General features: G+C 39.3%; 3 protein-coding genes across 3 annotated transcripts; all 3 read left to right on the top strand.

Moving 5' to 3' along the window:
- Positions 1 to 10,009: 10,009 nt before the first annotated feature.
- LOC129624515 (olfactory receptor 7A17-like) lies at positions 10,010 to 10,981 on the top strand. Its single transcript, XM_055542549.1, has one exon. It carries the CDS (start codon positions 10,013 to 10,015, stop codon positions 10,979 to 10,981), a length of 969 nt encoding a protein of 322 aa, XP_055398524.1. The 5' UTR covers positions 10,010 to 10,012.
- Positions 10,982 to 43,268: 32,287 nt separating this feature from the next.
- LOC129641967 (olfactory receptor 7A17-like) lies at positions 43,269 to 44,198 on the top strand. The gene has a single exon (XM_055566540.1). The coding sequence runs from the start codon at positions 43,269 to 43,271 to the stop codon at positions 44,196 to 44,198; it is 930 nt and encodes a 309-aa protein (XP_055422515.1).
- Positions 44,199 to 53,467: 9,269 nt separating this feature from the next.
- On the top strand, positions 53,468 to 54,478 carry LOC129641966 (olfactory receptor 7C2-like). The gene has a single exon (XM_055566539.1). It carries the CDS (start codon positions 53,525 to 53,527, stop codon positions 54,476 to 54,478), a length of 954 nt encoding a protein of 317 aa, XP_055422514.1. The 5' UTR covers positions 53,468 to 53,524.
- Positions 54,479 to 72,089: the final 17,611 nt, after the last annotated feature.

Raw genomic sequence — 72,089 nt, 5'->3', positions numbered from 1 at the left:
TCCCTTTTTTGATGTCCTTTACAAAGGGAGACTGAAACCTCAGTGGGCAGATGAACTACCTCTAAGAGCCTAAGGATTTGATCACCATATTTGATCGGGGTCCCTCATGTGGTCAAGTGGCCTCTTTCTTTCCAAATAGCAGCATGTGCAGGTAGCACCAGAAAGGCATACTTGGAGTCAGTGTAAATGGCTACTCTTTTTCCTTTTCCCAGCTCTAAAGCTCAAATCAGGGCTATGAGCTCAGCTAATTGGACTAAAGTAGCTGCTGGCAAAGGTTTAGCCTCTGTGGTTTCGAAATTGGAGACTACTGCTTATCCAGCTCTTCTTTTTCCATCCAAGACAAAGCTCCTTCCATCAGTGTACCCGATTTCCTCAGAATTGGTCAGAGGATCTTCTGAAAATCCCTCTCATCCCCCCCCCCCTCCAGTAGCCCAAGGTTTCTAGGCAAGAGTGAAACAGGAGAGAGCCCTTGGGGATAGGCAGGAGGGTGGCTGGGTCAAGAACCTCACAAGGGGATATAGTCAGATCTGGATTGTCTACCAGCGCTACTTGATATCTGAGAATCCTTTGATCTGACATCCATAAATGGCTTCTACCATTCAGGAGTTGTTCCACTTGGTGGCTGGTAAAAATAGTTAGTTTGGCCCCAAGAGAGAGTTTTAAAGCATTTTCTATCAAGGCTACAATAGCTGTAAGATTTCAAGGGCAGGGAGCAATCTATTTGCAATAAGGGAGTAGGACACTCAGAGACTACCAGAAACTGATGGGAAAATATTGGCCCATCCCAGGAACAAAGTGCTCAGGTGAGTCTTTTTGTTAATTGTTTTTCCTGTAGCACCCAAAATGGTACAGGTTTGGTGGGAGAAGGCTCTGAAGCAGAAGGTCAGGACAGAGTAGGTAGCCCCTGTGTCGATCAAGAAATTCTTGGGCCTAACTGCCACATCCATTTGCTCCCTTGGTTCCATCCCCGTGATGATTATCTGTGACAGGCAGGCTGGCTGGAGTGGGCTACTTCAGTTCTGTTGAACCATCATGAGGAAAGGCTTGGCACTTGACCTCGAGGCTCTTGGGTCCTGAGGGCAGAGTGCCACCCAATGTCCCAGTTGATGGAATTTGTCACAAGCCATTTTGGGAGACTTGTCATGGTTTGGACACTCTTTGCCAATGTCCCACTTGTCTACAGATTAGACATTTGCCTCATGCCTTGTCCTTTAAAGACTCGGGGTTTGCCGTAGCACTTCCCTGGAGAGCGGAAAGCATCTGGGCATGCCTTGTTTCTTTCCTTTTCTCCTTTTCCTGGGCCTTGGCCTCCCTCTCCTGTTCTCCATTATAAAAGGTATTGGTGGCTGTCTGGACCATCTCATCTAACGAGGCAAAGGGCCCTGCTGCTATAGCTGTTGTAACTTTATCCTGATGTTTGATGCACATTGGAACAGGAATTTGTCCTTTAAAATCACCTGTCCCTCATAAGAGTCTAAGTCCAGATTGGTAAACTTTCAGAGGGCCTCTTTTAGCCTTTCCAGAAAGGCCATGGGGTTCTCGTTGGGCTCCTGAGTTATTTCTGAGACTAAGCATAGTCCCACAGGTAATAGGCTTCCTTCTATTTCCATGGGTGAACTTCCTTAGGGGTGAATCTTTCTGAAGCTTATCCTACCCAGTACTGTTGCATCCTGAGAGCCAGGTTTCCCCAGTCAGGGTGCAGATCCCCAGGCAGGTTGAGGCATGACAGCGTCCAGTTGATCGAATCCCCAGAAAGGTCGAGGCATGCCAGCCTCCTGAGAATTGGGTCTCTGGGCATATCAAAGGATATCAACCTCCTGGGACCCCCTGGACTGGTGGATCCCCAAGCAGGTTGAGGCGTGACAACCTTCTGAGGGCCAGATCCCTAAACAGGTTGAGGCAAGTCGACCTCCTGGGACCCTGGGCTGGAGTTGGGCATCCCCAAGGTCTCCAGTGTGACCAGTGCTGGGAAGAATTAAGGGGTTGTAATCTTAACTCATTGCCAGTTTGTCGACCGTGGATGGGAATAGATACCATGATGTAAAGCAATCCAAGCCTGTGCCCTGAGACTGGGAACCTGGTAAAACAGCCATAAGTCTTATCTTCTTATTGTTCTGAGGGAATGTAAGTCATTGATTTCCTCCCCTAATCCTCCATAAGAGCAGTTTAGGGTGTTTCCATGGTAAACATTTCATTGTCATAGACCCACTTTAGGTAATAGCAGAGGTAATGACAAAGGAGTGGGTTATCTGGTCCCGTTAGAGGCATTAAGAGTATTTTAATAATAAGTGGGGTGAAGCAATGTTGCTTACAAGGGGCAGGGTCCTGGTTGTAGGAGTTAGTAAGTGGCTTAGGAACAAATTGATTAGAGGAAACAAACCAGATATTCCATAAAAGGGGAGTAGAGATTTGATCCGGGGGTATGTTTGTAACTGTAGAAGAAGTGTGGTAAGGGTTTGGGCCTAAATGGCCTGCAGGGCTAACTCCCAAAGTGGCAAACATCCCTGGAAGCCCAATTGTCCTTGAAGGGATGCCAACTGTTGGACTTCTAGCAGGCATTGTGTGTCTGTCACCCACCCTAGCGGGTCCATTGAGAAATGCTGTTGTTACACATGTTGCAGGAAATATGAAAGCTTAAGGCCTGAATATCTAGAGGGATTGGATATTATACAGTATTTCCCTCCCAAGGGCCAGCTATTTTCTGGTTGTCCCTCCAGAAGATTGTAGAGGCAACACTGTGGGCCCAGATGGGACTCAGGAAAAAAGCATGAAACATGAGGGAATGGGGCAGGGGACAACTTCTGAAAAAATTACATACCTCAAGAGAATAACATAAACCAATTAAAATCAAATGGGTCCAAGATGACAAGTCACATTCAACTAAACCTTGATCCCCAATCCACAAGCTAAACAATACACCCAGAGGTGCCATGACAGTTCCAAGGCACTGTCAAAAGACTGAGGAGTGGGTGGTTCCCCAATTGTTAGAATGATCCTCACATTCATTAGCATATGAAATCACCCAGCTCACAAAAACTAACCACACCATATTCCATAGCCACCTCACTCTCCTCTGTGATGGCCCACACCCTACGGAGTGTCCTTTTCTCTGAATCCGAACAAATCCACCTCTTACCTATCACTGTGTCTCTCACTGAATTTTTGCAATGAGATATCAGAGCCTGAGCTTCATTAGGTTCTGAAGCCAGGCACCATGGATTTTGTCAGGGCTCAAGTCCTGGGAGAGAGGACGGGAGGAAAAAGCAGTGGGGAAAATGTGCCAAGGAGTCCCTTTCATAACCTGCTGGAAAACCTGTTAAATACCTCACTGTGCTCATAGTTTTCATTGTCCTGATTCTTGGCACAAAGAAGATGAAGGATAGAAGAACCCCCACCCGCTTGAGCAACAGCTACCAGGGCACCACAGATAGTGGAGCCTTCAGGACACCCTGGGGCACCCACTGCTGCTCACCTATTCGCAGGGAGTTTGAGAAAACAAGAAACAAGAGATTGTAAAGGAATTGATTTTTTAGCCATATGTCCTTCCAGCCATAGGAGTGAAGGCTTCCCGCCCCAACCAGAGGTCTTCTAGAATCTGAGACTGAGCCCTGTGAGCTTTTGGCTGAGTTTGCTTTGGCTATTCTGGTTTCCAGCATGCAGGGCTTCTTGTCACTTCCACTGTGCTGGGTTTTCTTCATGTTCGGCTTCCACTGCATGAGCTTTCGTGGAGTTGGGCTTCTGCTGTGCTTGACTTCTGCCTCATGGGGCTGGAGCCAAGGTTGTTTCAGCCAGATTAAAGCCAAGAAATGGCACCATAGATGTTCGGGGAGTGTGTAATTTCCTCGCTTCTGTCTTGCTGCAGCAAAAATTTGAAGCAACAGACGGACCAGTGTTATAGCTTAGTTTTATTAGGAAAAACAAAGGATAGTACACCCTCGAGAAGTGAGGGTGGGCAGACCCAAAAGACTAAAAGAAGAGAGGTCCCAATCTTTCTAGGCTTCCTCCTTTTATACATTTGTCTCCTCCCCACTGAGCCTGCCCTGCCCTGTGTAAATTGGGCTACCCAGGAGGGCTGTTTATTTTACCTGAGGTCTTCACTCTGGTCCTCGGACCTTCCTTTGTTCTATTTCCATGGGCTTTTCCCTTCCTTGTATTATAGCCACCACCATTTTGGACTCCTTTTTCCTATTCTAACTACCTAACATGATAAATGTTACATTATAAATTAAACTCTAAAGTTCCAGAACATGCAACACATAAAATTCTGTTTAGTTCAAAATCTTGTCACTGAAAAATAATCTTTTAGCTGACAGACATGTTCTTTGAGGAACTAAAAGCCACTTTCCTTTCTCTTGCAAATCTCTACAAACCAGAATGTAAATATTGCAGGGAAGAGCCAATTCTGACTTCAGGTCAGATCCTTTACTTTAACATTTGCTTCCCTTTGCTTTTGTTCACTAAAAGGGTACTGTTTATACACAATGGCCTGCCTCAAGGAACTCTGCTCCTCTGCCTGACTATTAACTCAAAGTGCCTTCAGGACTCTGTTCACATGTGGATGGCTAGAGGAAAGAAGAAATTAACTTATCCTCTCTAAGGCTTGCCATTTTAGGAGATATTTTCAAGATTATTGGACTTTTTACTTTGCTTCCTCACCTCCCCCCACCATCTTTATTCTATAAAAACAAAACCTGTCATTCAGCTCCCATAAAACGGTTATTTTGAGACATTAATCTGTCATCTTGATCTCAACACCTCCTCTCTCAGATTTATTGGCAGCAAGTAGAGTGAGATTGGACTCAATAACATAGGTACACTCCACAAGGACCTGAGACTGAGCCTAATTGGCTCATTCAGCAAGACCTGAAACCTATGGAAAAGGGGGCAGTTTTAAAATTGAAACTGCTAGGAATACCCCTCAGCCAAACCTCACAAACAGTAAAGCCTTAGTCATCTAAGCAAGCAATTTTAATTTGTCTTCCAATTGTTTGTAAACTAGTAAGTTTACCCCATGGACTATATAGTTCATGCAGTTCTCAAGGCCAGAATACTGGAGTGGGTAGCCTTTCCCTACTCCACGGGCTCTTCCCAACTCAAGGATCAAACCCAGGTCTCCCACATTGCAGGTGGATTCTTTACCAGGTGAGCCACAAGGGAAGCCCAAGAACACGGGAGTGGTTAGCCTATCCCTTCTACAGTGGATTGTCCCGACCCAGGAATCAAACTGGGGTCTCCTGCATTGCAGGTGGATTATTTAACCATTGAGCTATCAGGGAAGTGGCTTCCCAGGTGGCTCAGTGGTTAAAGAATCCACCTGGACATGCAGGAGATGTGGGATCGATCACCAGCTCAGCTTGGGAAGGTCCCTTGGAGAAGGAAATGGCAACCCACTCCAGTATTCTTGCCTGGAGAATCCCACTGACAGAAGAGCCTGATGGGATACAGTCCACGGGGTCACAAAGAGTTAGATGCGATTTAGCGACCAAACAAAGCAGGTGACTTGAAGCAGTTGATCAGATACATAGTTTTGTGTTCGATCAATGATTGTAATAGTGCAACTCTGCTGCTGCTGCTGCTGCTGCTAAGTCGCTTCAGTCATGTCTGACTCTGTGCGACCCCATAGACGGCAGCCACCAGGCTTCCCCGTCCCTGGGATTCTCCAGGCAAGAACACTGGAGTGGGTTGCCATTTCCTTCCCCAATGCATGAAAGTGAAAAGTGAAAAGTGAAAGTGAAGTCGCTCAGTCGTGTCTGACTCCTAGTGACCCCATGGACTGCAACCCACCAGGCCCCTCCGTCCATGGGATTTTCCAGGCAAGAGTACTGGAGTGGGGTGTCATTACAAAAGAAAACATTTCCTGGATCATAACAGATTAGTAAGACAGAATCCAGAGAATCTTTTAATTTACCAACAGGACCTGGAGAAGAGGAGAACAAGAGAACTAGAAATATCTTTTGTTCTAATCAAAGCACACACCTTACTCAGTTCATAACTTTGTATCAATCACCTAATGCCAAAAATTAAGGAGGATCATAACTGCAGAGTCTTCATAGGATGGACTTTTGCAAGAAATAAATGAGACAATATAATATTCTAATCCCAGCCCACAGTGTATTAATTGATCTAAATTTATCTCATATAATTACCAAAAGTTTTAAAAATATAAGCATGAAACTCCTAATTTATGGGTCAAACGCATTATGAAGCCAAAGTTTATTTTACCCATGGTTTTAAAGTAAAGGAATACAGCTCGCTAAATTATTGAAGAATAAATTGTAAGTTTCTGGTGATATCAGGAACTGTATTCCCATCACAGGTCAATATTTTTGAGACCCAAGTGAACTAGTCCAGACAGGTTCTCAGCCTTAGATTTGGAGAAAACTTGGACTCAGGGTTGTGGAAGGTTAAAACGTTAGACCTCTGAAAGCCAGAAGAGTTCATGGAGTAGTAAAAAGAACTGGATTTACCTCACTTTTAACTTGGTCTCTTGAGAACACAAATCAGCAGGAAAATTTTCCAGTTTTATTCAAACAAGTTCCCTTGGGGAAATATGCTCAGAGCTTGGGGTAACAGTGGAAAAATGTATTAATGAGCAGATGTAGTGAGCCAATACAGTTAACATACAGAGCTGTAAATATCACCAGAGCTACAGTATCTGAGCATGTTCAGCCTTAAGCTGGAGAAGGTATGGTTTTTGCACTTGAATTCCTAAGTCTGTCTCAGGAACCCATGCTTCACTCCTTTCTTCTTTCTTGTCTGGAGACAGAGCTTCAGTCCCCACCATCCAGGGAGGCACCGGCTTCCACACAGAGACCTTCATCTCAGACTTCCCCTCCAGGTGAGTCTAAGAGCTCCATAGACACTGCTGGAGAAAATCAGAGGGAATGAACAAGAGCATTTACCTGAAAACCCAAACAGCTGACCCAGAGCTGAGAGAGGTCCATGTTTATTTGCTTGATTAACTAATTTATAATCAATTTATTTATAATGTTAAATAGAGAAATATCTATTGAATTCATCAATTCAAGATTTATTGTTGCCAGTTAAGTTTGGGAATGAAAATTTAGTTGAATGAGACTCAAGAAGGGAGGCATAGTGTTGTCAGTAAAATTTTATAATTTCCAAGAGATTTGCAGTTTAGGGAAGTAGGAAAATAGACTAGCAGACGTGGTGAGATCTGCAGTGAAGTGATGAAATTTTATTCATTTACTTTTAATATTTAAGATAAGGTATGTTTGAGAAGGCTCTAAATTCATTAGGAAGATCCAGATCAATGGACTTATCTCCTGCCTTGTAACTACAGTTCTTGAAATACACTTCTCATAGAATCTTCTCTCACAGAGTATTCACTTGAAAATATTGCATTTAACTGTATCTCTTTTATGTTTTGGGGGGGGGGTTGTGTAATTTCTACAATGTTGTGCTTTCTGCCATACAACAATGCAAATCAGCCATAATTATCCATACATCCCCTCCCTCCCAAGCCTCCCATTTGACCCAGCAATCCCAATTGGACATATACCCTGAGAAAACCATAATGGAAAAAGATGCATGTACTCCAGTGTTCATAACAGCACTATTTACAATACGCAGGACATGGAAGCAACCTAGATGTCCATCAACGGATGAATAAAGAAGATATAGTACATATATACAGTAACATATTCCTCAGCCATTAAAAAGAATGAAATAGTACATTTAATTATGCAAACAGTCATATGGTAAAGGGCCTTACCTCACAAATTATTTCAGTACTTGGGAGGCTGAATATATTTGGGGATTTTTGAGCCCTTTATTTTCTGTACTGAAAACTGTTTGTGCATGTTCTTTGTTTTACATACTGGTACTTGAGTGCTCTTATTTTTTCTGTTTCTTTTTTTTTCCCCTTCTTTTTTTGCTGTATAATTTCCTTTATAATTTATTTCATCTCAAGCTGTGAGATAAAAGCCCAGGAACTGTATTCCAGCCTGCAGAAGAAGGGGAGAATGAAATGCATTTTAAATACCTTGAGGAATCTTCTTGCTAAAATAGAAATGCATGCAACTTCTCTCTCCCAACTCTTTCCCTCCCTGTCACAGATGTACCAGACACCGTTTCACCCAAAACTGCTGTAAGCTGCAACCAGTTCCCTGGTCTGAATTCCCTATTCCAGTCTCTCTTTTTTATGTTTTATGCATTCTTTTGAACAATTATAATTTTTGAAAAACTTTGCTAATTTCCATTTAATCCTTGTATGTATGTGTAATGTATTTGTTGGGTTGTGTGAGTCTTCATAAATTGTGAGTGGTCAAATCTATCAGTTACTCATATTTTGTCTTTCCTCCAACTGCTCTTTAAACATAGAAAGTTCTACATTTGCAGTGGTAAAAAAAAAAAAAAAAAAAAAACTTTAGATTAATTTTTTCTTTTTCTTTTTTTTTTACTTTTATTCTCTTTTTTATTTTTAGTTGAAGGATAATTGCTTTACAATATTGTGTTGGGTTCTGCCATACATCAACACGAATCAGCCATAGGTATACATATGTCCTCTCTCTCTTAAACCTTCCTCCCACCTCCCACCCCATCACAACCCTCTAGGTTGTCACAGAGCATCAGCTCTGTGTTCCCTGCACCATACAGCAAATACCCACTGGTGATCTATTTTACATACGGTAATGTATATGTTTCCGTTGCTTGTTATTCACTTACTTTTCCTTACTGCTACTTTTTGTCTTCAGCAGATCTATTTTTAAAATATTAATCAAGTGCTGCCATCTTGTGGAACATATTTTTTGCATTCAACAAAGATCACATATCTTTCTCATAAGGATCTTTAAATACATATATATATATATATTTATACTGACTGAAATTATAATTTTAGTTACTGTTTCCCCTGTGTGTGTGTGTTAGTCACTCAGCTATGTCCAATTCTTTGCAACCCCATGGACTGTAGCCCACCAGGATCCTCTGTCCATGAAATTCTCCAGGCAAGAATACTGGAGTGGGTTGCCATTTCCTTCTCCAGGGGATCTTCCAAGCCAGGGATCGAACCTGAGTCTTCTGCAATGCAGGCAGAATCTTTACCATCTGAGCCATAGGAAAGCCCACCGTTCCCCATACTTTTTTTTTTTAATTATATTTCATTCACTTGTCCATTTCAATTATATACAAATCCAGTATTAGTGTGACCATAGTTATTTTATATTTTTCTTTCATAATTTCATCTTAACTTTCAGTTCAATTTTGTTTAGCCAACTTGTTTCCAATGCACTATAATTTAAACAGGTTTTATTTCCAGTGCTATTCTTTTTATTTGATAAATTTTATTTTTTAAAAATGCGTTTCTTTGTATATGCATACACTGATGAAACCACAGAGTGAACAAAGCAGGTGAGGTCCCACCCATCTGTTTCTCACATTTTAATGGAGGAAGAAGCTGTGGTCCCTTGAGTCTGAACACATTGCTGCTGTTCTCTCTGCAACCTGTCTCTTCTGCTGAACTCTTTATTCATATTGCTTTTCCCTCGGCAGGAACTTGTCTTTTAAAAAACAAACAAACAAAAAATAAACTATTCCTCAATTACTGCAATTGATTAGAAACATTTTGGAGTATATCCAAACCTACTGAAGTAGCTTCAGTCATGTCTGACTCTGTGCAACGGCATACCTTTTACATGTGATGCAGCATGCATGCACATTTAAGCAAAAAATACACATGTATCATATGCCAACAAACACACACAGAGCTGAACAAAGTAAACCAAAATACCTTTACTATATTCGAGGCATTCTGAATTTCTCACTAACAGTGTAGAGTACATGACTACTAGAGGAAAAACAATGTGGAATAGGCATTCCTATTCTGAGATGGCATCAGGGATCCTGCGAAATGGAAATTCCATACAAAAATTATGGATATGGATTTTAGAGTGCAAAATATAAATCGTAGAATTTCAACTGTGTCTGCAGTGCCAATGTTTGAGAAAATTAGCTATAGTATTTTGTCTTTTCTGCCTGTCAAATTCACCACATGGAACCAGGGAATGAGACACAAATTTCAGAATTTCTTCTTCTGGGATTATCAAAGAAAATAGAATTTCAGCCCCTCATATTTGGACTTTTCCTCTCCATGTACCTGATCACTGTGATTGGAAACCTGCTCATCATCCTGGCCGTCAGCTCAGACCCCCACCTCCACACCCCCATGTACTTCTTCCTTTCCAACCTCTCCTTTGTAGACGTCTGCTTCACTTCCACCACCATCCCAAAGATGCTGAAGAATATACAGACAGAGAACAAAACAATAACCTATGAAGGCTGCATCACCCAGATACACTTTTTCCTGCTCTTTGCCACAATGGAAATCTTCCTCCTGACCGTGATGGCCTATGACCGCTTCGTGTCCATCTGTTATCCTCTGCACTACACAATCATCATGAATCCCCGGGTCTGTGGACTCCTGGCTCTGATGTCCTGGATGATGAGTGTCCTGAATTCCTTGTTACAAAGCTTAATGGTGCTGTGGCTGTCCTTCTGTACAGATTTGGAAATCCCCCACTTTTTCTGTGAGATTACTCAGGTGGTCCAACTTGCCTGTTCTGACACCTTTCTTAATGACATTGTGCTGTATTTTGCAAGTATGCTGCTAGGCAGTGTTTCCCTCACTGGTATCCTCTATTCTTACTCTAAGATAGCTTCCTCCATACGAAGAATCTCATCTGCTCAGGGGAAGTATAAAGCATTTTCTTCCTGTGCATCTCACCTCTCAGTTGTCTCCTTATTTTACTGTACAGCCTTAGGAGTGTATCTTAGCTCTGGTACTACCCACAGCTCACAGTCAAGTGCAACAGCCTCAGTGATGTACACTGTGGTCACACCCATGCTGAACCCCTTCATCTACAGTCTGAGGAACAAAGACATAAGGAGGGCTCTGAGAAGAATCATTGGGATGGCAGTTCTATATGGGCCAATTGTCCTGGGGCTGAAGAAGTACCCATGACTACAGGACTCAAAGCCACAGAGGCACAAATTGCTTTTCCTTAATCAGATTGTTAAAGCAGAACTTGCTACTCCTATGTATAACCTGGAGTTTTAATTTCTTTGAATTTAACTCCTCTATACAATTTGTCACTCACTTTATTAAGTTTCAGATCTGTCTGATACATAGGCAGTTTTCCCTTTTTTCATAGTCATGCATTCACAAAGTTTTTTTCTCAATTTTGGACCAAGAACATTTGAAGATTTCAGTATCTTACCTGGGGCAAATTGGATTATTTAAAAATTGTTATTGTCTAGTCATTCAGTTGTGTCTGACTCTGCAATCTCATGGACTGTATGTAGCCTGTCAGCCCCTCTGTCCATGGGATTTCCCAGGCAAGAATACTGAGAAATGGGTTGTCATTTCCTTTCCCAGGGCATCTTCCCAGACTAGGGATTGAACATGCATCTCTTGTGTTGACTGATGGATTACTTATCACTGATCCACAAGGGAAGTCCATTCCTTAAAAATTATTTATTTTCAATGACACATATCATACCAAGTGATTTTACTTTTGTTTTCTGTATGAGTGCATTACTTACATGGGGAAAACAAACTAGACTTGGCAACTAAAGCCATTTATGTTATTTCATTGTAGAGGAAAATATGAAGCTACAGATTTTACTTTAATCTATTATTTTTCTATTGCCACTTTAACTTCTGTTCTTCACCTTGGAGATTTGAACATTAATCCATTTAAGTCCCAGCCTACTGATAGCGATACTATTGGCTAGGAGTGTCTGAGGCACTCACCTGGCTTGTATTAATTATTTCAAGAAAACACAGAGATCTTCCTGACCAAGTCTATGCTGTTACTGGAGAGGTCCTTCTGGTATTTATTATGATTGAAAGATGCCTCTCGGAAATATCTATTGGGAAACTTAAAAAAACCCACAAAGTTTGTAATCACCAATACTGGAGAGCAAATAGCATGCCATCACTTAGGTCTTAGGTAGAGAGAAAAAGAGAGCGCCGACTGGGGGGCTCTGCCTGTATTGGGTTTTGTGGGTGGGGTGGCTAGGAGTCTTATAGTTCACTCATTATTGGTGAATTTAAAACAAATAGTGGAATAAGGGCATGATCAGGAAAAAGCAGGTTCACTCATGTGCTCAGTCATGTATTTACTCAGGCTTTCTAAAAGGGCAACTTCATTGGCGGGGGTGACTTGAATGCTTCTGTAGTAGCTGTGTCGTACAGCTGACAATATGCAGATGACACCACCCTAATGGCAGAAAGTGAAGAGGAGCAAAAGAGTCTCTTGATGAAGGTGAAAGAGGAGAGTGGAAAAGTTGACTTAAAACTCAACATCAAAAAAAAACTAAGATCATGGCATCTGGTTCCATCACTTCATGGCAAATAGATGAGGAAAAAATGGACACAGTGGCAGATTTTATTTTCTTGAGCTCCAAAATCACTGAGGATGTTGACTGCAGACATGAAATTAAAATACACTTGCTCCTTGGAAGAAAAGCTATGATAAACCTTGGCAGCCCATTGAAAAATATAGACATCATTTTGCCAACAAAGTTCTGCATAGTCAAAGCTGACATAGCTTTTTCCAGTAGTCACGTACAGATGTGTGTTGGACCATTAAAAAGGCTGAAAAGTGTGAAAGTGAAAGTCACTCAGTCGTGTCCAACTCTTTGTGACTTTAATGACTATACAGTCCCTGGAATTCTCCAGGCCAGAATATTGGAGTGGGTAGCCCTTTCCTTCTCCAGGGGCTTTTCCCAACAGAGGGATCGAACCCAGGTCTCCAACATTGCAGGTGGATTCTTTACCAGCTGAGCCACAAGGGAAGCCACTGATGAATTGATGCTTTTGAGCTGTGGTATTGGATAAGACTCTTGGGGGTCCCTTCAACTGCAAAGAGATAAAATCAATAAATCCTAAAGGAAATCAACCCTGAATATTCATTGGAAGGACTGATGCTGAAACTGAAGCTTCAATACTTTGGCCATTTGAGGCAAAGAGCCAATTCACTGGAAAAGACCCTAATGCTTGGAAAGATTGAGGGCAGGAGGAGAAGGGGACGACAGAGGATGAGATGATTGGATGGCATCACTGACTCAATGGACGTGAGTTTAAGCAAGCTCCTAGGGATAGAGAAGGACAGGGAAGCCTGGCATGCTGCAGGCCATGGGGTTGCAAAGAGTCAGACACAACTTAGTGACTGAACAATAGCAGCAGTTGGCAATATGTTTATTCTACATGACTGTCCTTGAAATGAATGCCTCGGAAATCAAAAGTTGAATTTCTGGCTCTTAAATTGTAATCAAAATATTAGTATCAGATATTAAAGCTACAAGCCTGCTACTGTGTTTTTTATAACTGCTCTTCTGTCTTATTCAATTATCCACCTTGGCATCCAGAATGCGTACCACAGTCACTTGCAAAAATTGATTATCAAATACATATCTCACATGGAAGTTTACATGGAAAGAAAAATTTGAGTGATACTTTGGTAAATAAAGCCACTGGCCCAAACCCCAGGAAGGAACGTGAAGACACGAGGCTCAGGGAGAAGTGAGGCTTTGATGACAGTCTTGCAAGATTTGGTGTCTGGTGGGCAGGCAAACCCAGAACTGGTACAATGGGGTTTTTATCCCCTCCTCGTGCAAGGAACTCTCACAGTTCCTAATTGGCATGAATAACTACAGGGTCAATAATCTTCCCAAGGAAGTCACCTGGATTTGTTACTCTCCCTTTGTCTGGATTTTCCTGTGCAAGTATTCTGATGGTTATTACATCAGCAGGCTGTCACTCTAGGCTAGTTGTCCTTGAAAATGGACCACTTCAAGTTTTTATTTTTTACAGTATGATTTTAGTATCACAGATGGCCATAAATATGAGGAAGCAAAATGTCAAGTCATACATTCTGTTACTGTGCACAATATTTTTCATCTATTTATTGTACATCTATTTATTAATGCATGGAAGGTATTTTATCATAAGTCAGGGATTATATTCATTGAGATGAATGATTGGTTACTGTGTTTTATGTTTTATTACATCATTGTTATCCTGTTTCTGCTTGGAAACTTCTAATCCTACTAACTATTAGGACTCTTTCTCTTGTTCTATGAAATCTCTCTCCTTTCCTGACTTTTGCTAAAAATAAGGAATGGTGAATGAATAATGTCAGTTCATTCATTTATCATCTCCTTCATGCTCAGGAATCTCTTCATTCTTAATGATCAGAGGATAATCCACAAGAGAGTTTGATATCCTGCTCAGTCATATGATTCAGGGTCATCCATTTTTCTGCACAAACATGTTCCTATGTGTGTCCTAGTTACCTAGAAGGGAGCCTCAAGATAGTCACTTGTTCCTACAGTTACCTGAAATAAACTGAAATAACACAATGACCATGTGTCTTTTCTTCAAATATCAGAATATATGCCAAAAATTAAAATCTCCAGATTATTATAATTGCACTCATTCTGTTCATGCTCATTATTGCATCATTAGTTATTGATGCATAACAAATCATTCTGTGTCAATGGGATTAAATAATAATATCTAGTATCTTTATCATTAGACAAATTTGTAAGCTGTGGAGTCATACTAATTTCTTTGTGCTCCTCATAAGCATGTAGTCAGCTGTCACACTGTGTTTTTAAGACTCATTCATGGAGTTGCTGCTGGACAAGGAAGGCTGGCTGCTGGACAGGGAAGCCCATGGGGCTGCAAAGATTCGGACACAACTGAGTGACTGAACTGAACTCATGATGTTAGTATGACTGTAGTGCTCATCTGTCTTGAATCAATTTTTCCTCTCAGTTTATCATAGTTTTATCTTAAGATTTAACATCTATTTACATAAAAAATTAGCTTATCACATGAACTACTTAAATTTAATAACACAGTTTCTATATCTAGAACATATATCCCAATTAGAACATGTATCTCACAGCCCTGTTAAGTGAGAATCTGCTGTCTATGCTTATAGATTCAACCCTTAGCCATGCACCATCAGATTTTTCCCATTTAATTAAATTATTGGAGTATAATTATACAGAACAAACTTCATAAAGTGTACAAATTAATGAATTAAAAGAGTTATACAAAAATAAGATAATCTACTAAATATTTTCGTTTGTGGATAATTTGACAGTGTAATAGTTTTACTTTTTTACTTTTTTTCTGTTTTTTTTTTAAACTTTACAATATTGTATTGGTTTTGCCATATATCAACATGAATCCACCACAGGTATACACATGTTCCCCATCCTGAACCGTTCTCCCTCCTCCCTCCCCATACCATCCCTCTGGATTGTCCCAGTGCACCAGCCCCAAGCATCCAGTATCGTGCATCGAACCATGAACAGTGTAATAGTTCTAAAGTTTTTATGTAATTATGAAAATTTTAAACTATTTGAGCCTCTGTTTCCTTATTTCTGAAGGTTATGTGGAATAATAAACATAACTTAATAGGGACACAATAAGAAATAAATGAAATGAATATGGAAATTCAACTTTTAGCCCAAAGAAAACACTCAAGAGTAAATGTTGCATCTGTTTCTGTGTGTGTGTTTGGCTGCATTTTTGTTTCAAATAAGCACAATCCTACACATATATGTACAGACATACAGACAAGATTAGGATCCATCTTTTATATTAAAGGGAAAATTGAGAGAAATTTGGAGAGAATAGAAATGAAAAGAATGAACATTTCAAGTAAAATGAAATAAAAGAATGTAGAAATATAGACATAAAAATTTAAAGTACAGTGAGTGATCTCAGTTTTCATAATGGATCACATTTCCTGTCTTCAAGTCAAAAGGCATCACAGTGAGGCACGTGTACAACAAAGTAAGGCAGTGAGGAATTCATTGTATCAGCTAATGGGATGGAAGACCTTCAAATAGACTGAAACTTTTTTTTTTTTTTTTTACTTAATGTGGATTTTCAACAAAAAATACCCTAGTTAAGGTAAGCTAATGAATGAACTGCAGAGAAGGCAATGGCACCCCACTCCAGTACTCTTGCCTGGAAAATCCCATGGACAGAGGAGCCTGGTGGGCTGCCGTCTATGGGGTCGCACAGAGTTGCACATGACTGAAGCAACTTAGCAGCAGCAGCAGCAGCAGCAATGAATGAACTGAGAAGTTTAAACTCAATCCTTGCAAACAAACTTTATTGAATAAATGTCTATATTAGATTCCTATTGTTGTAAAATACTCCCAAACTAGTTGCTTAAAATAAACAAATATATGCTTTTACAGTTCTGGGTGTAAGAAACTTAAAATAAATGAGTCTCATTGGGCTTATATTAAATGTCTGGAGACACGGTTCAATGTGGCAACATAGTAATATCCTACACTCACCACCATCCATGGACACACCTAATCTACAGCTACCTATGCATCAACTTCCTCTGAAAAACATATGAAAACTAGATGAACTTCTCCTCCACAATAAATAATAATAGGACCACATCAAGATGGTAGAAGAGAAGTGGTCTCTCTAACAACCCCACCCCTGGCATTGGTGACCCACAAATAGGCGGGATCTTACACATAACAGAGATGTTCCCTGAGCGACAATAGGTATATGCCTTACATCAGGCTAACCAGGCCAACCCTTGGGGCCTATCTGCACCAGAGAGAGAAGTATCCAGAATATGTGGCTTTGAAAACAAATGAGATTATGTGCAGGAGACCTAAAAGTCAGTGGAGAGGGAAAAATCTCCTCTCATAGAATTCATGAGTTGATTCACTTACCCCAGGACCTAGCACCAAAGCAGGAGGTTAAAAAGTACCTAGAACATGCATAAAGTAGATTCATATTTAATTAAACCATTTAATGGGGGTTGCAAGGAACTCCCCAGGTCGGTAAGTGCCCAATATGCTACTGGAGATCAGTGGAGAAATAACTCCAGAAAGAATGAAGGGATGGAGCCAAAGCAAAAACAATACCCAGTTGTGAATGTGACTAGTGATAGAAGCAAGGTTCGATGCTGTAAAGAGAAATATTGCATAAGAACCTGGAATGTTAAGTCCATGAATCAAGGCAAATTGGAAGTGGTCAAACAAGTGATGGCAAGAGTGAATGTCCACATTCTAGGAATCAACGAACTAAAATGGACTGCAATGGGTGAATTTAACTCAGATGACCATTATATCTACTACTGCAGGCAGGAATCCCTTAGAAGAAATGGAGTAGCCATCATGGTCAACAAAAGAGTCTGAAATGCAGTACTTAGATGCAATCTCAAAAATGACATAATGACCTCTGTTCATTTCCAAGGCAAACCATTCAGTATCACAGTGATCCAAATCTATGCCCCAACCAGTAACGCTGAAGAAGCTGAAGTTGAACAGTTCTATGAAGACCTACAAGACCTTTTAGAACTAACACCCAAAAAAAGATGTCCTTTTTTATAGGGGACTGGAATGGAAAAGTAGGAGGTCAAGAAACACCTGGAGTAACAGGCAAATTTGGCCTTGGAATACGGAATGAAGCAGGGCAAAGACTAATAGAGTTTTGCCAAGAGAACGCACTGGTCATAGCAAACACCCTCTTCCAACAACACAAGAGAAGACTCTACACATGGACATCACCAGATGGTCAACACCGAAATCAGGTTGATTATATTCCTTGCAGCCAAAGATGGAGAAGCTCTATACAGTCAGCAAAAAAAAAGACCAGGAGCAGACTGTGGCTCAGATCATGAACTCCTTATTGCCAAATTCAGGCTGAAATTGAAGAAAGTAGGGAAAACCACTAGACCATTCAGGTATGACATAAATCAAAATCCTTATGATTATGCAGTGGAAGTGTCAAATAGATTCAAGGGCCTAGATCTGATAGATAGAGTGCCTGATGAACTATGGAGTGAGGTTCGTGACATTGTACAGGAGACAGGGATCAAGACCATCCCCATGGAAAAGAAATGCAAAAAAGCAAAATGGCTGTCTGAGGAGGCCTTAAAAATAGCTGTGAAAAGAACAGAAGCGAAAAGCAAAGGAGAAAAGGAAAGATATAACCATCTAAATGCAGAGTTCCAAAGAATAGCAAGGAGAGAATAAGCCTTCTTCAGCAATCAATGTAAAGAAATAGAGGACAACAACAGAATGGGAAAGACTAGAGGTCTCTTCAAGAAAATTAGAGATACCAAGGGAACATTTCATGCAAAGATGGGCTCGATAAAGGACAGAAATGGTATGGACCTAAAAGAAGCAGAAGATATTAAGAAGAGGTGGCAAGAATACACAGAAGAACTGTACAAAAAAGATCTTCACGATCCAGATAATCACGATGGTGTAATCATTAACCTAGAGCCAGACATCCTGGAATGTGAAGTCAAGTGGGCCTTAGAAAGTGTCACTATGAACAAAGCTAGTGCAGGTGATGGAATTCCAGTTGAGCTATTCCAAATCCTGAAAGATGATGCTGTGAAAGGGCTGCACTCAATATGTCAGCAAATTTGGAAAACTCAGCAGTGGCCACAGGACTGGAAAACGTCAGTTTTCATTCCAATCCCAAAGAAAGGCAATGCCAAAGAATGCTCAAACTACCACACAATTGCACTCATCTCCCATGCTAGTAAAGTAATGCTAGAAATTCTGCAAGCCAGGCTACAGCAGTACGTGAATCATGAACTTCCAGATGTTCAAGCTGGTTTTAGAAAAGGCAGAGGAACCAGAGGTCAAATTGCCAACATCCACTGGATCATCGAAAAAGCAAAGGAGTTCCAGAAAAACATCTATTTCTGCTTTATTGACTATTCCAAAACCTTTGACTGTGTGGATCACAAAAACTGTGGAAAATGCTTCAAGAGATGGGAATATCAGACCATCTGACCTGCCTCTTGAGAAACCTATATGCAGGTCAGGAAGCAAGAGTTAGAACCGGACATGGAACAACAGACTGGTTCCAAATAAGAAAAGGGGTACATCAAGGCTGTATATTGTCACCCTGCTTATTTAACTTATATGCAGAGTAAATCATGAGAAATGCTGGGCTGGAAGAAGCACAAGCTGGAATCAAGATTGCCGGCAGAAATATCAATAACCTCAGATATGCAGATGACACCACCCTTATGGCACAAAGTGAAAAAGAACTAAAGAGCCTCTTGATGAAAGTAAAGAGGAAAGTGAAAAAGTTGGCTTAAAGCTCAACATTCAGAAAATGAAGATCATGGCATCTGGTCCCATCACTTCATGGCAAATAGATGGGGAAACAGTGGAAACAATGGCTGACTTTATTTTGGGGGGCTCCAAAATCACTGCAGATGGTGATTGCAGCCATGAAATTAGAAGACACTTACTCCTTGAAAGGAAAGTTATAACCAATCTAGACAGCATATTAAAATGCAGAGATATTACTTTACCAACAAAGGTCCATCTAGTCAAGGCTATGGTTTTTCCAGTGGTCATGTATGATGTGAGAGTTGGACTATAAAGAAATCTGAGCCCCGAAGAATGATGCTTTTGAACTGTGGTGTTGGAGAAGACTCTTGAGAGTCCCTTGGACTGCAAGGAGATCCAACCGGTCCATCCTAAAGGAGATCAGTCCTAGGTGTTCATTGGAAGGACTGATGTTGAAGCTGAAAATCCAATACTTTGGCCATGTGAGGCAAAGAGCTGACTCATTGGAAAAGACCCTGATGATGGGAAAGATTTAGGCCAGGAGGAGAATGGGACTATAGAGGATGAGGTGGTTGGATGGCATCACTGACTCAATGGACATGGGTTTGGGTGGACTCCAGGAGTTGATGATGGACAGTGGGGCCTGGCGTGCTTCAGTTCCTGGGGTCTCAAAGAGTTGGACACGACTGAATGACTGACCTGAACTGAACTGAAGGGGAATGTTCATAACAATACAAGCCTACCTCAAGAAATAGGAGAGAAATCAAATAAATAACTTAACTCTACACCAAAAGCACCTAGAAAAGGAAGAAATGAAAAACCCCAGGATTAGGAGAAGGAAAGAAATCATAAAAATTAAGGCAGAAATAAATGCAAAAGAAGCAAAAGAGACCATAGCAAAAATCAAAAAAGCTAAAAGCTGGTTCTTCGAAAAGATAAATAAAATAGACAAACCATTAGCCAGACTCATCAAGAAACAAAGTGAGATGAATCAAACCAATAAAATTAGAAATGAAAATGGAGAAATCACAACAGATAACACAGAAACACAAAGGATCATAAGAGACTACTATCAGCAACTATATGCCAATAAACTGGACAACTTGGAAGAAATGGACAAATTCTTAGAATAGTAAAATTTTCCAAAACTGAACCAGGAAGAAATAGAAAATCTTAACAGACCCATCACAAGCACAGAAATCGAAACCATGATCAGAAATCTTCCACAAATAAAAGCCCAGGACCAGATGGCTTCACATCTGAATTCTACCAAAAATTTCAAAAAGAACTAAAACCTATCCAACTCAAACTCTTCCAGAAAATTGCAGAGGAAGGTAAACTTCCAAACTCATTCTATGAGGCCACCATCACCCTAATACCAAAACCTGACAAAGATGCCACTAAAAAAGAAAACTTCAGGCCAATATCACGGATGAACATAAATGCAAAAAATCCTTAACAAAATTCTATCAAACAGATTCCAACAACATATTAAAAAGATCATACATCATGACCAAGTGGGCTTTATCACAGGGATGCAAGGATTCTTCAATATTTGCAAATCAATCAATGTGATACACCACATTAACAAATTGAAAAATAAAAGCCATACAATTATCTCAATAGATGCAGAGAAAGCCTTTGACAAAATTCAACATCCATTTATGATAAAAAAAAAAAAAAAAACCTCCAGAAAGCAGGCATAGAAGGAGCAAACCTCAACATAATAAAAGCCATATATGATCAATGCACAGCAAACATTATTCTCAATGGTGAAAAATTGAAAGCATTTCCACTAAAGTCAGGAACAAGATAAGGATGCCCACTCTCACCACTACTATTCAACATTGTTTCAGAAGTTTTGGCCACAGCAATCAGAGCACAAGAAGAAATAAAAGGAATTCAGATTGGAAAAAAAAGAAGTAAAACTCTCATGCTTTGCAGATGGCATGATCTTCTACATAGAAAACCCTAAGGACTCCAACAGAAAATTACTAAAGCTAATTAATGAATACAATAAAGTTGCAGGATATAAAATTAACATGCAGAAATCCCTTGCATTCCTGTACACTAACAATGAAAAAACAGAAAGAGAAATTAAGGAATCATTTCCATTTACCATTGCAACGAAAAGAATAAAATACTTAGGAACAAATCTACCTAAAGAAACAAAAGACCTATATATAGAAAACTATAAAACACTGAAAAAGAAATCAAAGATGACACAAATAGACGGAGAAATACACCATGTTCATGGATTGGAAGTATCAATATAGTGAAAATTGGTATACTACCCAAAGCAATCTATAGATTCAATGCAATCCCTATCAAGCTACCAACGATATTCTTCACAGTGCTAGAACAAATAATTTCACAATTTGTATGTAAATACAAAAAACCTCCAATAGCCAAAGCAATATTGAGAAAGAAGAATGGAACTGGAGGAATCAACCTGCCTGACTTCAGGCTATACTACATAGCAACAGTCATCAAGGCAGTGTGGTACTGGCACAAAGACAGAAACATAGATCAGTGGAACAAAATAGAGAGCCCAGAGATAAATCCATGCAGCTATGGACACCTTATCTTTGACAAAGGAGGCAAGAATATACAATGGAGAAAAGACAACCTCTTTAACAAGTGGTGCTGGGAAAACTGGTCATCCACTTGTGAATGAATGAAACTAGAACACTTTCTTGGAGAATGCAATGGCACCCCATTCCAGACTCTTGCCTGGAAAATCCCATGGACAGAGGAGCCTGGTGGCCTGCCGTCTGTGGGTCACACAGAGTCGGACACGACTGAAGTGACTTAGCAGCAGCAGCAGCAGAACACTTTCTAACACCATACACAAAAATAAACTCAAAATGGATTAAAGATCTAAGTGTAAGACCGGAAACCATACAACTCCTAGAGGAAAACATAGGCAAAACACTCTCTGTAACATAAATCACAGGAGGATCCTCTATGACCCACCTCCTAGACTAATGGAAATAAAAGCAAAAATAAACAAATGGGACCTAATTAAGCTTAAAAGCTTTTGCACAACAAAGGAAACTATAAACAAGGTGAAAAGACAGCCTTCAGAATGGGAGAAAATAACAGCAAATGAAGCAACAGACAAAGGATTAATCTCAAAAACATACAAGCAGCTCCTGCAGCTCAATTCCAGAAAAATAAGAGACCCAATCAAAGAATGGGCCAAAGAACTAAACACACATTTCTCCAAAGAAAATATACAGATGGCTAACAAACACATGAAATGATGCTCAAACAAAAGCCCAGGTCCAGACGGCTTCACAGCTGATTTCTACCAAAAATTTAGAGAAGAGCTAACACCTATCCTGCTCAAACTCTTCCAGAAAATTGCAGAGGAAGGTAAACTTCCAAACTCATTCTATGAGGCCACCATCACCCTAATACCAAAACCTGACAAAGATGCCACAAAAAAAGAAAACTACAGGCCAATATCACTGATGAACATAGATGCAAAAATCCTTAACAAAATTCTAGCAATCAGAATCCAACAACACATTAAAAAGATCATACACCATGACCAAGTGGGCTTTATCCCAGGGATGCAAGGATTCTTCAATATCCGCAAATCAATCAATGTAATACACCACATTAACAAATTGAAAAATAAAAACCATATGATTATCTCAATAGATGCAGAGAAAGCCTTTGACAAAATTCAACACCCATTTATGATAAAAACCCTCCAGAAAGCAGGAATAGAAAGAACATACCCCAACATAATAAAAGCTACATATGACAAACCCACAGCAAACATTATCCTCAATGGTGAAAAATTGAAAGCATTTCCTCTAAAGTCAGGAACAAGACAAGGGTGCCCATGTTCACCACTACTATTCAACATGGTTTTGGAAGTTTTGGCCACAGCAATCAGAGCAGAAAAAGAAATAAAAGGAATCCAAATTGGAAAAGAAGAAGTAAAACTCTCACTCTTTGCAGATGACATGATCCTCTACGTAGAAAACCCTAAAGACACCACCAGAAAATTACTAGAATTAATCAATGACTATAGAAAAGTTGCAGGATATAAAATCAACACCCAGAAATCCCTTGCATTCCTATACACTAATAATGAGAAAACAGAAAGAGAAATTAAGGAAACAATTCCATTCACCATTGCAACGGAAAGAATAAAATACTTAGGAATATATCTACCTAAAGAAACTAAAGACCTATATATAGAAAACTATAAAACACTGGGGAAAGAAATCAAAGAGGACACTAATAGATGGAGAAATATACCATGTTCATGGATTGGAAGAATCAATATAGTGAAAATGAGTATACTACCCAAAGCAATTTATAGATTCAATGCAATCCCTATCAAGCTACCAACGGTATTCTTCACAGAGCTAGAACAAATAATCTCACAATTTGTATGGAAATACAAAAAACCTCAAATAGCCAAAGCAATTTTGAGAAAGAAGAATGGAACTGGAGGAATCAACCTACCTGACTTCAGGCTCTACTACAAAGCCACAGTCATCAAGATAGTATGCTACTGGCACAAAGACAGAAATATAGATCAATGGAACAAAATAGAAATCCCAGAGATAAATCCATGCACATATGGACACCTTATCTTTGACAAAGGAGGCAAGAATATACAATGGATTAAAGACAATCTCTTTAACAAGTGGTGCTGGGAAAACTGGTCAACCACTTGTAAAAGAATGAAACTAGAACACTTTCTAACACCATACACAAAAATAAACTCAAAATGGATTAAAGATCTAAACGTAAAACCAGAAACTATAAAACTCCTAGAGGAGACCATAGGCAAAACACTCTCTGACATACATCACAGCAAGGTCCTCTATAACCCACCTCCCAGAATATTGGAAATAAAAGTAAAAGTAAACAAATGGGACCTAATAAACCTTAAAAGCTTCTGTACATCAAAGGAAACTATTAGCAAGGTGAAAAGACAGCCTTCAGAATGGGAGAAAATAATAGCAAATGAAGCAACTGACAAACAACTAATCTCAAAAATATACAAGCAACTCCTACAGCTCAACTCCAGAAAAATAAATGACCCAATCAAAAAATGGGCCAAAGAACTAAATAGACATTTCTCCAAAGAAGACATACAAATGGCTAACAAACACATGAAAAGATGCTCAACATCACTGATTATCAGAGAAATGCAAATCAAAACCACTATGAGGTACCATTTCACACCAGTCAGAATGGCTGCGATCCAAAAGTCTACAAGTAATAAATGCTGGAGAGGGTGTGGAGAAAAGGAACCTTCTTACACTGTTGGTGGGAATGCAAACTAGTACAGCCACTATGGAGAACAGTGTGGAGATTCCTTAAAAAACTGGAAATAGAACTGCCTTATGATCCAGCAATCCCACTGCTGGGCATACACACTGAGGAAACCAGAAGGGAAAGAGACACATGTACCCCAATGTTCATCGCAGCACTGTTTATACTAGCCAGGACATGGAAGCAACCTAGATGTCCATCAGCAGATGAATGGATAAGAAAGCTGTGGTACATATACACAATGGAGTATTACTCAGCCATTAAAAAGAATACATTTGAATCAGTTCTAATGAGGTGGATGAAACTGGAGCCTATTATACAGAGTGAAATAAGCCAGAAAGAAAAACACCAATACAGTATACTAACGCATATATATGGAATCTAGAAAAATGGTAACAATAACCCTGTGTACGAGACAGCAAAAGAGACACTGATGTATAGAACAGTGATTTTGGAGAATGGCATTGAAACATGTAAAATGTCATGTATGAAACGAGTTGCCAGTCCAGGTTCGATGCACGATACTGGATGCTTGGGGCTAGTGCACTGGGACGACCCAGAGGGATGGTATGGGTAGGGAGGAGGGAGGAGGATTCAGGGTGGGGAACACATGTATACCTGTGGCGGATTCATTTTGATATTTGGCAAAACTAATACAATTATGTAAAGTTTAAAAATAAAATAAAATTTAAAAAAAAAAGAAAAGATGCTCAACACCACTCATTATCAGAGAAATGCAAATCAAAACCACAATGAGTACCATTTCGCACCAGTCAGAATGGTTGCTATCCAAAAGTCTACAAACAATAAATGCTGGAGAGGTTGGAGGAAAAAAGAACCCACTTACACTGTTGGTGGGAATGCAAACTAGTACAGCCACTATGGAGAACATTGTGGAGATTCCTTAAAGAACTGGAAATAGAACTGCCATATGACCCAGCAATCCCACTGCTGGGACTACACACTGAGGAAATCAGAATTGAAAGAGTCACATGTACCCCAGTGTTCACTGTAGCACTGTTTACAATGGCCCTGACATGGAAGCAACCTACATGTCCATTGGCAGATGAATGGATAAGAAAGTTATAGTACATATACACAATGGAATATTACTCAGCTATTAAAAAGAATGCATTTGAATCCGTTCTAATGAGGTGGATGAAACTGGAGCCTATTATACAGAGTGAAGTAAGTCAGAAAGAAAAACACCAATACAATATATTAATGCATATATATGGAATATAGAAAGATGGTCATGATGACCCTATATGTGAGACAGTAAAAGAGATACAGATGTAAAGAACAGACTGTTGGACTCTGTGGAAGAAGGCAAGGGTGAGATGATTTGAGAGAATAGCACTTAAACATGTATATTATCAGATGTAAAATAGATCACCAGTCCAGGTTCAATGCATGAGACAAGGTGCTCAGGGCTGGTGCACTGGGATGATCCTGAGAAATGGGATGGGGAGGGAGGTTGGAGGGAAGGTCTGAATGGGGAACACATGTACACCTATGGCTGATTCATATGTGGGAAAAACCACCACAGTATTTTAAAGTTCTTAGCCTCCAATTAAAATAAAAATAAATTTAAAAATTAAATAAAATAAAAATCCCCTGTGTTAGGGAACTCTGTTCAATATTCTATGAAGTGAAGTGAAATCTCTCATTTGTGTTCGACTCTCTGCGACCCCATGGACTATGCAGTCCCTGTAATTCTCCTGGCCAGAATATTGGAGTGGGTAGCCATTCCTTTCTCCAGAGGATCTTCCCAACCAAGGGATCGAACCCAGGTCTCCTGCACTGCAACCAGATTCTTTACTAGATTAGACAGCATGGAAGCCCAAGAATACTGGAATGGGAAGCCTATTCTTTCTCCAGCAAATCTCCTGTCCCAGGAATAAAATCTCCTCCATTCGGGCGGATTCTTTACCAGCTGAGCTACTAGGGAGCCCATAACCTAAACAGGAAAAACTCTTGAAACAGAATAGATACATGAATATGTATAACTAGATTACTTTGCTGTACACCTGAAATGAACACATATTGCTAATCAACTATGTTGTTGCTATTGTTTAGTCGATAAGTCGTGTCAGAATCTTTTCTGACCCCATGAACTATAGCCTGCCAGGCTCCTTTATCAATGGGATTCTCCAGGCAAGAATACTGGAATGGGTTGCCATTTCCTTCTCCAGGCGATCTCAACTCAGGAATCAATCCCGCATCTTCTCCATTGCAGGCTCGTCTTTACCACTGAGTCACCTGGGAAGCCAGTTAATCAACTATATTTAATATGAAATAAAAGTTAAAAGAGTAAAATAAAAAGGTTTTTACCATTTCATCCTTAAAAATCAACCCTTTTCTTGCACTTCATGAATTTTCTCTTCTGAATTGTGTTTATTATTATTCCCTTTGCTCATTTTTCTAAGAGGATAGTTAATCACTAAGGTGTCTTGACACCATGAAGACGTCACTCTTCTCTTTTTTGGATGAATTATTTTGCTGCTTTGTTGGGTATTTTGGACATCAAGGGATATAGCTGGGTTTGAAATGCTGCCAGAACCACAGAACTTTCCCCTCATAACAATCAATCAGGGTCTAAGCTATTAGATCATCTTTATTGCTCATATTTATTTGCTTACTATACCTATGTTTCTTAGAACTGCTTTCTCATGTTTATAAAGGCATACATGGCACAAAATGATCATATTAATGTTGAAGACCATGTTTACATGTCTATAGAAAGCTTAACAACTAGAATCTGGGTACTATTTGTACATACATTAGGGTAGAGACAATCTGATGTTCACAGTCTTGCCTTGCATCATTCCATTCCTAAATGATGTGGTTGGAGGTGAAAAGACTCTTGACTCCCCCATGGCCACAAGAGATCGCAGTGCTGTGTTGCATGGGTGCACGAGTGTGTGAGTGTGTGTGTGTGTGTGTGTGTGTGTGTGTGTGTGTGTGTGTGCTGTGGGGCATGAGTGTCCTAGAACAGGAGGACCTGAGCTCATAGACATCAAAATTTTCCCCTGGAAATATAGATGACAGAATGTTAACTGAACAGGGAAACAAAAGGGGGATCTATTTCTATGTTCAAGATTCTTGGAAACAAAATTAATGAAGTACAAGGAACAACATGTGGATTAGGGACTCCTCATGCCTTGAAGTTCAGGAGCAGAGGAAGGTCACTTCATTCCCTAACATCCTCTGGCCCCATCTCCCATCACCCTCCCTCTTGCATATTCCCTTTGGGAGACTGGCTTCTTTTGGAGACTGAATACCTGAAACAAATGGCATCTTTGGGGTCTTTGCACTGGCCATTCCACCTTCCAGGCACGCCCTGTCTTCAGCTCCTCACCTCTCTTCCTTGAAGTCTCTGAAAAGGTTACCTTGTTTGCCAACATGCCTAAACACTCAGTAAAGAATACCACCACAGCCACTTACCTCTCTGTACCCCTTTTCTTTTTCTTCATTTCACCTGTCACCATGTGACATTTTATAAATTTTGTATTTGCTAATATTATTTCTCCTTTGAACCATGGAGATTTTTCTCTCTCAGTACACTCTACTCCTTGCCTTGAACACCTCCCTCTGTGTATACTGTCAGAATACCCTTGACAGGCTGATTGCTGAAGGGCTTTGACTGCCAAAACAAAACTGTGAAGAAATAGAAAGTCTGAACCAACAAATAAAGCATAAGGCAAATAAATCAGTAACCATGACCTTCCCAAAAACAGCAGCAACAAAAAGCAGACAAAAGCAAAGAACTGATGATTTTACTGTGAATCCTACCAAAATTTAAAGAGTTAACAATTTTTCTCAAACTCCACCAAACGATTTAAGAGGTGGTAACACTCCCAAATTCTTTTTCCGAGGACACTATTACCTTGCTACCAAAACCAGAAAAGACCCTACAAGAAAAGAAAATGACAAATTGATATTCCTAATTAACATAGAAGTATAAACTATCAATAAGAGAGAAATATACATCGTGATCAAGTGAGATTCATTTCGAGAATATAAGGGTGGTTCCCTATGTGCAAAGAAATAAACATGATACACACACCACACTGATAGAACTAAAGATAAAGTAAATACGAATTCAACTTTGTGTTCAACTTCCTTTTATGATACACAGTCTCAACAAATTTAGAATAGATGGATCATTCCTCAAAATAATATGTGACAAGTCACAGCTATCATACTCAGCAGTGACAGTTTCTAAGTTTTCTCTCTACGATAAGGGACAAGACAAGTGTGTCACTCTCACGATTGCAATTCAACATAGCACTAAAAGTTTTACCTAAATCAGTTAGATAAGAAGGAGGGAGGGGGGTTCGGGATGGGGAACACATGTATACCTGTGGCGGATTCATTTAGATATTTGGCAAAACTAATACAGTTATGTAAAGTCTAAAAATAAAATAAAATTAAAAAAAAAAAGAAAAGAAAAAGAAACAAAAATCATCTAAAATCAAAAGGAAGAAAATTGTCCCTGTTTGAATATAAATCCCTAAAGACTTCACCAAAAGTTGTTAGAAACAATGGACAAAATAGCAAAGTTTCAGTATACCAAATCAACATACGTTAATATAAGATCAACATACAAAAATTTTGCTTTATACACCAACAGTAAGCCATCAAAAAAGAAATTAAAACAACATTATAATAGCATCAAAATAACAAATGCCTAAGAGTAAACTTAACCAAGGAAGTGAAAGACACACAAAACAATGAAATACTGATGAAAGGAATTGAACCAAGACACAAATAAATTGAAAATTTTTTTATTTGTGGATCCAAAGATTTAGTATTTTTATACTGTCCTTACTTCTCTATGGTGGAGAGATCTGACAAAATGTGTTCCACTGGAGAAGGGAATGACAAACCACTTTAGTATTCTTGCTTTGAGAACCCCATGAACAGTATGAAAGGCAAAATAATAGGATACTGAAAGAGAAACTCCCCAGGTCAGTAGGTGCCCAATATGCTACTGGAGATCAGTGGAGAAATAACTCCAGAGAGAATGAAGGGATGGAGCCAAAGCAAAAACAATACTCAGCTGTGGATGTGATTGGTGATAGAAGAAAGGTCCAATGCTATAAAGAGCAATATTGCATAGGAACCTGGAATGTCAGGTTCATGAATCAAGGCAAATTGGAAGTGGTCAAACAAGAGATGGCAAGAGTGAATGTCGACATTCTAGGAATCAGCGAACTAAAATGGACTGCAATGGGTGAATTTAACTCATATGACCATTATATCTACTACTGCAGGCAGGAATCCCTCAGAAGAAATGGAGTAGCCATCATGGTCAACAAAAGAGTCTGAAATGCAGTACTTAGATGCAATCTCAAAAATGACAGAATGATCTCTGTTCATTTCCAAGGCAAACCATTCAATATCACAGTAATCCAAGTCTATGCCCCAACCAGTAAAGCTGAAGAAGCTGAAGTTGAACAGTTCTATTAAGACCTACAAGACCTTTTAGAACTAGCACCCCAAAAAGATTTCCTTTTCATTATAGGGACTGGAATGAAAAAGTAGAAAGTCAAGAAACATCTGGAGTAACAGGCAAATTTGGCCTTGGAATACGGAATGAAGCAGGGCAAAGACTAATAGAGTTTTGCCAAGAAAATGCACTGGTCATAATAAACACCCTCTTCCAACAACACAAGAGAAGACTCTGCACATGGACATCACCAGATGGTCAATACCGAAATCAGATTAATTATATTCTTTGCACCAAAGATGGAGAAGCTCTATACAGTCAGCAAAAACAAGACCAGGAGCTGACTGTGGCTCAGACCATGAACTCCTTATGGTCAAATTCAGACTGAAATTGAAGAAAGTAGGGAAAACCACTAGACCATTCTGGTATGACCTAAATCAAATCCCTTATGATTATACAGTGGAAGTGAGAAATAGATTTAAGGGCCTAGATCTGATAGATAGAGTGCCTGATGAACTATGGATGGAGGTTCATGACATTGTACAGGAGACAGGGATCAAGACCATCCCCGTGGAAAAGAAATAAAAAAAAGCAAAATGGCTGTCTGAGGGGACCTTACAAATAGCTGTGAAAAGAAGAGAAGTGAAAAGCAAAGGAGAAAAGGAAAGATATAAGCATCTGAATGCAGAGTTCCAAAAAATAGCAAGAAGAGATAAGAAAGCCTTCCTCAGTGATCAATGCAAAGAAATAGAGGAAAACAACAGAATGGGAAAGACTAGAGATGTCTTCAAGAAAATCAGAGATACCAAAGGAACATTTCATGCAAAGATGGGCTCGATAAAGGACAGAAATGGTATGGACCTAACAGAAGCAGAATATATTAAGAAGAGATGGCAAGAATACACAGAAGAACTGTACAAAAAAAATCTTCATGACCCAGATAATCATGATGGTGTGATCACTGACCTAGAGCCAGACATCCTGAAATGTGAAGTCAAGTGGGCCTTAGAAAGCATCACTTCGAACAAAGCTAGTGGAGGTGATAGAATTCCAGTTGAACTATTCCAAATCCTGAAAGATGATGCTGTGAAAGGGCTGCACTCAATATGCCAGCAAATTAGGAAAACTGAGCAGTGGCCACACTACTGGAAAAAGGTCAGTTTTCATTCCAATCCCAAAGAAAGGCAATGTCAAAGAATGCTCAAACTACCACACAATTGCACTCATCTCACACACTAGTAAAGTAATGCTCAAAATTCTCCAAGCCAGGCTTCAGCAATATGTGAACCATGAACTTCCTGATGTTCAAGCTGGTTTTAGAAAAGGCAGAGGAACCAGAGATCAAATTGCCAACATCCGCTGGATCATGGAAAAAACAAGAGAGTTCCAGAAAAACATCTATTTCTGCTTTATTGACTATGCCAAAGCCTTTGACTGTGTGGATCACAATAAACTGTGGAAAATTCTAAAAGATATAGGAATATCAGAACACCTGATCTACCTCTTGAGAAATTTTTATGCAGGTCAGGAAGCAAGAGTTAGAACTGGACATGGAACAACAGACTGGTTCCAAATAGGAAAAGGAGTACGTCAAGGCTGTATATTGTCACCCTGCTTACTTAACTTATATGCAGAGTACATCATGAGAAACGCTGGACTGGAAGAAACACAAGCTGGAATCAAGATTGCCGGGAGAAATATCAATAACCTCAGATATGCAGATGACACCACCCTTATGGCAGAAAGTGAAGAGGAACTCAAAAGCCTCCTGATGAAAGTGACAGTGGAGAGTGAAAAAGTTGGCTTAAAGCTCAACATTCAGAAAACAAAGATCATGGCATCCGGTCCCATCGCTTCATGGCAAATAGATGGGGAAACAGTGGAAACAGTGTCAGACTTTATTTTTCTGGGCTCCAAAATCACTGCAGATGGTGACTGCAGCCATGAAATTAAAACACACTTACTCCTTAGAAGGAAAGTTATGACCAACCTAGATAGCATATTCAAAAGCAGAGACATTACTTTGCCAACAAAGGTTCGTCTAGTCAAGGCTATGGTTTTTCCTGTGATCATGTATGGATGTGAAAGTTGGACTTTGAAGAAGACTGAGTGCTGAAGAATTGATGCTTTTGAACTGTGGTGTTGGAGAAGACTCTTGAGAGTCCCTTGGACTGCAAGGAGATCCAACCAGTCCATTCTGAAGGAGATCAGCCCTGGGATTTCTTTGGAAGGAATGATGCTGAAGCTGAAACTCCAGTACTTTGGCCACCTCATGTGAAGAGTTGACTCATTGGAAAAGACTGATGCTGGGAGGGATTGGGAGCAGGAGGAGAAGGGGACAACAGAGGATGAGATGGCTGAATGGCATCACTGACTCGATGGACGCAAGTCTGAGTGAACTCTGGGACTTGGTGATGGACAGGGAGGCCTGGCGTGCTGCGATTCATTGGGTCACAAAGAGTCGGACACAACTGAGCGACTGATCTGATCTGATCTGATCTTACTTCTCAAATCCATCTACAGTTTCTATGAAATCACTAACAAAATTCTAATGTCATTATCTGAATAAATATATTTTAAAATCCTAAAGCTTTTATGGAATCATAAAAGATCCCAAATAGTCAAAACAATCTCGAAAAAGAAGAAAGTTGGAGGCATCATACTTCCTAATTTCAAATTTCATTATAAAACTATAGTAATTAAACCTGTATACTACTAGCATAAAAATGTCTATAACTGAATGGAATTGAGAGCCTGAAAATAAACCCTTTTATAGCCCTTCTACTATTATTTAACAGAGTCCAGAAAATTCAATTAAGAAAGAACAGTGTCTTCATAAAATGTGCTGGTAAAACTGGATAATAAAGAGAACAAAATCGATCCCTAACCTGCACAAATAAAAATTTAACTTGAAATGGATTAAAAACTTAAACATAAAAACTAAAATTGTAAAATTCCTAGAATAAACTACAAGGAACACCTCTCTGACATTGGTATTGTCAATGATTTCTTTGGACATGACACCAAAAATACAAGGAACCAAAATAAGAATTTAAAAATGGGAAAATACTAAACTAAAAATCTTCTTTGCAGTAAAGTAGTCAACAAAATGAGGAGGCAACTGATTGTTGCTGTTGTTCACTCGCTCAGTCGCATCTGACTCTTTGCGACCCCATGGACTGTAGCACGCCAGGCTTCCCTGTCCTTCACCATCTCCCAGAGCTTGCTCAAACTCATATCCACTGAACTGGTGGTACCATCCAACCATCTCGTTCTCTGTCATCCCCTTCTCCCCTTTCCTTCAATCTTTCCCAGCATCAGGGTCTTTTCTGATGAGTCAGCTCTTCTCATCAGGTGGCCAAAGTGTTGGAGGAAACTGATGGAATGAAAGCAAATATTTTAAACCTTATATCTAAATATGTTCTAAATATATAAGGAACTCCTGCAACTCAATAGCAAAACTCAAATAATCCAATTATAAAATAGGCAAAGGACTTGATAGAAATTTATTCTTTACAAAAGACATACAAACAGCCAACAAGTACATGAAAAGATGTTCAACATGGCTAAACATTAGGGAAGTTAGCATCTAAATCACAAAGAAATATCGTCTTACATCATTCAGAGTTGCTATTACAGAAAAGATGAGATAAATAATGTTGCTGAAGACGTGTGGAAAAGTGAACCCTTGTGCACTATTGATGAGGATGTAAATTGTCACAGCCACTACGTGAAATGGTATGAAGTTCCTGAGAAAAATTAAACGTGGAACTACCATCTGATCCTGGATCAGATGGAATTAACGGAAGTAGAGGAACAGGGCATTAGCTGAAGATAGATATACAATGAAATGAAGACACTTCTTTTTAAAATGGGGCTTATTTGACTTTTTATACTAATGAAAAAAATCCAGAGCAAAGAATGCTTGAAAATATTTTCTTGAAAAGAAATTTATGAGATATACTTCTCATGGTATCATCTCAGAATGTGTATTCACATGAAATAAAATTATATGTGAAAAGAGATGTGTTAACAAGTTTTACTTTGCAATTCACTTATGAAGCTGAATGTGTCTTCAGGTTTGTTAGACATATACCATCTGTCTCATAATTATCTGTGGGAGTCCTTTACTTTTTGAGGGCTCAGTGTTTCTATTCCCTTTTTGTTTGTACTTATTCAAACAAATGGGAGATTTTTTTTTTCACCAGCTAGCTGTTTTCCATGTGTTCATTTATATACATATAAATACATTTTGTGTGGTTAATTCTATCTAGTCATTCATAATGTGTTTCCCCTTTTTTGACAGAAAGAATAGAGCTCTCACTTTATTGTATTCACTTGAAAGTCTGTACTTCAGAGAAAATACAAAGTGGAGGTTCTTCTGCATGCTTTGTTCTAATATATCACCCTTTATGCCTACGTACAACTAGATTTCAAATCTCGCTTACTCTTCTTTCTTTCTTTTGTACTTTTATGAATAGATCTGTTTCTGAAACTTGTGTCACCTTTGTCCATCAGCTGCAAGGCATTCTCTTTTACACTTGATTGAAGATTATCTTCCAAAACATCTTTAAATCCATATATATTTATATAAGATAAAATTATAACTTTTAGATACTGTTATATCCTCTTTTAGAAGGCTCTTGCTATATTCATTTATTCCCAAGGCTTTGGCAACATAATCGTGAATTAATCACTTATATCAAGGTCACTTAATGACAAACATTTTGTATTTATATAAATTAGTTTAATACTTTTCTATCTGTTTCCTACAGTTATTTTAGAGCCACTGGAGATCAAACCAGTCAACCCTAAAGGAAATCAACCCTGAATATTCACTGGAAGGACTGGTGCTGAAGCTCCAATATTGTGGCCACCTGATGCGAAGAACTGATTCATTGAAAAAGATCCTGATGTTGTGAAAGATTGAGGGCAAGAGGAGAAGGGGATGACAGAGGATGAGATGGTTGGGTGGCATCATTGACTCAATGGACATGAGTTTGAGCAAGCTCCAGGAGATAGTGAAGGGCAGGGAAGCCTGGCATGCTGCAGTCCATGGGGTTGCAGAGAGTCAGACATGACTGAGCTGCTGAAAAACAATTCAAACATTGCCAATATCCCCAGAGGACAAATCATTTCTGGTTGATGACCAGTGCCCCAGAGTTTAAGAGTTAGAAGCATCCTGATGGCATTTTCACTCAAAACTCCACTCCTTACTTGGTTTACACTGGACAGATTATTAAATCCCTCAAGATATATTTGAACTGTGGTGTTGGAGAAGACTCTTGAGAGTCCCTTGGACTGCAAGGAGATCCAACCAGTCCATTCTGAAGGAGATCAGCCCTGGGTGTTCTTTGGAAGGAATGATGCTAAAGCTGAAACTCCAGTACTTTGGCCACCTCATGCGAAGAGTTGACTCATTGGAAAAGACTCTGATGCTGGGAGGGATTGGGGGCAGGAGGAGAAGGGGACGACAGAAGATGAGATGGCTGGATGGCATCACTGCCTCGATGGGCGTGAGTCTGACTGAACTCCGGGAGTTGGTGATGGACAGGGAGGCCTGGCGTGCTGGGATTCATGGGGTGGCAAAGAGTCAGACACGACTGAGTGACTGATCTGATCTGATCTGAAGATACATTTCTACAATGGAAAATAGAGTTTATCAAAGTATTACTTCATAGATTGAAATTTCATAAAAAAATAAGTTGAATCTCTTTGTTATGCTAAACTAGGTTACGGTGCTTAAAATCTAAATGTACCTCCTCCTGTAACCACTAAGTATTTTATAATAAAGAACTAATGATATATGTGAACTTGTAGCATAAGTTTGAAATTCTTAATTGTTTTTTAAAATATTATCCTGAAGCCAATGAATTTGGTGCCCCAGTTTGTTGTTTTTTATTTAAAGACACAATGTTACTCTCTTTTCTAAGGAGGAGAATAATTATTGTCTTGAGATACTGACTTGACCCCACAAGTCAATGCTTTGAAGATCCAAAGTGTTAGTTAAGGCAAATTCCTCAGTATTAGACTTTTGAGAAAATTCTAAATCAGTATTGTGATGAAGTGCTAGAAGTTCTTGAAGACAGGAGTGTTAATGTAGGAGGAGTAACAAGACCTGAATTACCTGGCTTATCTACATAGTCTCCGAGGAGCAGGAAATCAGCTGGAAACTTTCCTTTTTGTCAGAGCAGTGTCCCAGAGGGAAATCATGTCCTTAGAATTTAGAGTAACAAAAAGGAAACATTCTTAATGAGCAGATAAAGGGAGCAGCAGTCCCTGGGCATGTGCAACCTTAGTCTGCACCAAACACAGTTGTTTAGACTCTTAAATCTTCCTTGGAGACCAGGGCTTGCCCCTTTCCTGCTGCTTTGTCTGGATATAGAGCTTCAGTCTCCATCATCAATCATCCAGGGAGGAATTTAGACTTCCACCCAGTGATCTTCTTCTCAGAGTTCCATCAAGGTGAGCCTGAGATTTCAGTAGATACTTCAGGAAAAGATCAAAGAGAATAGAAGCCTAGAAAGTGACCTGAGGTCACCCAAGGGCCATTGCAGCCTAATTCTGAGCCCAAAGATCACTGTAGCTATTTGCTAGCTTGCTTAATAAATTAATGCATTTAATTATAAGGCCAAAGGAGAAGGGAACTTGATCTCAGCAAAGCAATTTTCATTTGTGATACTTAAATGATAGTAGAGTATAAGCCCAAGGATCTTTTTAATAAGGGGGAGTAGAATAGTAAAATATTGATCTGGCAAGATACACAGTTAAATGATGGCATTTCTTTTATTTTTAAAATGGAGCATATTTGACTTTGTTTCCACATTGATGAGAAAGATCCAGACCAGGGAAAGTTTGCAAATACATACTTGCGGTAGCAGTAAATGAGACATATATTTTACAATATCTTCCCTCATTCTGGGTATTCACATAGAAAAAAAATTAATAGGTTAAAAATTATATGCAAATAAACATTGCTTTATAATTATTTCATTCCCTATGAGATAATATGTTTTCATGGGTTAGTTAACCACTTACATTCTCTACTGCAAATTGTCTGAGTCCTTTGTTTTAACAAAGTGGGCCAGAGCATTTTTATTCCTCATTTTGACTGTTTTCTTTCAAAAGAGAAATTGCTATTTTTGTTACCAACTAGACAATGACACTTAGTTCTTTTAAGTATGTGTAGACATACATGTAGTGAATGTATGATAATTTATAAATTGTGGAGTTGAGCCTATTAGCTTTATTGTTTCTCTCTATTGCTTTTTTCTTTTTTCTTTCTTTCTTTTTTTTTTTTTTTTACTAAAATGGCTTTCATTCCAGTAATTTTCACTTGTGAATCTTTGTTTTAAATGAAAATGACAATGAAAAGTGAAAGTTCTCCTGCATCCCTTAAGGATAATAAATCACTCTTTATACATATTGCTGACTATTTTTCACAGTCCTTTATTCTTTACTGTTCTGTTTGGCATTTTGGGATTAGATGTATTTCTAAAACTCACATCCCCTTAGGCATTTGAAGACATTCAACAAAAAAAAAAAAGACCTATTTTTTTTTACCATAAGACTAGAAACAACCTATATCTCAATAAATATGTTTAAACTCATATATCTTTAGATAAGATGAAATTATAACACAGATACTACCTCCCACTTCAAAAGGTTTTGTTATATTATTTTATGTCCAAGTCTTTGATAATTTAGTCTTCGATTAGTGACCTATACTGATGTTATTAAATTATTACTGTTTTATATTTTTATATGTTAGATGTAGATTTTCATTAAATTTTGTTATAAACAGTTGTTTTGAAACCACTATATTTAACCCAATTCATTCTTACTGACAGTTTTTTCATAAGTTGTGATTGTGTCATTACTAAGTCATGTCTGACTCTTTGCAACCCCATGGACTGTAGCCTGCAATACTCCTCTGTCCATAGGTTTCTCCAGGCAAGAATACTGGACTGGGATGCTATGCCCTCCTCCAGGGGATCTTTCTGACCCAGGGATTTAACTTGTACCTCCCTCGGTTCTCCTGAATGACAGGCAGATTCTTTACTGCTGAAGGTTATTACTTTCATTTAAAATTTGTTTCTATATCATGCACACATGCCTATTCATACGCTTTTTTAAAAATGCATGAATAGAATCCTATGTACATCATAGATACTCTTTTTGTTTATTTCATTCTTTCAGTGGCTGTATAATATGCCACAATGGTGGCAGAAACCAACACAACATTGTAAAGCAATTATCCTTCCATTAAAAATAAATTTTAAAATATGCCTTGGTGGGAGGGAAAGGCAACTAGATCTCATGTCTGCTTCTACATTCAGCTATTGGGATGCCACATGTCATCTGCCTGTAGAACCCTCTGTTGGACCTTCATGATGGAACCAGAGTGAAAAGAATCTTAGTATTGCTATGAAAACAGTTTTGATGTCACAGAATTCCTTTGTAAAGTTCTCAGAGACTCTTTGAGAACCATTGTTTTGTGTTATCAGTAGATAAGTAGAACCACAACTATATAAAATTCTCTCATTGTTTTTAAAAAAAAATGGTACGATGGGACTCTGCTGCTCATAATTTTGAAGATCTTTCATATTCTTTGTTATTCTGCTGCTGTTATAACAAGGCTATAAAAATATTGTGAGATTGTGAAGTTCAAATTGTAGTTCTAACCAGGACTGATTTTTCTCCAGGAGACATTGAGCAATGTGTCGAAAAATGTCTGTCTGTCACACAGAAAAGGAAACCAGGGAAGCTCTAGACATCCTACAAGGCACAGGACAGACCCCACCACAGAGACCAACCTTCCCTAGAAGGTCAATAGTGCTGAGACTGAGAAAAAAACCCCAGTTAAAGAACTTCTGAACTATTAATAGCTATACCTTTCTTCAGCCTGCTTCCCGAAACTTGGAACATTTTACATTTGTCAGAAGCATTAGTGAACTCCTTTGCTACCTGTTTAAAAGTCCCAATCCCAATCAATGTGACAGCTCTTTAACATTTTTTTGTGTGTGTGAAAGAGGTATTTATTGTTTTCCAAACTATTCCTGACTTTGATCAAAGACTCATATATTTGATCACCATTTTGACTTGCCTATATTATTTTATGCCCATATGCCATATGCCTATTATTCTACCACTGTCAACTTTTCAAATGATTTCTTTTTTAATTACAGTTTCTCAACTGACTTTTGAATGGTGATTTGGCTATTAAAATGTTTTACATTGTATTTAGTTAAATGTATCTTATCGTCTTACTTCTGAGTTTCTTTCCTTAGTTAAGATAGTTGGCCCTCTTGCTATATTTAAAATGGATAACCAACAAGGGCCTACTGTATAGCCCAGGGAACTCTGCTCAACGTTATGTGGCAGCCTCGATGGGAGTAACATTTGGGAGAGAATGCATACCTGTGTACATATGGCTGAGTTCCTTTGCTGTCCACCTGAAATTCTCACAACATTTTAATAGGCTATACGCTAATATAAAATACAAAGTTCAAAAGGAAAAAAATAAGATATTTGGCCTTCCTGTAGATTTTATGTGTGGTTTTCTAAATGTTCACCTGAGGGTATTGCTTACTCTTACAGTGAATATATAATCCCTCTGATTCATTGCAGTAGGACCAAAGCTGGGAATCAACTTAATTTTCTTCCAATTAGATATCTATTCTGCCAGACTTCATTCAACACTTCAACCTTTTCAAACCTATTGAAATACGGCCTTGACATACTAAATACACTTATATACTGAGACCTAATTTATTGATTCATTCAACAAATAATAATTAAGCACCTGCTAAGTGCCAAAATTTCTAGGAATATTATATATCATACTCTTTTATGTCTATGTGATTTTCAACTTAATTATCAGTCCATGTTGAAGTTATAAAATTATTTTATATCTCATTGCAGTTAGCTTTTGATGCATCTTTCAATTATGCTAAATATAGTTCCTTTGAAACTACTGTGTATAACCTGGTTCATCCTCTCTGTCATTCTTTTTACTTTATATAACTTCACATTTATTTAAATTTGTAGGTGCACATATTTTTGCATGGCTTCCCCAGTGGCTCAGTGGTAAAGAATCTTTTTTCTTTCTTTTTTTTTTTTTTTTTTAGTGATAAAGAATCTGTCTGCAGTGCAGGAGACATGAGAGACACGGGTTCGATCCCTGGGTCAGGAGATCCCCTGGAGAAGGAAATGGCAACCCACTTCAGTAAACTTGCCAGAAAAATCCCATGGCAGGAGAGCCCAGCGGGCTTCAGTCCATAGGGTCGCAAAGAGTCAGACTGGGCAATTGAACACAGCACATATATTTGCATACGTTTGAAAATAGGAAAGTGAACAAAACAGGTGAAATCCTGCTTGCTTGGATCTTGCATTATAATGAGAAGTCAGAGCACAATGGAATAAATGTATCTGTCACAGTGTGCTCAGGCTTAAATCATATAAAGTTATTCAGCTATTGAAAGGATGGGATTGTCATGGTATGTATAGAATTTTACAGGCTGTTGTCTGGGAGGTCTTTGCATGTCTTTGCAGATTGGATAAAGACTGATATTAAAGTATGCCCATTGGACTTATCAGAATGAGATCAAAACCCACAGTAGAAGAAAAACAAAGGAAAGATGCCATATAAGAAAACTGAGAAAGGGGCTTCCCTAATCTTCTATTCAATCACATAGGAAACAACTGATCAAATACAGGACAGTCACAGGAAAAACAAATCTCCTTCTGTTTGATATTAACAGCAGTCAAAGCATATTTTATATTGTATATTTCCTTTTGTGAATTATTATTTTATTTTATCTGATCAGTTTTCACTAGGGGCATTCAATCTTTTGTTTGTGTTTTGTTTTGTGTTTATTTTATTTTTTAAATTTATTTAGGGGCATTCAATCTTTTAAATGTTCCACATCATAAATTTATTACCACTTTTATCTTTTAAGAAATTTTATTATTATTATTTTTGCTTGGCATCAAATGAGGTTAATTAGGCTGCCAAAAACCAAAGAGGCTTTAATCTGTCTCAAAGTCTCTCAGGGACCACCTGAGTTTATTAGATATTTTCTTTCTCGAGTCCATTTCAGTCGTCTCTCTCTATGTTTATGGACAGATTGTTTATGTTTATTTAATTACAAAGCAGAAAAATGGACATACCAATATCGAGCCCACGTCTATTTGTCCATGGGAGACTTAAGAATTTCTGGGTACCATTTCTAAATTCTCTAGAGAAAAGATATTTGATCTGGACAGCTAGAGTTGTATCTACTCAGAGCCTAAACAGTGAAACAGTGTGAGAGGGAGTGAAGGAACATGGAAATAACATTGATTAGGAGGCCTGGGAATGTTGTGTGAGTGTGTGTGTCTGTGCATGCCTTGTGAACTGAGAGCAGTCCTCAGAGTAGGGGTACCTGGAATGGTGTATTCCAAAGTAACTCATAATACAGGGACCATAACTCATTCAATAAAGTGCTAAGGAAGGGATCATTTTCAATTCACCGGATGCCTTTACAATGAGATTAATAAAGTGCAAGATTTACATACATAGTGTGGACAATGGGCTCCCTGTATCTTAAAGCCTGAGCAGCAGCAGGCAGGTTTCCTCTCTCCTCAACATCCTCTAACACCATCTCTCATCACTCTATGGCTTATTCATTTCCCACCACACACTGGCTCATTCTGGGCCTTGAGCTTCTGAAGCACACTTCTTCCCCAGGGCCTTTGCACTGGCTGTTCCTTCTGCCAGGCACATATTCCTCAGGTAACCTTCTCTCTCTCTCTCTCTCTCTCTCTCTCTCTTTTGTTCTTCTTTAAGGTGTCTGTTAAAGTGCTACCTTATTCTCATGTCTTGGTTGAAGTTCCAAAAAAAATAACACATTCTATCCACTCTTTCCTTTATATATGCTTTCCTTTTCTTCATTGCATCTGTGCTATTAGACACATTACATTGTTATTATTTTTGTTTGATTATATTTTCTCACTGCCATAAGTCTTTAGATTGTAAAGACTTATTTTTAAACATCCCTATGAAAGAGAATACCAGACTACCTGACCTGCCTCTTGAGAAATCTGTATGCAGGTCAGGAAGTAACAGTTAGAACTGGACATGGAACAACAGACTGGTTCCAAATAGGACAAGGAGTACGTCAAGGCTGTATATTGTCACCCTGCTTATTTAACCTCTATGCAGAGTACATCATGAGAAACGCGGGGCTGGAAGAAGCACAAGCTGGAATCAAGATTGCTGGGAGAAATATCAATAACCTCAAATATGTAGATGACACCACCCTTATGGCAGAAAGTGAAGAGGAACTCAAAAGCCTCTTGAGGAAAGTGAAAGAGGAGAGTGAAAAAGTTGGCTTAAAGCTCAACATTCAGAAAACGAAGATCATGGCATCCGGTCCCATCACTTCATGGCAAATAGATGGGGAAACAGTGGAAAAAGTGTCAGACTTTATTTTTTTGGGCTCCAAAATCACTGCAGATGGTGACTGCAGCCATAAATTAAAAGACGCTTACTCCTTGGAAGGAAAGTTATGACCAACCTAGATACCATATTCAAAGCAGAGACATTACTTTGCCAACAAAGGTCCCTCTAGTCAAGGCTATGGTTTTTCCTGCGGTCATGTATGGATGTGAGAGTTGGACTGTGAAGAAGGCTGAGTGCCGAAGAATTGATGCTTTTGAACTGTGGTGTTGGAGAAGACTCTTGAAGGTCCCTTGGACTGCAAGGAGATCCAACCAGTCCATTCTGAAGGAGATCAGCCCTGGGATTTCTTTGGAAGGAATGATGCTAAAGCTGAAACTCCAGTACTTTGGCCACCTCATGCGAAGAGTTGACTCGTTGGAAAAGACTCTGATGCTGGGAGGGATTGGGGGCAGGAGGAGAAGGGGACGACAGAGGTTGAGATGGCTGGATGGCATCACTGACTCAATGGACATGAGTCTCAGTGAACTCCGGGAGTTGGTGATGGACAGGGAGGCCTGGCGTGCTGCGATTCATGGGGTGGCAAAGAGTCGGACATGACTGAGTGACTGAACTGAACTGAACTGAACTGATGCTCTGGCTATGCCTGGAGCATGGTTTGTAGTCAATATATATTCCTCAAATGCATGAAAGATATTCTCAAAAACAGTAGTGTACATTATGCTTGAATATCAGGCTAACAGTGGGAAAGAAATTTCTATAAAAATGGAATAAGGATCCCTTAATGGGGACCAGGTAAGCCACCAAATACAGAAATTAATATATTGTCTCTACAATATAAACATAGCATTAATTCTAGGTTCTTAAGTTGGTTATTAATTCTAAGTTATTAAGTTGCTTATGTGAAAATTAATCTTTTTAAATTTTTCTGGTAGTCACCTCCAGCACATGGACCCACAGAATGATACACGAATTTCAGAATTTTTTCTTCTGGGATTCTCAGATGCACCAGAACTTCAGCCCCTCATATTTGGGCTTTTCCTATCCATGTACCTGATCTCTGTATTTGGGAACCTGCTCATCATCCTGGCTGTCAACTCAGACTCCCACCTTCACACCCCCATGTACTTCTTCCTCTCCAACCTGTCCTTTGTAGACATCTGTTTCACCTCTACCACCATCCCAAAGATGCTGTGGAACATCCAGACACAGAGCAAAGTTATAACTTATGAAGGTTGCATCACACAGATGTATTTTTTTGTACTCTTTGCCGTGTTGGATGACTTACTCCTGACTGTGATGGCCTATGATCGCTTTGTGGCCATCTGTCACCCCCTGCACTACACGGTCATCATGAATCCCTGGCTCTGTGGAGTGCTGGTGCTGGTATCCTGGATCATGGGTGTCCTGAACTCTTTGCTACAAAGTTTAACAGTTTTGGATCTGACCTTCTGTGAAGACTTAGAAATTCCCCAATTTTTCTGTGAACTCAATCAGGTCATCCAACTTGCATGTTCTGACACCTTTCTTAACAACACGATGATATATTTTACATCACTGCTTCTGGCCATTGGTCCCCTGGCTGGAATCCTTTACTCTTACTATAAGATAATTTCCTTGATATATAGAATAGCATCAGCTCAGGAGAAGTATAAAGCATTTTCTACCTGTGCATCTCACCTCTTGGTTGTTTCCTTATTTTATTGTACGAGCCTAGGAGTGTACCTTGGCTCTGCTGGTACCCACAGCTCCCACTCAAGTGCAACAGCCTCAGTGATGTACACTGTGGTCACACCCATGCTGAACCCTTTCATCTACAGTCTGCGGAATAAAGACATAAAGAGAGCTCTGAAAGCATTTATGGGACAGCAGCTCTAACCAGGATGGCTTTCCTGCATCTCAAGAAGTGCCCTTGATTGCAGGACAAAGAGCAACTGAGCCAGGAACTGCTTTTCCTTGATCACACTGTGGAAGTAAACCTTGTTCCTTCTATTGATTTCCATGAGTGTCCCTTTCTTTGTCTCCACCTCTTTATACAATTTAAGTAACTCACTTTGTAATTTACTTCCTGAGTCTGATAAAATTTTCCCATTTATCCCTTGTCCCACAACATAAAATTTTTCCCAAGTTTTGATCTGAAATATTTGGATATTTTTACTTCATTTGTGAGAGTTGGACTGTGAAGAAGGCTGAGCGCCAAAAAATAGATGCTTTTGAACTGTGGTGTTGGAGAAGACTCTTGAGAGTCCCTTGGACTGCAAGGAGATCCAACCAGTCCATTCTGAAGGAGATCAGCCCTGGGATTTCTTTGGAAGGAATGATGCTAAAGCTGAAACTCCAATACTTTGGCCACCTCATGCGAAGAGTTGATTCGTTGGAAAAGACTCTGCTGCTGGGAGGGATTGGGGGCAGGAGGAGAAGGGGACGACAGAGGATGAGATGGCTGGATGGCATCACTGACTCGATGGACATGAGTTTGAGTGAACTCTGGGAGTTGGTGATGGACAGGGAGGCCTGGCGTGCTGCGATTCATGGGGTCACAAAGAGTTGGACACAACTGAGCAACTGATCTGATCTGATCTGATTTCATTTGTAGAACAACAAGGATTTCTTAAGAATAATTTCTCCTCAAATAATATATACTATCCCAAGTAACTTTCATCTTATTTTCCTGAAAGGATAGTCATGTTACATAAAAGAAAAAAAGTAAATTGTTTACTTACAATTAAGGGTTAATTTATCTCCCTCATAAAAGAACATGAACAATGTCTCAGGGTTCATCCTATCTCTCTGTTCCTGCATCTATAATGTATAGTTTTCCAAGGTATGTCAGCTCCAAGAGTCTCATCATCTTGTGCAAATTCCAGATAGAAAGGGAAAAGGCTGCTACAGAGCATTTCAATTTTCCCACCCAATACCTTAACATATTGTCCATGACTGTCTATGATTGAAAAGGATGTGGAAAATATGGTATCTTTGCTGGGCATCTGACCACTTCCAGATATAATCAGGCTCTGTCAAGAGGGAAGAGGGGAATGGGAAAGTTACATAACCAATCTATAATGAGCAATCACAAGATTGACAGTATCCAGAACATTAAAACAAACAGATGCTTGATAGAAGCAAGAGGATCTTGTCCAAAAGGACATTGATCTTCCTAATCCTTATAAAACAGTCACATTGTGTGATGAAGAAAGCACTGTCTCCAGCCAATTCCTTCAAGGAACTGAAAAACATTTTAAGGTTTTTGAATATTTCTTAATATAGGCTAGAGACATGACACATGATAATCCACACCCTGTGGTAAAACTGAGGCAGTGATGTTGTACAATGGCTTGGGTATTGAGGTATTTGGGGGAAAATTCAGCAGCCAACCTTGACGAGAGTGAAAGGGCAAATCCCATCTGAGTGACAAGAGCTTTCAGAATCCTGAGTAAACACCTAGTGCACTGCCTTAGAGAACAATTTCCTTTATTAACATTAATTTAGTGGCTCCAGTTAACACATATGCATCTGATTCAGGGCTTTCCTGGTGGCTCCGACAGTAAAGAATCTGCCTGCAGTGTGGGAGGCCAGGGTTTAATCTCTGGGTTGGGAAGATCCCCTGGAGAAGGACATGGCAACGCAATCCAGTATTCTTGCCTGAAGAATCCCCATGGACAGAGGAAGCTGGTGGGCTACAGTCGATGGGGTCAGAAAGAGTCAGACACAACTGAGCAGCTAAGCACAGTATATCTGATTCAATCCTAAAATATGATGCTGTCAAAGTACTGCACTAAATATGCCAGCAAATTTGGAAAACGCAAGTGTCCACAGGATTGGAAAAGGTCAGTTTGCATTCGGATCCCAAAGAAGGGCAATGCCAAAGAATGTTCAAACTGCTGCTGCTAAGTTGCTTCAGTCGTGTCCGACTCTGTTCGACCCCATAGATGGCCCCCCACCCTGGGGGAGAATCCCCGTCCCTGGGATTCTCCAGGCAAGAACACTGGAGTGGGTTTCCATTACCTTCTCCAACGCGTGAAAGTGAAAAGTGAAAGTGAAGTCGCTCAGTCGTGTCTGACTCCTAGTGACCCCATGGACTGCAGCCCACCAGGCTCCTCTGTCCATGGGATTTTCCAGGAGTGGGTTGCCATTGCCTTCTCCAATGTTCAAACTATGGCACAGTTAAACTCATTTCACATGTTAGCAAGGTAATGCTCAAAATCCTTCAAGCTAGGCTTCAACAGTACCTGAACCAAGAACTTCCAGATGTACAAGCTGGATTTAGAAAAGGCAGAGGAACCAGAGATGAAATTGCCAACATCTGTTGGACCATAGAAAAATCAAGGGAATTCCAGAAAAACATTTACTTCTGCTTCATTGACTATGCTAAAGCCTTTGACTGTGTTGATCACAAAGCATTATGTAGAGGGTATATCTACCAAAAACAAACTTCAACTTGTTTATCTGAGAATGTGTTAAATCCTCCTTCTTTAAAAAATAATTTGAGTTGAAATTCACATAACATAAAATTAACCATTTTAAGACAAACAGTTCAGTATCATTTAGAGCATTCAGAGTATTGTACATCTACAACTACCATCTCAATCTAGTTCTAAAACATTTTCATCATTTCAACATAAAATCATTTATACATTATAAGAACAGTTGCTCCCCATTACTTCCTTTTCTAGTCCCTGAAAAAGTGTCCCATGTATTGCTCTATGGATCTATAAATTATATGCAGTTTATATACAAGGAATGATAAAATACACAGTCTTTGTGTTGAATATCCTTCACTTTCATAATATTTTGCCTTTTCATGCAAGTTGTATCATGGCTTAATTTGTTAATAGATAAAATCCTTCACTTTTGAAGGATAGTTTTGCTGGTTAAGAGCTTTTCCCCCAGAACTTTAAATATGACATCCCATTACCTTCTAAGTCTCACACTTCCCACTAGAAATCAACTCTTAATCTTACTAATATACTTCTTCTGTGAGAAGTCACTTCTCTTTTGCTGCTTTCAAGGTCCTCTCTGTCTTTCTCTTTTGTCAATTTGATTACAATATGTCTCAGGATAGATCTCTTTAAGTTTATCCTGCTTAGAATATTTTGATCTTCCTGAATACATAGATTCGTTTCTTTCATCAACTTTGGGAACTTTTCAGTCATTATTTTTTTAAACATTTGTTCTTCCACTTTCCCTCAACTACTCTTCTGGGACTCCCTTTATACATAAATTGTTGCATCCTCCTGGTTTCTTTTAATTCTTTGTACATGGCTCTCTTTAGCTCTCAGAGTATATTTAAGATGGTTTATATTAAGTCTTTTTCTGACAAGCCCAGAGTCTCAAATTCAGATTCTACTATTTGATTTGTTCTTGTGAAAGAGTCATACTTTCTCATTTCTATGCATGTATCATATTTATCCTCCTTATTGTTGAAAACTAGATATTGTGAATATTAAATTGTCACAATTTCAGAAATCAGATATGTACCTCCTCCTTGAGATATATTGCTGTTGTATTATAGACTGTATTTGTTTGCTTAATGATTTTTATAAACTAAATTTTATAGACTATATTTTTTGCTATATGGGATCACTAAAGTATCTGTTCTGTTATCTTAATGATCAACTAATGATAGATTTCCTAAACTCTGGATCCAAATAAACTTTCTCAAATGTTATTGTTTGGCTGTGTGTGTGTGTGTGCACGCAAGCACGTGCACATGCCTGTGTACACTTGGACTTCTTTTAATCCTCTGCTGAACATTTAATAATTATTTACCTTTGTCTTCACACGCTACTTGCCCAGAGCCTTGACTATCAGTCAGAGGTGAGAAATTAGGGTTTTTTTCTGATCAGGCTTTCTGCTCAGTCTTTTAAATTCTAAATGATATGTGAATGCTTTCATAGTCATACTTCCAAAGCATCTCCCTCTCCAGTCTTTCCTCCCAGAAATTTCAGTGTGCCTACTATTTGCCCCATTTTATATCTTCTGCCCCAGACACCAGGAGGCAAAGTAACTTGGAATCTCTCTTCGAAGTAAATTTTGCGAATCCTTTGAGGAGTCAAAAGAAAGGTGAAAACAGAAAGCCACATCTTTAGGTTCTCCATCTCTAAGAATCCACACAGGGATTATGGTGCTATCAGTAACACTGCTACTGACCCAAGAAGGGGATGTTGGGGAAATAATAAGTTCAATTATCAAAAAGTTTTCTAATCTGATTCCAGTTGCCTTTTTCTTGGGTGTTCACTTCTTTGCTCTGAACCATCAGTAGTTTTTCATATTCATGAAGTTGATACTGACCATTTTCCCAGTACTTTGCGTGTTTTTGTGGAGTGTTAAGACATTAGAGTTTCCTGTAAAAGCAGAAAAGTTTGGAAAGGGGAGGACAGAGAGAATAGGAATTGAAATCAAAAGTATAAAGAGTTTCAAGGAAGAAATGTTGACATGTCAAACATCAGAAGATAATTAAATGGATGATCATCAGATGAGGCTGCTAGTAGATTATTAGTGATATTAACAGGTACAAGTTAGTTGATATTAAAATGGGAAGCCAGATTATGGGAGAAAATAGATGAAAAAATGTTTCAACTATAGGAAGTACCCAGTGGTTCTAAAACTTGGGAATTCAGATCCACCATGAGCAGAATAGAAAACAGCACTTCCCTCATGAATGGAGAAAAGGAAGTAAAATCTAACAGACATGCAAGTTCATACCTAAGCACCCTAAGTGATGGCCTGTTCCTATTTTCTGAAAATGCTTTGATATTGTTGATTATGACTTTAAAAACAGTACCTTATGAATTAATAAAGATGGTGTTATCCTCTGGATTGCAATATCAACGAGGGTCTAATGGACTTGTTTTGACCTTGTAAAGCTATGGATATCTGCAGAGTCCTGCCTATATGTCCAGACCTCCACCTCTTACCTTACCATATTTCTCTCATTGCATGCCTGGAAACTTCTGTAGATTGCACCTTGAATAGTGTAAATAGAAGTCATTAGAAATGGTTTTGTTGGGAGTTGGGTATATGCCAGTTCTTTGTTGACAACTCCAAGTCCAGGTGCTTGGGACTCATGTGGTCCTGAACCATTTGCCAGCATGTCTTTGATAGTCAAACAGATTTCAACTAAAATGTTGAGGAAATACTCATTGGAAAGGACACTAGAGACAAGACATATGGGGAAAAGAGCATCATGACTAAGGTGATGGGAAGGAGTACACATATCTCAAAACCAAGATGCTCCCATGGGTACAAACCTAGCAGAAAAAAAGCTCCTTTCTGTTTTAGCTTCCTCACTCATGGGAACCAAATTTCTCCTAGAATAGAGTGACATGGAACAATTAGCTTAATGAGAAGTTGTGAGAATCCAACCTCTGAAGCCCCAGAAATGGTAAATATGTCCCTTTCTCCTCTCACTACAGCTCCACAGTCCCAGGAAGGAGAAAGTTCAGCAGTGCCCTTTCAGAGAATGTATGCCTGATGTCACCTCCCTGCACTTCCTTGGAGCTGAGTTGACCACCCATCACCCAGGAAAGAAAGGACCAAGGAAACTAGAGACCCACTGAGGGTGTGCCATGGGAAACAGGTACGGAGACAGGCAGAATTCTCAGAGTATTAACATGGGTGGCACAAATGAGGATAACACAATGGTAAGGTCCATTAGCTAAAACATTCTACCCAATTCACATCCTGAGTCTCTTTCAATCTCTTTCAGCTTCCTCCTCTCTTTTGAAACCCCATTCTGAGAACATCTCACCATTCTAATGGGAACTGATGCCTCGGCTGCCAAAATGTCTCCAAAGGTTCTTATCCAGCTATCTTAGACGTTTTTAAGGAGCCGTTACAGGTTCTCATATTCTCCTCTATCAAAGATGCACCTTTATTCTTTCATCTATCAAATTTCATTCATTCGTTCGAAAAAGAAACATTCCCTTGGGTTCCATACAGTTAACACTTGCAAATCTGCTTGTACATCTTCTCACATTAAGATAGTTAATGATTCTGGCTCTCAGTTTTAGATTTTGTAAAATGGGGATCTTGGTACTATCCACTTCATAACATTAAGATGATTAAGTTAAAGGATAAAATGCATTTTTTTTAATTTGTATTTGTTTATTTTTGGCTGTGTTAGGTCCACTGCTGCAAGGGTTTTTCTTTAGCTACAGCTTGTGTGGGCTACTGTCTAGGCATGGTGCACAGCTTCTCACTGCTGTGACTTCTCTTGTTATGGAGCATAGGCTTTAGGGCACTCAGGCTTCAGTGCCTGTGGCTCCAGGGCTCTAGAGCACAGGCTCAGGAATTGTGGCACAGGGGCTTAATTGCTCCTTAGCATGTGGGATCTTCCCCAATCAGAGACAGAACATGTGTCTGCTCCACTGGCAGGCAGATTCTTTACCACAGAGCCACCAGGAAAGCCCAGGAGATAATGCCTTTTAAGTTCCTAAATTGTCCCTAACACTCTGTGATCATCTATACATAGTAATCATTATCACTGCATTACTGTAAACACATATTCATCCTTTTAAAAAAGTAGTGAAGTTCAGTGTCTGCCTGAGACAGTGGGTAGAATGGGTTAAGGAGGTCAAAAGATACAGATTTCCAGTTGTAAAACAAATCATGGGACTATAATGTACAGCATGGTGACTATAGTTAATAATACTGAATAGTATATTTGGAAGTTCCTATGAGACTAGATCTTAGAAGTTCTTATCACAATAAAAAATGTCATAATTATGTATGGAAATAGTTGTTAATTATACTTATTATGGTCATCAGTTTGCAGTATATACACATATCAAATCATTATGCCATACACCTGAAACTAATATAATGTTATTTGTTAACTGTACCTCAATACCAGAGAAGGCAATGGCACCCGACTCCAGTACTCTTGTCTGGAAAATCCCATGGATGGAGTAGCCTGGTAGGCTGCAGTCCATGGGGTCGCTAAGAGTCGGACATGACGGAGTATCTTCACTTTCACTTTTCACTTTCATGCATTGGAGAAGGAAATGGCAACTCACTCCAGTGTGCTTGCCTGGAGAATCCCAGTGACGGGGGAGCCTGGTGGGCTGCCGTCTATGGAGTCGCACAGAGTCCGACACTACTGAAGTGACTTAGCAGCAGCATACCTCAATACAGGGCATCCCTGATGACTCAGCAGTAAAGAATCCACCAGCAATGCAGGAGCCACAGGAGTTGGTGGTTTTGATCCCTGGGTTGAGAAGATCCCCTACGGGAGGAAATGCCAACCAGTTCCATTATTGCTACAGGGATAATCCCATGGACAGAGAAGCCTGGCAGCCTATACAGTCCATGGGGTCACAAAGAATCAGACATGACTGAAGTGACTTACCAGACACACACCAATTGTGATGATGATAAAAAGAGCTAAGGCTATTAAGCATAGCACAGGTGCTCGACATTTGGTAATCCTCAATAATTTTTAGCTTATATAATAAATTTATCATTCTCATTTATTGTATGTTTGTGGTTTCCAGTTCCTGTTCCAGATTTCTATTTTTGTTACTATTTGAAATGATTGTAATCTGTTTTTAAGAGATTTAACTGTAATTATGAATGCTATTTTTTTTCTCTCACACTCATTTTTTCTGCCAATTTTCATTTTTGAATAATTTGAGATTTACAGAAAAGTTACACAGGTAGTAAGTACAGAGATTTCCATAATGATGATAATGTTTTGGAACTAGATAGAAATGATTTTTGTAAAACATTACAATATATCTGCAATTGAATGTCACCTTAACATAGCTATTGGTTTTTAGAAATTTGTGTTATATCAACTGCCTTATTAAAATTATATTCAGTGAAAAAGGTTTTCAGCTTTCAATTCATTATCAGAAACCAATCTATAATCTTCAAACAATTTCAGATCTCAAGGGTGTTAGTAAATAGTATTGTGATTGTAAACTTTCTTTTCTTCTTCAATACTTAAAGGGAAATTCTTTTAATGTTTCTCTCACATATTTCCATGGTAATTTTGAAGTTAAGTTTTGATGTTCTAATTATTGATCTGTTATCCTACATGCTGAATTAACCAATCAATAAATTTATTTCTTAGAGACTTTCAATTTTTAATGAGGATTTACAAGTAATATCATCTTGCAAAGTAAATTATTTTCTTCTATATGTGTCCATTTTTCTTTTTCCTAATTTTAGGCATTTCTGTTCCTTCTCTTTCTTTTTATTGCTTTCATTAAGCATCTGATTTTCTCTATTTGACTTTTGTCAAAGAATTAGCACTGGAATTTATTTCTTGGTTGTAAAACTTTTCTTCTTCATTTATTAGCTATGCTTTTTGCTTAATTTTCTGCTTTAGTTAGCTTTGTTTTGTAAAACTTAACTGCATCTTCAAATTTTAAAATGTTTTTCACTCTTGAGATAGAGTACCTGTGTGACTATTTTTGAAAGAAATAGTAGGATAAAATGAATCTAAAAATCTAGACTTTTGTTGCCACTCAAAGGTGATTCCTGTCCACAATTTAGTGTACCTTGCTATAGGTCATTTCCCCTTGGGTTTGTATAAGTATGTGTCTAATTATAAAATATCTGTATGCTGATTTAATTTCTCAAGGCCAGAAAAGCAGGTCAACTATCCTCTCATAGCAAGTGTTTGAAATTTTATTTTTCTTTCCACATGATGGAATTTTTCCTTCTTAATCTTTTGTGAAGAGACATAAATTGTAGCAATGAAGACAGTATCCCTCATAAAGCAATAGTAGAAAGAACTTTTGTCTAACATTTATTGCCTTTTTACACTTTCTTTTATGAACCTTTAATATCCTATGCCTTTTTCTAAATTCATGCATTAATCTTTCTATGATTTACACTTAGGACTTTATAGATTAAATACATTAATTTTTATCAAATAGATTATTTTTTATATCCTAATTCTCTCCATAGTAGATTCTTATTTATAATTTGTCAACTTATGATACAATTATTGATCTTTTCTCCCCTTATTTCTACCAAATACTTTTTATTCAGAGAGAGCTACTGAACCTAGGAACAGATTTTCCAAGTAGCAATGGCAACCACAATTTGTTACCAAATAGATCAAATTTTTGGCCCCAAATGAATGACATCTCACTGGGTTTGGATTAAGGATATTTCTGTCATTCTAAGTAATTATTATCTGGAGTGAAGTCTGTGTTTCTTTTCAGCTGATTCTGAACAAACCCGACAGCCACATGGAAATAAACCAAACAAGAAGCTTTCTCCTCCTGGGATTCACAGAGGACCCAGACCTGCAGCCTCTCTTCTTTGGGCTGTTTCTGTCCTTGTACGTGGACACATTTGCTGGGAACCTGGCCATCATCCTGGCCATCATCTCAGACCCCCACCTCCACACCCCCATGTACTTCTTTCTCTCCAACCTGTCATTTGCAGACATCAGTTTCACCTCCACGACCATCCCAAAGATGCTATGGAACATCCAGACACAGAGCAAAGTTATCACTTATGAAGGCTGCATCATCCAGATATTTTTTTTCTTTGTATTTGGATGCCTGGACACTTTAATCCTGAGTGTGATGGCCTATGACCGCTTTGTGGCCATCTGTCACCCTCTGCACTATATGGTCATCATTAACCCCTGGGTCTGTGGGATGCTGACTCTGGGTTCCTGGTGCCTCAGAGTCACAAGCTCCCTGCTTGAGATTTTGACTGTCTTGAGGCTGTCCTTCTGCATGAACATGAAGATCCCACACTTTTTTTGTGATCTTCTTGAAGTCCTGAAGCTCACCTGTTCTGACACCCTCATCAATAATGTAGTGGTGTATTTTGTGGCTATTGTTCTAGGTGTTTTTCCTCTCTTTTGGATCCTCTTTTCTTACTCTCAGATTTTCTCCTCAATCCTGAGAATTTCATCAGCCAGGGGCAAGTATAAAGCTTTTTCCACCTGTGGATCTCACCTTTTTGTGATTTCCTTGTTCTATAGCACAGGCCTAGGGGTCTACCTCAGTTCTGCAGTCACATCATCCTCTAGGACAATTCTGGTGGCCTCAGTGATGTACACTGTGGTCACCCCCATGCTGAACGCCTTCATCTACAGTCTGAGGAACAGAGACATGAAGGGGACCCTAGGGAGACTCCTCAGCAGGGCACTATCTCTTAATGATGGGATTGTTGTAGGACTCTCATAAGTAGCAAGGATCAAACCATTGGTAGGCATTTTTCACAATCTTGGATATATCTAAACATTAGTTTAATTTTTCTAGTTCTGTAATCACTATATCTTACTGTGCCTTGACTTTGACTACATTTAAAGACGGTGTATTATTTTTCTGGGGCTGTTATGCAAAGTACCATAAATCAGTTGGCTTAAATAACAGAAATTTATTGCCTCACAGTTCTAGAGACTAAAATTCTGAAAACAAGGGGTAAGCAGGGTCCATTCATCCTGAAGCTGTGATCGATAACCTGTTCCATACCTAGCCTTTTTTAGTTTGTTTTCTGTAGTTTTCTAGTTTCATACAATTACGGTCAAGGAAAATGCTTGATGTAATTTCTGTTCTCTTAAATTGATTGAGGGTGTTTTGTGACCTTGTATGTGATCAATCCTGGAGATCATTTCATCTCCACTTGAAAACAATGTGTACTCTGCTGGGTTTGGATATAATTTCCTCTAGATAGCAATTTAGTTCAATTGGCCTATTGTATCATTTAGGCCCACTGATACCTTATTGATTTTCTATCTGGATGATCTTTCCATTGGTGGAACTAGGGTGTTGAAATTCTCTGCTATTATTGTATTAGTGCCAGTTTCTCCCTTCATGTCTGTTAGTATTTGCTTTAAATATATAGGTGCTCCTGTATTAGGTATGTGTATGCTAACAACTGTAATATCCTCATCATGTAACGATCCCTTCATCATTACAGAATGTCCTTCTTTGTCTTTTGTTATAACCTTTGTTTTAAACTCTATTATGTCTTACATGAGTAGAGCTCCCCTTGCATTCTTGTTGTTTGCATTTGCATTAACTATCTTTTCCATCCCCTCACTTTCAGTCTGTTTGTGTCTTTAGCCCTGAAGTGAGATTTTGCAGGCAGCTTACTGAAGGACTTTTTTCCCCAACCAGCCACCCTATGTTTTTTTATTGGAACATTTAGTCCATTGGTATGTAAATATTGATAGCTATGTACTTATTGCTATTTTATTCCTTGTTTTTCAGTTTTTTTCATATTTGTTCTCTGTTCATTTCTTCTTCTCGTTTCTCCTGTTGTGACTTGATGAGTTTATTTAATGGTATACTTGAGTTCCTTCCTGTTTTATTTTTGTTAATCTCCTATAGGTTTTTGGATTTGTGTTTACCATGATTTCATATTTCTTCACTCATAATTATATCTACTTGAATAAGCTGATAGTCATTTAAGTTCAAACATATTTTAAATATTTACATTTTTATGCTCCTATACCCAACATGTTGTGTTTTTATGTCATATTTTACATATTCATGCTTATCTCTTTACTGTTTATTATAGTCATCAGTTCAGTTCAGTTCACTCACGCAGTTGTGTCTGACTCTTTGCGACCCCATGAATCGCAGCACACCAGGCCTCCCTGTCCATCACAAACTCCCAGAGTTCACTCAAACTCATGTCCACCGAGTCGGTGATGCCATCCAGCCATCTCATCCTCTGTCATCCCCTTCTCCTCCTGCCCCCAATCCCTCCCAGCATCAGAGTATTTTCCAATGAGTCAACTCTTCGCATGAGGTAGCCAGAGTATTGGAGTTTCAGCTTCAGCATCAGTCCTTCCAATGAACACCCAGGACTGATCTCCTTTAGGATGGACTGGTTTGATCTCTTTGCAGTCCAAGGGACTTTTAAGAGTCTTCTCCAACACCACAGTTCAAAAGCATCAATTCCTCAGCACTCAGCTTTCTTCACAGTCCAACTTTCACATCCATACATGACCACTGGAAAAACCATAACCTTGACTACACAGACCTTTTTTGACAAAGTAATGTCTCTGCCTTTCAATATGCTATCTAGGTTGGTCATAACTTTCCTTCAGAGAGTAAGCGTCTTTTAATTTCATGGCTACAGTCACCATCTGCACTGATTTTGGAGCCCAAAAATATGAAGTCTGACACTGATTCCAATATTTCCCCATCTATCTGCCATGAAGTGATGGGATCAGATGCCATGATCTTCATTTTCTGAATGTTGAGCTTTAAGCCAACTTTCTCACTCTCCTCTTTCACTTTCATCAAGAGGCTTTTTAGTTCCTTTTCACTTTCTGCCATAAGGGTGGTGTCATCTGCATATTTAAGGTTATTGATACTTCTCCAGGCAATCTTGATTCCAGCTTGTGCTTCTTTCAGCCCAGCGTTTCTCATGATGTACTCTGCATATAAGTTAAATAAGCAGGGTGACAATATACAGCCTTGACGTACTCCTTTTCCTGTTTGGAACCAGTCTATTGTTCCATGTCCACTTCTAACTGTTGCTTCCTGACCTGCATATAGGTTTCTCAAGAGGCAGGTCAGGTGGTCTGGTATGCCCATCTCTTTCAGAATTTTCCAGTTTATTGTGATCCACACAGTCAAAGGCTTTGGCATAGTCAATAAAGCAGAAATAGCTGTTTTTCTGGAACGCTTTTGCTTTTTCGATGATCCAGCAGATGTTGGCAATTTGATCTCTAGTTCCTCTGCCTTTTCTAAAACCAGCTTGAACTTCTGGAAGTTCACAGTTCAAGTATTGCTGAAGCCTGGCTTAGAGAATTTTGAACATTACTTTACTAGTATGTGAGATGAGTGCAATTGTGTTGTAGTTTGTGCATTCTTTGGCATTGTCTATCTTTGGGATTGGAATGAAAATTGACCTTTTCCAGTCCTGTGGCCACTGCTGAGTTTTCCAAATTTGCTGGCATATTGAGTGCAGCACTTTCACAACATCATCTTTCAGGATTTGAAATAGCTCAACTGGAATACCATCACTGCCACTAGCTCTGTTCATAGTGATGCTTTCTAAGGCCCACTTGACTTCACATTCCAGGATGTCTGGCTCTAGGTGAGTGATCACACCATCATGATTATCTGGGTTGTGAAGCACTTTTTTGTTGTTTTCCTCTATTTCTTTGCATTGATCTTTGAGGAAGGCTTTCTTATCTCTCCTTGCTATTCTTTGGAACTCTGCATTCAGATGCTTATATCTTTCCTTTTCTCCTTTGCTTTTCACTTCTCTTCTTTTCACAGCTATTTGTAAGGCCTCCTCAGACAGCCATTTTGCTTTTTCACATTTCTTTTCCCTGGGGATGGTCTTGATCCCTGTCTCCTGTACAATGCCATCATAATTACTTTTAAATATCTTTGTCTTTTAATCTATGTACTGATTATTTAAGTAATCTTTAATCCTTACTATATATTTGCCTTTCCTAGTGGAATTTTCCCTTTCCTACAGATATGTCTTTTATATTTAGAGAAGACTACACCTTTTCTTTTAGGGTACTTTCCTATTGATGAAATATTTCCAGTTTTTCTTGTCTGAGAACTTCTTTGTCTCTGCTTCTATTTTAAATGATGATCTTCCAGGGTAGGAGATCCTAGGTTGCAGGATTTTCCCTTTCAGTGCTTTGAATGTATCAGGTCACTCTCTTCTGGCCCACAAAGTTTCTATAGATAAATCAGTTTATATGTGGATTCCCTTATATATGACTCTGTTTTTCTCTTGCTGCCTTTAAAATTCTCTCTTTATCTATCTTTTCCCAGTTTGATTATAATATATCTTAGTGTAGGTCTGTTTGGCCTCATCTTGCTTTGGGACCCACTGTGCTTCCTATACTTGGATACCTGTTTCTTTCTTAAGTTTGGGAAGGTTTTAGTCATAATTTCTTCAAATACCTTTTCAATACACTTTTCTCCCTTTTCATTTTCAATCCCTATAATGCAAATGTAGACACAATTGATATCATCCCAGAGATCTCATATGTTGCACTATTTTTTTAATTTCTTTTTGTTTGCTCTTATGATTAGATAATCTCCACTATTCTATCTTCCAAATCACTTATACATTCTTCTGTGTCATTGAGTATGCCCTTCATTTCTTCTAGAGTGCTTTTTATTTTAGATATTAAATTATCTAGTTTTTATCGGGTCTTCTTTATACTTTTGCTGTTGTTCAGTCACTCAGTCATGTCCAACTCTTTGTGACCCCATGGACTGCAGCATGCCGAGCTTCCCTGTCCTTCACTATCTTCTAGAGTTTGGTCAAGCTCATGTTCATTGAGTTGATGATGCCATCCAACCATTTCATCCTCTGTTGCCCCTTTTTCCTCCTGCCCTAAATCTTTCCCCGCATTAGGGTCTTTTCCAATAAGTCAGCTCTTTGCATCAAGTGGCCAAAGTATTGGAGCTTCAGCTTTAGTATCTGCCCTTCCATTGACTATTTAGGGTTGATTTCCTTTAGGATTGACTGGTTTTATCTCCTTGCTGTCCAAGGGACTCTCAAGATTCTTCTCCAGCACCACAGTTCAAAAGCATCAGTTCTTTGGTGCTCAGCCTTTTTTATAGTCCCACTCCCACATCTGTACATGACTACTGGAAAAACCATAGCTTTGACTATACAGAGCTTTATATCTTTGGGTCTATGCTAAGTCACTTCAGTCATGTCTGACTCTTTGAGACCCTACAGACTGTAGCTCACCAGGTTCCTCTTCCATGGCATTCTCCAGACAAGAATACTGAAGTGGGCTGCCATTTCCTCCTCTAGGGGATCTTCCCAGGGATTGAACCCACATCTCATGTCTTCTGCATTGGCTGGTGGGTTCTTTGCCACTAGTGCCACCTGGGGACTTTTAGTTCCTTATTCAATTGATCTGTGTTTAGGTTAATTCTTTTCCCTAATTCATGTTTATTATCAATATAATTGTATTACAAATGTTTTGAATTCTTTGGTATATTATTTATTTCTGTTTCACTTACTTTTTTTTTTAATTTATACAGAGGCTTTTTCTTGCTCTTTCAAATGAGAATGCTGCTATTTAGTAGCTTCAGGCACATGTAACTCTGTGCGTGTATTGGACCTATGGACTATGGACTGTAGCCCACAAGCCTCCACTTTCTATGGAATTCTCCAGGAAAGAGTACTGGAACGGGTTTCCATTCCCTTCTCCAGGGGATCTTACCAACCCAAGGATTGAACTCAGATCTCCTGCATTGCAGGCAGATTCTTTACCACTGACCCACCAGGGAAGTGGAGAAGGCAATGGCACCCCATTCCAGTACTCTTGCCTGGAAAATCCCATGGACGGAGGACCCTTGTAGGCTGCAGTCCATGGGGTTGCTAAGAGTCGGACACGACAGAGCGACTTCACTTTCCACTTTCATGCATTGGAGAAGGAAATGGCAACCCACTCCAGTATTCTTGTCTGGAGAATCCCAGGGATGGGAGAGCCTAGAGGGCTGCTGTCTATGGGGTCGCACAGAGTTGGACACGACTGAGGTGACTTAGCAGCAGCAGCAGGACCAGAGAAGCCCTCATGAGAATTGTTCCTACTTATTTTCATTTTACTTAACTTTCTCTCTGTCTGTAATGAATTTCGGTGAAACAGTTACCTATTATAATCTTAAAGGGCTTTTCTTATTTAGCAGTGTCTCTATGTAGATTGCTTATGCCCAATACCTTTGGTGGGATGGCTAGATTTGACATGGATGACAGTCATATCTTTCCATAGGCAGTACTGGCTGCTATAGCCTTGGTGATGGTAGAGCTAGAGCCTGGTGTAGAGTGTGACATGGGTCTTCCTCTCTCCTTAGTGGCCATCACCATCCTGTTAGTGTCACGTTGCTCCCAAGTTGATAGAGCAGAAGGCTTGTTCATCAGGCTAGGGCTGGCTCTGTTCTCTTTAAGTGTAAGTTTTCCTTCTTCACACACTGGGGCCTTTGTCTCAATAAAGAGGAATGCTGAAACAATAAGGGTTTGTGTGCTTATGGAGGTCCAATACTCTGGCTGTGTAGATATCTTTGGGTTCTCTCAGATGCAAGCCACAGTCACATGCTCTGCTTCAGCCACCCTAGATCTGTGCTAGGCTGTAGCATGGAGCAGTTGGGGCCAGAGCATTCACACAGCTTGGGTTGGGGTACACAGTGAAGTAGTCATGGGAATTCACAACCAATATTATCAAATAACTTTAAAGGGAGCATAATCTATAAAATTTTGAATCATTGTTTATATGCCAGAAGCTAATATGATATTGTAAGTTAACTATACTTCAATAAAAAATTTTAAACACGCAAATAAAAATACAGTGAAATAATTTGTCACAGTAATTATCTGATTGGTAATGGTATGATGAATGATTTTGTCTTTTTTTTTAATACTTTAAAAATTTCTATTAAAACATGTTTACTTTTTGCTATCAGATTAACAATATAGGGACTTGCCTGGTGATTCAGTGGTTGAGAATCAGCCTTCCAGTACAGGGGACACAGATTCAGTCCCTGATCTGAAAGCTAAGATCCCATGCACCACAACTAGAGAGCTACACACCACAACTACTGAACCCATGTGTTCTAGAGCCCATGCTCTGCAACAAGGGAAATCTCTGCACACTGCAATAACAGAGAAGCCTGTGTGCCCCCAGGAAGACCCAGCACAGCCAAAAGGGGGGGAAAAGTAATTATATATGTTATGAATTAAATGAAACTAACAAAACATAAGGCATCACAAAAAAATGAATTGAGAAACTTAAATTCGATTTCTAAAAAAAATATTGAATAATTGTCCGTATTACATGTATTAATACATTCATAGCTATGGTAAAAAATTACCACAATAGGGATTGAAATTAAAAAAATTTTGCTCTTACAATTGAAGATCAGAAGGCAAATATCTCAGTGAGCTAAAGTCAACATGCCTGCATGGTCTCTGAGGAGAATCTGATTCATTTCCTATTCTAGTTTCTAGTGGCCACAAGAATTTCTTGACTCATAGGCCTTTCTCCAGCTTCAAAGACAGCTGCTGCTGCTAAGTCACTTCAGTCATGTCTGACTCTGTGCAACCCCATACATGGCAGCCACCAGGCTCCCCTGTCCCTGGGATTCTCCAGACAAGAATACTGGAGTGGGTTGCCATTGCCTTCTCTGCAAAGTCAGCAATGTAACATTTTCAAATCTTTCTCTGATTTCAACCTTTTTGTCTTCCTCTTCTACAGAAACAGGTTCATTGTGATTACATTAGTCTCTTCCAGATAATAATAATCAATCTTCTTATCTTAAAGTCACTGATTAGCAACCTTCCTCCATCTGCTACCATAATTCCTTCTTGCTATGTAAAATAATATAATCAAAGGTTCTGGGGATTAGGATGTAGTCATCATTTGGAGGCCATTACTCTGATCATCAAAAGTAATTTTCATAGGCCTTTTATTTGCTGTCACTTAAGGACCACGCTGGTTTTAGAAAAGGCAGAGGAACCAGAGATCCAATTGCCAACATCTGCTAGATCATCAAAAAAGCAAGAGTGTTCCAGAAAAACATCTATTTCTGCTTTATTGACTATGCCAAAGCCTTTGACTATGTGGATCACAATAAACTGTGGAAAATTCTGAAAGAGATGGGAATACCAGACCACCTGACCTGCCTCTTGAGAAATCCATATGCAGGTCAGGAGGCAACAGTTAGAACTAGACATGGAACAACAGACTGGTTCCAAATAGGAAAAGGAGCATGTCGAGTCTGTATATTGTCACCCTGCTTATTTAACTTATATGCAGAATACATCATGAGAAATGCTGGGGTGGAAGAAGCACAAGCTGGAATCAAGATTGCCGGGAGAAGTATCAATAACCTCAGATATGCAGATGACACCACCATTATGGCAGAAAGTGAAGAAGCACTAAAGAGCCTCTTGATGAAAGTGAAAGAGGAGAGTGAAAAACTTGGCTTAAAGCTCAACATTCAGAAAACGAAGATCATGGCATCTGGTCCCATCACTTAATGGCAAATAGATGGTAAAACAGTGGAAACAGTGGCTGACTTGATTTTTCTGGGCTCCAAAATCAAAGCAAATGGTGACTGCAGCCATGAAATTAAAAGACACTTACTCCTTGGAAGGAAAGTTATGACCAACCCAGATAGCATACTAAAAAACAGAGACATTACTTTGCCAACAAAGGTCTGTCTAGTCAAGGCTATGGTTTTTCCAGTAGTCATGTATGGATGTGAGAGTTGGACTATAAGAAAGCTGAGCACCGAAGAATTGATGCTTTTGAACTGTGGTGTTGGAGAAAACTCTTGTAAGTCCCTCGGACTGCAAGGAGATCCAACCAGTCCATCCAAAAGGAAATCAGTCCTGAATATTCATTGTAAGAACTGATGTTAAAGCTGCAACTCCAATACTTTGGCCACCTGATGCAAAGAGTTGACTCACTGGAAAAGACCCTGATGCTAGGAAGATTGAAGGCAGGAGGCGAAGGGAATGACAGAGGATAAGTTGTTTGGACAGCATCACTGACTCAATGAACATGAGTTTGAGTAAACTCCAGGAGTTGGTGATGGACAGGGAGGCCTGGTGTGCTGCAGTCCATGGGGTCGCAAAGTGTTGGACACGACTGAGCAAGTAACAGTTACTTACTTATTTACTTAAGGACCATAAGGGGTTTCCCAGGTGGCTAAGTGGGAAAGAATCCACCTGCAATGCAGGAGATAATAGATGTGTGTGCCATTTCTGGGCCAGAAAGATGCCCTGGAGAAGGAAATGGCAATCCACTTCGGTATCCCATGGACAGAGGAGCCTGGCAGGCTACAGTCGATAGGGTCCCAAAAGAGTCGGACATGACTTAGCAACTAAACAATAATGGATTGTAAATAAAAGAAACACAAAATGTATTATAGCCTCTTAATGATGAAAAACATTCTTTTGAAATTGCATGCCAAGACAATTTTTGGTGCAAAGGAATCTACAACTACCTAGTCCAGACTTTAATACAGGACCACAGCCTTGCTAGTCAAAGAATAATCCACAGACCAAGACATGCATGCATTAGCAACGTTACCCAGAACCTTGTTGAAAATTCAGAACCTCAGGACAACCAGGACCTGTTGAATCAGGATCTGATTTAGTACTAGAATCCTAGGGGATTCTTATGTACAATGTGTAGAAGTGTTGGCCTAGAATAGGCTTTCTCATCTTCTCACTGTTGGCATTTGTGGCATGATAATTATTTGTATTTGGTGCTATCCTGTACATCGTAGATGTTTGGGTGAAAGTGAAAGTGTTAGTTGCTCAGTCATTTCCAACTCTTTGCAGTCTCATGGACTGTGAACAACCAGGCTCCTCTGTCCATGGGATTTCCCAGCCAAGAATACTGAAGTAGGTTGCCATTTCCTTCTACAGGGAATCTTCCCAACCCAGGAATAGAACTTGCATCTCCTGCTTGGTAGGTAGATTTGTTACCACTAAGCCACCTGGGAAAGCCCCCCTCCCCACAATGGTGTTCTAGCAAGAGAACACAGTTTTCTTGAAGAAGAAATAGTAATCTCCTGGATATATCAGGTGCTGTATTCTTATAGCATGGCAGTTATGTTATGGCTCTTGAGACTCAAAGGATCTAGTCAAGACAAATTCCTCAGGCTTAGATTTGGAAGAAATATTGAGGGTTGTAAAAACTTTCAATGTTAGAATTCTGGGAGATAGGAGAGTTAGTAGAGTAGTAACAAGAATTGAATACACCTGATGTTTAACCTGGACTCTTGGGAACAGCGAATCAGCAGGTGGCGGGGGCAGGGGGTTGGGGGGGTGGGGGGGAATCCATTGTGTCCAAACAGGTTCCCCTGAGGAAATGATGTAGTCAACATTCAAGCAATAATGGAAAATGTGATAAAGAAATATAATGAGCAGATTATATACATATACAGAGAGAACATATACAGAGCTATAAATATCTCCACTACTGCAAGATCTAAGCATGTTAAACCTTGAGCTGCAGCAGGGATGCTTTTTGCATTTGGACTCCTAAGTCTGGCTCAGGGACCAATGCATCACTCCTTCCTTCTTTCTTGTGAGGAGACAGAGCTTCGGCCTCCACCATCCACCATCCAGGGAGGAATTTTGAACTTCCACACAGAGACCTTTCAATCTGCCTTTCCATCCAGGTGAGTCCAAGAGCCCCACAGACACTGGAGGAAAAAGCTGGAGAGAATGAAACACAAGACGTACCTGAGGTCACCTGAGAACACAAACAGCTGACCCAGGGCTGAGAAAACTCCATGTTTGTTTTCTTGTTTGATTTATTAATTTATAATCAATTTATTAAATATTTTTAAATGACAAATATCTGTTGGATTCAGCAATTCAAGGATTGCTGTTGACAACTAAGTAATGGGAATGAAAATCTAGTTGAATGAGATTCAGGAAATAAATGGGGAGCCTAGTGGTATCATTAAAATTTGAACATTTCCAAGAAGTTTAGTTGCAGTTTAGGGGAGTAGGAAAATAAACTATTTGGTAGGGAGAGGTTTGCAGTGAAGTGATTATTTTTTCTGAAATTTTTAAGATGGGGTGTATTTAAGCTTGTTCTATATTCATTAGGAAGATCTAGATCAATAGAAGTATCTACTACCTGAAAACTACACTTCTTGAGACACATATATCACTGAATCTTCTTTCATACTGAGTATTCATTGGGGGAAAATGCATTTAAAATACAAACTGACATATGATAAACAGTTTATCTTTGCAATTATTTCATTACCTGAAAGGCTAAATTTATCTGGGAAGAGAATCTGGGTTTTTTATTAGCCATTTGCTATCTCTATTGCAAATTGTCTATGCATGTTTGCTTTACCTCTGGTGTCTGAGTGTTTTTATTCTTTTTTGTTTTGCTATATCATTTTCTTTACAATTTATTTCATCTCCAGCTCAGAAAGGAAAGGCCAGGAATTGCACTACAGCATGTGGAAGACCAGGAGAATGAGATGCGTTTTAAATACTTTGTCAATTCTTCTTGCTGAAAATAGAGAAATATGTAGCTTTTTTCTCCCTATTTTTCCCCTCCCCTACACAAGTGTGTCAGCCACCATTTCCATGGCACTATTTCACCCAAACTGCTCTTAGCTATAAATAGTTCAACTAATCTGGATTCCCTATTCCAGTCTCTATATTCATGGCGGGGTGGAGTAGGGTCAGGGAGGGGGGAACTGTTTGCATTCTTCTAAACAAAGAATTACATTTTTTTAAAGAAGCTTCCTATTAATATTTGCCATTTACATCTTGTATGTATGTAGTGTATAATGTATTTGTTGCGTTATGTGAGAGTGTAAGAACTGTGAGTGATCAAAGTTATCAGTTGGTCACATTTTGTCCTCCCTCTCATTGCTTTTCACACACAGAAAGTTCTTCAACATCCTTAGAAATAAGAAACCACCTTTTCTATAAATTGCCATCTTATTTCCCATTTTTGCCTAATACTACAATTGCCTTTTGTGACTAGATCAATTTTTTAAATAATATTTTCTGCCCCCTTGTGGAATATGTGCTTCTGCACTCAAATATTTCTTCTTTTTCATAAGGATGGTTGAATCTATTTATGCTTTAAAAAAACAAGAAAAGTGAAAGTCACTCAGTCATTTTTGAGTCTTTGCAGCCCCATGGACTGTAGCCCACAAGGTTCCTCTGTTCATGGCATTTCCCAGGCAAGAATACTTGATCAGGTTGCCATATCCTATCCTACTCCAGGGGACCTTCTTGACTGAGGGACCAAACCTGCATCTCCTGCATGGCAGGCAGATTATCACTGTGCTACCTGGCAAGACCATTAATAGTGAACAAAGCATGAAGTCCCTGTCCATTTAGATCTAACATTTTAATGGAGAAATAGTACAGTAAAACAAATTCATGTATGACCAAGTGTCCTCAGATATAAATTAAATGAAGGAAAAAGTAGGTTTTTGTGGTATGTATGACTTTATAGAGCATATTGTGGGGAGGTCTTTGCATGTGGGAATAGAATCTGAAACAGGAGTAGTGTGGACCCACTGGATTTGTCAAAAGGAGATCAAAACTGAAAGGCAAAGAATAACAAAGAAAAATGCCACATAAGAAAAGTAAGAAAAGGACCAGTCTTACTCACTCATAAAAATTGAGTCAGTGGTCTGATGTGGATACAATAATTAAGAAAGTGGAGGAAAAAAGTGCAGTCAGTGTGAGGTCCCTTGAGTCTGAACACACTGTAGCCTGTTCTCTCTGCAACTTGCCTCTTTTGTTGAACTCTTTATTCACATTATTCTTCCATCAGCAGAAACTGATCTTCTTCAAAATCAATTCTTCCATTTAATGCAATGGATTAAAAAAATTTCAGATTGTGTCCCAGAGCACAGCATGCTTTTTACATGTGATCCAGCATATGTACACAGGCAAGCAAGAAATTCGCATGCATGCACACTGCATGCACAAACACACACGTACAGACATATCTGAACAAAAAGAACAACAACAACAAAAAAAAACCTTACTATGTATGATGCACTCTGATAGTTTCTTTTGTGTTTTATATATTCTATTCTATCTTATTCTTACAAACCACATAGTTGAGAAACTGATCATATTACTTTTTGTCTCCTGGCAGTCACCTCTTCCACATGGAACCAGAGAATGCTACACGAATTTCAGAATTTCTTCTTCTGGCAATTTCAAAAGAACCAGATGGCAGCCTCTCTTATTTTGGACATTTCCTCTCCATGTATCTGATCACTGTATTTGGAAACCTGCTCATCATCCTAGCTGTCAGCCCAGACTTCCACCTCCACACCCTCATGTACTTCTTCCCCTCCAACCTGTCCTTTGTAGACATCTGTGTCACTTCCACCACCATCCCAAAGTTGCTGTAGAACATCCAGAACCAGAGCAAAGTTATAGCCTATGAAGGCTGCATCACCCAGATGTATTTTTTCATGCTCTTTGCAGGGTTGGATATCTTTCTCCTGACAGTGATGGCCTATGACTGCTTCATGGCCATCTGTCACCCCCTGAACTACACAGTCATCATGAACTCTCGGCTCTGTGGATTGCTGGTCCTGGTATCCTGGATGATGAGTGTCCTGAATTCCTTGCTACTAAGCTTACTGATGTTGTGGCTGTCCTTCTGTAGAATCCTGGAGACCCCCCATTTTTTTCTGTGAACTCAATCAGGTGGTCCTACTTGTCTGTTCTGACATGTATCTCAATGACATAGTGATGTATTTTGCAGCTGCCATTTTGGATGGTGTTTCCCTCACTGGTATCCTGTACTCTTACTCTAAGATAGTTTCTGCCATACATGGAATCTCATCAGCTCAGGGGAAGTATAAGGCATTTTCCACCTGTGCATCTCACCTCTCAGTGGCCTCCTTATTTTATTGTACAGCCTTAGGAGCATACCTTAGCTCTGCTGCTACAAACAGCTCACATTCAAGTACAATTGTACACTGTGGTTACATCCATACTGAATCCCTTCATCTACAGCCTGAGGAACAAAGACATAAACAGGGCTCTGAAAAGAAGCATTGGGATGGCTGCTATAAAAGGGGCAATTGTCCTTGGGCCCAAGAAGTGCCCATGACTGTAGGGTTCAAAGCCTTAGAGCCAAATTCTTTGATCAGATTGTTAAAGAGTAGGACTTACTCCCTATATTTATTTTTTAGAATTTCCATTTATCTGAATTCAAATCTTCCACACAATTAAAGTGTGCTCATCCACCCTTCCCTGGTGGCTCAGATAGCAAAGAATCTGCCTACAATGTAGGAGACCCAGGTTTGATCCCTGATTCAGGTAGATGCCCTGGAAAAGGGAATGGCAACCCACTTCAGTATTCTTGCCTGGAGAATCCCATAGACAGAGGAGCCTGGTGGGCTACAGTCCATGGGGCCACAAAGAGTTGGACATGATTGAGTGACTGAACAAAGGGGAAATAAGTTCACAAGTTCTCTTTATCCATGGGGTAAATCTAAAAGAGCCTTCATGGTTGGGGCGGGGGCAGGGGCAGTAGGGTATGTCACTGGATCCAAGTCTAGTAGCTGTGTTACATAGCTGCTGGCAATATATTTATTTGCCATAATTGTCTTTGAAGTGAATGCCTCAGAAATCAAAAGCTAAGTTTCTAGCACTCACATTACAAACATGTGCTTTATAATTGCTCTCCTGGTTTTATTCAATTATTCACCTTGGTGTCCAAATGCTTATCACAGTCACTGGCAAAAAAATTGATTATCAAATACGTGTCTTCTAGTTCAAATCTACATGGAAAGACAAATTGGAATAAATTGAACTGATATGATCATAGCATCAAGATGACCCATGAGGAGGCAAAATGTCAAGTCACACATTTGGTGACTATGCACGATGTTTCTTTATCATGCTGTACATCTATTTATTAAAGCCTTATACAGAGAAAGTGAAAAATACATTTAAGGGAATAGATCTGATAGACAGAGTGCCTGATGAACTATGGACATAGGTTCATGACATTGTACAGGAGACAAGAATCAAGACCATCCCCATTGAAAAGAAATGCAAAAAAGCAAAATGGCTATCTGAGGAAGCCTTAAAAATAGCTGTGAAAAGAAGAGAAGTGAAAAGCAAAGGAGAAAAAGAAAGATATTCCCATTTGAATGCAGTTCCAAAGAATAGCAAGGAGCGATAAGAAAGCCTTCCTTAGCGATCAATGCAAAGAAATAGATAAAACAACAGAATGGGAAAGACTAGACATCTCTTTGAGAAAATTTGAGATACCAAGGGAAAATTTCATGCAAAGATGGGCTTGATAAAGGACAGAAATGGTATGGACCTAACAGAAGCAGAAGATACTAAGAAGAGGTGGCAAGAATACACAGAGGAACTGTACAAAAAAAGAGCTTCACGATGAAGATAATCACAATGGTGTGATCACTGACCTAGAGCCAGACATCCTGGAATGTGAAGTCAAGTGGGCCTTAGAAAGCATCACTAAAAACAAAGCTAGTGGTGGTGATGGAATTCCAGTTGAGCTATTTCAAATCCTCAAAGATGATGCTGTGAAAGTGCTGCACTCAAAATGCCAGCAAATTTGGAAAACTCAGCAGTGGCCACAAGACCGGAAAAGATGAGTTTTCATTCCAATCCCAAAGAAAGGCAATGCCAAAGAATGCTCAAACTACCACACAATTGCACTCATCTCACATGCTAGTAAAGTAATGCTCAAAATTCCGCAAGCCAGGCTTCAGCAATATGTGAACTGTGGACGTCCAGATGTTTAAGCTAGTTTTAGGAAAGGCAGAGGAGTCAGAGATCAAATTGCCAACATCTGCTGGATCATCGAAAAAGCAAGAGAGTTCCAGAAAAACATCGATTTCTGCTTTATTGATTATACCAAAGCCTTTGACTGTGTGGATCACAATAAACTGTGGAAAATTCTGAAAGAGATGGGAATACCAGACCACCTGACCTGCCTCTTGAGAAACCTATATGCAGGTCAGGAAGCAACAGTTAGAACTGGACATGGAACAACAGACTGGTTCCAAATAGGAAAAGGAATACTTCAAGACTGTATATTGTCATCATGCTTATTTAACTTCTATGCAGAGTACATCATGAGAAACACTAGGCTGGAAAAAGACACAAGCTGGAATCAAGATTGCCAGGAGAAATATCAATAACCTCAGATATGCAGATGACACCACACTTATGGCAGAAAGTGAAGAGGAACTAAAAAACCTCTTGATGAAAGTGAAAGAGGAGAGTGAAAAAGTTGGCTTAAAGCTCAACATTCAGAAAACGAAGATCATGGCATCTGGTCCCATCACTTCATGGGAAATAGATAGGGAAACAGTGGAAACAGTGTCAGACTTTATTTTTTGGGGCTCCAAAATCCCTTCAGATGGTGATTGCAGCCATGAAATTAAAAGATGCTTAGTCCTTGGAAGGAAAGCTATGAACAACCTAAATAGCATATTCAAAAGCAGAGGCATTACTTTGCCAACAAAGGTCCACCTAGTCAAGGCTATGGTTTTTCCAGTGGTCATGTATGGATGTGAGAGTTGGATTATGAAGAAAGCTGAGCACCAAAGAATTAATCTTTTTGAACTGTGGTTTTGGAGAAGACTCTTGCGAGTCCCTTGGACTGCAAGGAGATCCAACCAGTCCATTCTAAAGCAGACCAGTCCTGAATGTTCATTGGAAGGACTGATGCTGAGGCTGAAACTCCAATACTTTGGCCACTTTATGCAAAGAGTTGACTCATTGGAAAAGACCCTGATGCTGGGAGGGATTGGAGGCAGGAGGAGAAAGGGACGACAGAGGACGAGATGGCTGGATGGCATCACCGACTCAACGGACAAGAGTTTGGGTAGACTCTGGGAGTTGGTTATGAAAAGGGAGGCCTGGCGTGCTGCGATTCATGTGTTCTCAAAGAGTCGGAGACAACTGAGTGACTGAACTGAACAGAACTGATAAGATGTCTCCCCACAAGTGAGAGGTTTTATTAATTGAGGTGAAGGGTGGGTCACTGTATTTTACATTTTGTCACTTTATTTTTGTTCTGTCTGTACTTGGAAACTCCTACTGCTACCTACTAACATGACTCTTTCTGTTGTTTTTTGAAATATCTCCTCTTTCCTGATGTGTCACAAGTACACAAAGATGGTGAGTGAACAACATCAATTCATCCATTTCCCATGTCTTTCAAACTCAGGAGTCTCTTCTTTCCTCATGATCAGAGGATGATAGACAAGAGAGGCTGACATCCTGCTCAGTCATAGGATTCAGATCCACCAGTTTTTCTGTAGCAACAGGAATGTCTGTCCACCTCTCCTAGTTTCCTAGAAAATAGTCACTTGTTACTATAGTTACCTGAAATAAGTTTGGGTAATGGAAGGACCATGGATGTTCTCCTCAAATATAAGAGCATATGCCAAAAATAAAATGCTGTAGATTATTATAATTGCTCTCGGTTCTGTTCATTTGGATTATTGTATCAGTTAGCTGTTGCTGCATAACAAGCCATTCTATGTCAATTTGGGTACCATAATATCCTTACTATCCAATGAAGTTTTATTCTGGGGAGTTGTATTGATTTCTTTGTGTAGCTCATGAGTGTGTAGTCAGCTGTCAGTCTCTATACTGTGGTTTTTTTTTTTTAAACTTTACATAATTGTATTAGTTTTGCCAAATATCAAAATGAATCCACCACAGGTATACATGTGTTCCCCATCCTGAACCCTCCTCCCTCCTCCCTCCCCATTCCATCCCTCTGGGTCGTCCCAGTGCACCAGCCCCAAGCATCCAGTATCATGCATCGAACCTGGACTGGCAACTCGTTTCATACATGATATCTTACATGTTTCAATGCCATTCTCCCAAATCTTCCCACCCTCTCCCTCTCTCACAGAGTCCATAAGACTGTTCTATACATCAGTGTCTCTTTTGCTGTCTTGTGTACAGGGTTATTGTTACCATCTTTCTAAATTCCATATATATGCATTAGTATACTGTATTGGTGTTTTTCTTTCTGGCTTACTTCACTCTGTATAATAGGCTTCAGTTTCATCCCCCTCATTAGAACTGATTCAAATGTATTCTTTTTAATGGCTGAATAATACTCCATTGTGTATATGTACCACTGCTTTCTTATCCATTCATCTGCTGATGGACATCTAGGTTGCTTCCATGTCCTGGCTATTATAAACAGTGCTGCGATGAACATTGGGGTACACGTGTCTCTTTCCCTTCTGGTTTCCTCAGTGTATATGCCCAGCAGTGGGATTGCTGGATCATAAGGCGGTTCTATTTTCAGTTTTTTAA

This window comes from Bubalus kerabau, chromosome 1 (assembly GCF_029407905.1).
Source record: "Bubalus kerabau isolate K-KA32 ecotype Philippines breed swamp buffalo chromosome 1, PCC_UOA_SB_1v2, whole genome shotgun sequence".
Lineage (NCBI taxonomy): Eukaryota > Metazoa > Chordata > Mammalia > Artiodactyla > Bovidae > Bubalus > Bubalus kerabau.
Note: the sequence above shows the minus strand (reverse complement) of the source record. Positions and strands in the feature narration are given on the sequence as shown.

Excerpts from the sequence above, each read along its gene's own strand:
- LOC129624515 (XM_055542549.1), top strand. The coding sequence starts at position 10,013 with ATGGAACCAGGGAATGAGACACAAATTTCAGAATTTCTTCTTCTGGGA.
- LOC129641967 (XM_055566540.1), top strand. The coding sequence starts at position 43,269 with ATGGACCCACAGAATGATACACGAATTTCAGAATTTTTTCTTCTGGGA.
- LOC129641966 (XM_055566539.1), top strand. The coding sequence starts at position 53,525 with ATGGAAATAAACCAAACAAGAAGCTTTCTCCTCCTGGGATTCACAGAG.